Below are 72089 nucleotides of genomic sequence, written 5' to 3' on the forward strand. Positions count from 1 at the left end.
TATCCCTCTAGCCTCAATAACCCGGTGGAGGATCGCAGGACAGTCGCAGGCTTTGTGGGGCAGAGGATGAAAACATAGGGAGAAGGGAGGCCGCAATTTGGTTGGTAAGCTGGGGAAACCGTCAGTGAGGTGACAGGAACCGATCAAAAACAGGGCATTGTACTCACAGAGTATCGATTAAATGTATGTAAAGGGAGACCCGCATAGGGAAAAATTTTGTGAAATAAAACGTCAAGTATTTCAGTGAGGAAGAGTTGAGAAAGCTCAGAGCTCCTGAATGCGAGGCAAACTGCAGCGGGGGAAAAAAAAAAAAAAAAAAAAAAAAAAAAAAAAAAGACACCCCCCTGTGGACACAGGGATAATGGCATACTCAGTGTGCCAAAGCTTTCTAGAAACTTTAACAAATTTTTCCGTGATAGGGTGTCGTCCAGTGATACCCATATGTGAGGACTACGATCCTGCTTATCCTGGGAGAATAAGGAGACTTGCTTTGTGGGTGGCTATACATGAAGGGCGGTGCATGCTCAGAAAGGCTTTCTAGGTCTTTCTAAACAGAGCTTTTCCATCGCAGTGCTGGTGGGATGATGTAACGCCTTTTGTGCAATTGAGCTTACCCTGCTTGTCTACAGCGAAACTGTTATAAAAGAGTAAACTCCTCAGACCCGGGCAACAGAATTAAAAAATAAAAAACCCACCCAAAACAACTTGTGAAGGTGGTCTGATAATGGAGAAGTTACTTACCTAATTTTGTTTTCCTTAGTGTAGACAGATGGACTCAGGCCCAGTGGGTTATGCTTCCCTTCCAGCAGATGGAGATAGCTGATGGCACAGTATATATACTCCTGCAGTGACACCGGCCTGCCACTATTCTCTTCAAAAGCAACTGAACAGCCTAGTAAAAAAAAAAAAAAAAAAAAAAGTGATAAACAAAAACCAAACCACAGTCAACTATAACTGTACTTAAACATTAAACACTGAACTCAAGAACATAGGTACCCCAAGCTAGAGACTAGATGAACACTTAGTGGCAAATCCATTGGTATCAGTATTCCCACGGAGGACTCTTGATACAATCAGTTGGCAGCCAAGGGCAGAAGCTGATTCCATCTGTCTACACTGAGGAAAACAAGTTTTAGTGTGTAGACAGATGGACCAGTGAGATGCACCAAAGCTACTCCTAAACAAGGCGGGAGACTGCCTATGGTCCAGTCAGTCAGTCAACACCACACGTGGAGAGAGACTGCATCCTCCTGGGCCTGCACAACCAGACAATAAAACCTAGAAAAGGTGTGCAAGGAGGACCACATTGCAACTCGGCAAATGTCGATGGGAGACAACAACCTAAGCTCTGCATATGACACTGCATGAGCTCTAGTGGAACAAACAATAACTGCAGTAGGCAACAGTTTTTCAGTATTCACATATGCGGCAGTGACCACTTCCTTAATCCAGTGAGCTATCGTAGCCTGCAAATCTGGTTCACCCTGCTTCCTTCCACCATGAAGGACAAGCAGACGATCCGACTTCCAGAAAGGTTCAGAAACCTCCAAATACTGCACAAGTCTCTTGCCATCCAAGGAATGCAGGAGGCACTATTCCTCCATGTCCCTGACCTTATCTAGGGACAGCAATGGACTGGACTAATTCAAATGGAACTCAAGAGACCAACAAAGGCAAGAAGGAAGGAACAAACAACTATAATGCCCCTGGAGTCACCTGAAGGAACTGTTCCTGGCAAAAGGAGGCCTGCAACTTGGAAATGTGATGTGTAGAATGTAGCCATCCAGAACAGTTTTCAGGGTCAATAATTGCAGGGAAAGGCTACACAGCCTTTGAAACATAGGGCCCACTAAAATATCCAGTGCCAGGTAAAAAGACTCCACAAAAGGAACCAGTGACTGCAAGGGAGGCCAAATGTACTTCACTCTTTAAGGGACAGGCCACATTAGAATGGGACGATAGGGAGACACCACTTACTGTGCCTCTGAAACATAAGCCGCATCCTGAACCTTCAAGAAATTAAGGGCCAATTCCTTATTCAACCCACCTTGCAAAAAAAAAAAAAAAAAAAAAAAAATCCAGAAGCAGCAGGATCTTAACCGCATGAGGAAGAACACCACACTCCTCACATCAGGCCTCGGACACTCTCCCAACTTGCACATAGGCTAGAAAAAAAGTGGAGAACTTCCAAGCACAGAGTAAGGTAGCAATCACTGCAGAAGAATATCCACAGTTCAACAGGAGAGTCCTCTCAGGGACCGAACCAAGCCAGATCCTCTAGATTAGCCAGCCTCTGCTGCAACAGATCTGTGCGCGGTGGAAGACAAAGGGAGTCCTCCATCAAAGTCTCCTCAAATCCGCATACCACGGATGCCTGGGCCAATCCAGAGCCACTAGGAGTACTAGCCCCCGAAGAACATAAGAAAATGCCATACTGGGTCAGACCAAGGGTCCATCAAGCCCAGCATCCTGTTTCCAACAGTGGCCAATCCAGGCCATAAGAACCTGGCAAGTACCCAAAAACTAAGTTTATTCCATGTTACCATTGCTAATGGCAGTGGCTATTCTAAGTGAACTTAATAGCAGGTAATGGACTTCTCCTCCAAGAACTTATCCAATCCTTTTTTAAAACACAGCTATACTAACTGATTTTTATTCTGTGAATTACCCTGCCCAGTTAGAGCCATGGAGGAAAGGCATAAAGCAACTCTTCTTCCAGCCAGACCTGTATGAGAACAATCATTGCCCAGGGACGACAGATCTCTCCAGTGACTGAAGAATGAAAGAACCTTCGCATTGCGAGAAGTCACCAACAGGTCTAGGGACGGAAGGCCCCAGCGATCCACTAGCAGCCTCTATGCCTCAGTGGACACTCACTCACTCTCTGGGGTCCAGACTCTCCCTGCTGAGAAAGTCCACTAGTATGTTGTCTTTTCCTGCAATGTGAGAGGCACAGATCATCTGAAGATGTCCTTCTGCCCATTCCATAATTTGGTTTATTTCCTGCAACACTTGCTGGCTCTTGGTTCCTCCCTGGCAAATGTAAGCCATCGCTGTGTTGTCCAACATCACATCACACAGACAGCTCGACCCAGTCTGTGGCTAAACTGCAAGCATGCAAAACAGACCACCCAGGCAATATTCCAGAGAGCATCTTCAGCCATCCAACATCCCTGGGCAATCAGTTCCTGACAGCGAACTCTCCAACCCTGGAGACTTGCATCTGTCCTGAGCACCAACCATTTCAGGGAGGACAAGGAAACTCCCTCTCTCAGATGAGCCTCCTGCAACCACCACTGGAGCCGAACCAAATAATCCTGAGACTGTGGATTCCAACAAGACAACAGTGAGCGCTGAAGGAGGATGCATAGTGCCCCCACCCACAGCACCACTTTCAGGTGTTGCCATCAAACCAAGCACCTGTAAATAGCGCCAAACTGTCAGGCGGATAGCTTTCACCAACTGATGAACTTGAGATATCAACTTTTGGATCCGGGCATCCACTAGAAAAACCTTGCCCAGCCTCCTGTCGAAGTGACCTCCCAGATACTCTGACTGAGAAGACTGGAGACTGCTCTTGGCCAGGTTCACCACCCAACCGAGTTCCTGCTGCAAAGTAATTACCATGTTGGTCACTACAGTGCTCTCTGCCAAAAGACTTGGCCCGAATCAGCCAGTCATCCAAGCATGGGATAGGATCCTATCTTTTCTCAAACGCCGCTGCCATGACCACCATAACCTTGGAAAATGTTCTGGGATAGTGGCCAGACCAAAGAGCAGCACTCAAAACTGATAATGGCAACCCAGCACTGCAAAGCGGAGAAAACGTTGGTGCTCCAAACAGATGGGAATATGAAGGTGAGCCTTGGACAGATCCAGGTAGGTCGGAAACTCCCGATTGTACGACCATTATCAGAGATCGTAAGGACACTCTTAAGGTCCAGGATGGGACAAAAGGAATCTTCCTTCTTGAGTACAACAAAAATGGAATAGTGCCCCGTATTTTCCTGAGACATAGGCACTGGAACCACAGCCCTCAGCCAGAGGAGCCACAAAAGTGTAGACTACTGCCTGCTTCTTCTGTGGGGAGTGGAAGGAGACACCATGAACATGTCCCGAGGAATGCTGCGAAACTCCAGCGCATATCCTTCCTGTATCACTTGCAAGACACATTGATCCGATGTGATCTCAACCCACCTCTGATAAAAGATAGGGAATCGCCTATCTCCTCCTCCCAAAGGTGGGTTGGCAAACCTTCAATGGGAAGCTCGGGACAGTCTGCCATCTGAGCCCGTTTCTCTTGGACTGGTCAGGGATGAAAGGCAGAGTCCTCTGAAAAGTCGGGTTTCTGTAGGGACAAAATGTTTGGAACCCCTGAGACGACCTCTCATAGAAAAGGGGTGCTACAATTGCTTCTTATTCTCTGCGAAGTGGGGAACTGGAGACTAGCTTCACTTACTGGCCAGCTTTTCCAGCTTGCTCCCAAACAAGAGAGCCTTTAAAGGGCATTTTTGTAAGATTAGCCTTGGAGACTGCATCAGCTGACGAATTCCACAACCATAGCTGACATCTGGCTGCCTCTACCAAAGCCACTCCTCTGGCCGAGGTATGGACCAAATCACAGCCCACATGTGCCAAAAAGGTGGCAGCAGGTTTCATAACTACTTTGGAATTCATCCCAGAATCATCCACCTCCTGAGAGAAGCAGACAAGAATGAGCCACAAGAGCTCAACAGGAAGCAATTGTCACTGCATCAAAGGCCTGTTTAAGGATAGATTAAAGCCGCCTATCATGAATATCCTTCCTCTGCAGAAATAGTTATCTGTTTAAATATGGTGCAGACAAGCGCATCCACTTTGGGAAAACACAAACACTCATAGCTGGGTCCAGAGGGTATAGGCCTTCCAATGCTCAAGCCCCTTTGAAATTTGCCTCCAGGGCATCCTATTCAAGATCAATCAATTCTTGAATGGTGTCCATAATAGGAAAAAAAGCAAGAGGCTTTACACAAGGCGACCAAAATGGGATTCTTCTTCGGCTCTGACATAGAATCCGCCCCAGGCATTCCCAACATAGTCAATGTCTGGGAAATCAGGGTCGGTAGTTCATCTTTATGAAAGATCCATACCATGGTTTGATATGGCTCCAAACCAGGAGGAATTTCACCATCTTCCAAGGAATCAGGATCCACCTCATCATCCATGCCATCCAGGTCCCCACCAGGGATACCTGTGGTGAACTGAGGCATGCCATGGTGCTTAACTGTAGGATTGGAAGAGGGAAGGGCTACCAGCTGAGAGTCCAACCTGACTGGAGTGGGCAACGTGGAAGACTGCACCTGAAGAAAGGCTTGTAAGCCTTGAGAGAAAAAAAATAAACCAAAAAACTCCACCCAAGAAAAAAGCAGCTGGATCCAGACCAAGCCCAGGCTCAACTGAACTGCCATCTCCTGCAGAGCAGCCAGCCAAGGGATATCTCCTCTCCTGTCCTCAGTCCATCTAGATAACCTATCTACCCATAAATCCACATAATAGCGACTAGCTTCTCTCAGCCACTATTTCTTTTGGTGTCTGTTTACACACACTCTGGGCTAACATAATCAGATCCCCGTTTCCATCTCTACAGGCTCTCTCTTCATCCAGACCTTCGTGTCTAATTACACATCCCTGAGTTTTACATTGCCTGGGTGGCTGTTGTCTAGGAAAATAATTTCCTATCTTGATCTGTTTTGTTTTAACCTTTTCCCTTATGCTTTTATCCTCTCCCTCCATAATTATATCACTGTCCCCTTTTTGCTCTATGCTTTCAGATATTGGAAGCGTAAGCACCTCTCCAAACCTTTTTCTTAACTCATCTACAGTTAGACCTGATTGCACAGTGTTAGATGGATGCATTAACCCCTTCAAAATGCAAGTCATCTCCTGCCATCCTTCCTGTAATTCTACCTGAGGAGGGACAAGTTCCTCTGCTGGCTGCACTACCACCGGTGCTGCCTCTGACACAGAAGCAGGGGAAACCACTTCTGGCTTAGCAGCTACAAGAGCACTGGTGGACTGAGATTGCCCAGACATACCCTCTCCTGAATTATCAATAACTGATAATGGAGTCACTGGGAGAGGATCTAACTGCAATGGTTTATACCCTGGGGCTACATCTCTGGCACACTTCCAACCAAAACAGTAACCAGACCCTCATCAAAATAAGAGGATCCAGGCTTAGCAAAATCCAAGGAAGACAACTCTCCTTGAGCATCCGAACGGCACTGACATGGTGGAAGAGAGGTCAGGCTGAGAAGCCCTAATATGACAGGCAACACAAAGAGAAAGGCACTTAGGCTTCTTGTTTACTGGCACCATGAGTGACGATAACTGTGCATTCAAACAGCTCACACTTAAAGTTGCTGCACTTATTGCTGGGGCAAGGCACACACTACTAGTGCACCCTGCTAGAGCATATCACCACACAAATAAAAAAGGTTATGCACGCAAAAAAGTCACACAATGCATGCATAGCCGATGCACTGCGCACATCGTCCTGTAAAGGGAAGTAAAGCATGCACAAGAGCGCACAAAAACGCCACCGTGGCCTATCATGTGGTGCGCCGAGAAAAGCCTACCACGGGGCCTAGCCCACCAGGCTGCCCAATTCCCTTAACCCAAATGGGAGCAGAACAATGTCAGGATGGCAAGCTGAGCACGAAGACCAAAGGAAACACCCTGTCTGTAGGTAAAGTTCTTATCTCTCTCTTTTTTTTTTTTTTTTTAAATCACCGGAGCTCAGCGCTTACTGGCTGCATACAGAGAGTCTCTGGCTGTGGAGGGAGAAGGCATCTGCCATCAGCACCATGCTCAACCTTCTGCATCTACTGCCTTTCAGCTGTACAAACAGCTAAGTCCATGTCAGGAACTGGCTAATGGACCAAGGTACACTTCTGAGGAACCATGGAAATCACATCAGGAATTCTCAACGGGGGGTGGGTCCTTTAGGTATCACCTCAGGAGAGCAGGGATTTCGTTTCTCAATATAAAGTTTTCAAAATTCATAGCAATCCCCATAGGGAGATGTACATTCACCATCTGCTGGAGACTGAATACTGGCAGGTTGGGGTCATTGCAGGAGTATATATACTGTGACATCAGCTTGCTCCGTCTCCACCTGCCAGCAGGGGAGCATAACCCATTGGTCCTAAGTCTATTTGTCTACACACTAAGAAATTATTCATTTATACACCCAATCCAGAATTTTTGACCAAATGAGAGAGAGAAACGTCTTACTTAAAATGAAGTAGATGCTATAAGATCAGAGAAAGTAAATTTATTCAAGTCTCCAACAATACATTTTGGTCAGTTTATGAGCTGTTTGTAGGAGAGCAAACAAGATTTCAGCAGCACTGACCAATATATTCCAGTGCCGTGGCCCAGACGTTACATCAACTCCCTGTGGGAAAATGCACTCTGGAAAAACACAAGCTGGTGCACACCACCATACTTTTAACTGACAACCCCCAAGAAGATTGTATAAAAATGCAAATAGTTAATAAACAAGAATAATTTAAGACTGATGTAGCACCTTTCATCTGAGAAAGATTTTGACATGCTTTACAAATAGTAGCACATTCTGTGCCCAAAAGCATAAAAGCTTTGAACAGAGAAGTTTGCCCAGAGTCTCACAAAGTCAATGAGAGGAGCCTTGAAGGCATATCATATGGTTTCTCTGGCTTTAATTGCTCAGTGTTGTAGTAGGTTACATTTCCATCCTAAAGCTCACAGTGCCAAGTATCATGTCCTTTAGCTATGAACTAATCACTATCATACATGTATAGCATTATGCAGCTGTGGTTAATGTTGCATGTTTGAATGCAACTCTGGAACTTGCTTCTCTCTAGAAAATACCAAACAAGATATATGAAGGTTAGTGGGCATACGAGCCCCAGTGCTGACCCCATCAATATACAAAAAGGACACAAGTGTTATTATTACTTCTGTATGGTGCTAAAGTATAATTCACTAAATCATGACAGGCATCCTACAGGAAGCCACAGCAGCCAGAAGGACATACTGTTTCCTGCCATTGAGAGCGTCTCAAGCAAGTTTTGATACCAGTTGCTATAAACGTCAACATAGATTAACTTGAGCAATTCTCAACTGCCACTTATGTTCAGATTAGTTCAAATACCCATCCTGCCCCTAAAAAGGGCAAGACAAGCACCATATGTTTTTAAGCTAAACTTGTTCCAACATGGCACCAAGAATGTATTCACTCACACAGAAATAAGACCAAAGTACTGCACTTCAGATGCATCACAAGAACTACCATTTTTATTTAGCAAGATCTCTTCTGTGAAGCACCTTAACACTCAAATGCAGGAAATGCATCAAGGATTCCATGACCTGCACTATATGCCCATGGTTACAGCTCCAAGCAGTGTGCCTATGACTGCACTTTCAGTGCTGAAAATAAAGTGGTGTTTGTCTTCCGCAGCACCTCTACGTGTTAAGACTAACTCAAGAGCTGCTTTCAACTGCAAAACAAGAAAGCAGCTGTCTGACATCCAGCATGGTGAGACTCAGCCTCACCTAACATTGTCACCACCCCTTTTTGGATGACTTGTAAACCTTAAAACCATTCACCCTAATCATTCTTTGTGCTCTCTAGCTTCTCTGGAACCTGCTGTGGAGTTTTCAGAGAGCTGAAAGGAAAAAGAAAACAAAAAAGAAACAACTGTGAAGGGCAAGTATTTCTTGGCAAGAATGAGGATTTTACACACAAAAAGTTTACAGATAAGGGCATACCAACTAAAAGCAGCTGTGAACATGTCTTCCCTCCCCTCCCATCCTGTGAAAGATTTTTGCATTTGTTTTCCATGAATTTTTTTTTTTTTTTATTTCATTTCATTTCAAGAAGAGTGTCTTTCCTGTTTGGGCTTACCATGTTTCTTCCTAAACAGTATGCCTGTCTACCCCCCCCCCCCCCCTTTTTCAAATGGGAGCTCCATCATACAAAAGGGGCACAGGCACAGATTGAAGGAAAAAAAAAAAGTCAGAGGCATGCACTAGAAGCCATAATTAAAGGGGATCCTCTGAAATTGTTTTAATTTTATTCTGAGAGCCAGAGGTAACAGAAAAATAGTTTAAACAAGTTAAATGATCTTGGGTGACCTCACTCAGAGCATAGATGCTGCTGGAAAGAGCACATTTCAGTAACATGAGATGTGTTGGAAGCAGAGGCTCTCCAGGCCCAAAACCTAACTAACTGCTTTCAGGGGCAATGATCTTGCCCTGAAAACCAGGAGCTCTTAAGAGCCACTGGACAGCCTATATCTCTGGGACAGGGATGGTAGTTAGAGACAATGAAGTTTGCCAGTTAACTGAAAAGACTTTGCTGCTTAGGAATAGGGCAAATCCATTGCGCCATTAGCTCATCCACTCACAGCACCCGAGGAGCACAAGTGTCAGTACCTTTCCTCCCCACCTTTCAGTATCATTAGCCAGGAAGGCACTGTCACCTGGCTGTCACACTAAGGCTCCCTGAAGTCAGGACAAAAAGCTGTCCTTTGAACTACAGCTACTGTACAAGATGTAAAAAAAAAAAAAAAAAAACCAAACAAACCCTCTTGCCATCTACTGTGGTGACGTGCCAAAAAAAATATAACTCGTTTCACTATCATGAGATAGCAGAAGCCCGGGGGGACAAAAAAAAAAAAAAAAAAAAAAAAAAAATCACACCCCAACTGCAGATTTTCTGACCAAAGCCGCTTTTTATGCAAAGAGGGAAAAAAATGACCCTCCTAACGTGACCGGGTATCTAGACAGCATGGCATCCTTCCACTATTTTAAGAACCATAATCTTACCATAGGTATGTGTGTCTAGATGTATATACAGCATCATATAATACCACCACACAGACTACAGAGAGTAGTGTTTGCTTGAATTCAAAAAGAGCAGCCCTCCCTATCAGCAAAGGCCCAGAGAAACATCTTCACTGGTAACTGCATCAGTCTCATCTGCTCTCCTCTTCAAATCGCTGCAAGGCAATATCATTCGTGGGGAGCAGACCAGGCCAAGGTCCACATTTAGTATCAACTCCCTCCCCCCCCAAATAGCAAAGATTGTTGCTTCTGTATTCCTTGAGATAGCTAAATAGTGTTAAATAGATTTTAAAAAATTATATATAATCTAATATAAACTCAAACCATACGAGATGAATGTTAATTAAAACAAAACAAGGTGCAGAAGGAATACAGTTTTCATTTTCTCTAAAAAATATAATTTTTCCTTTTTTAAATCAATTGGAAATCAGAAGAGTTGACCAGCATTACAGAAGTGGCATGTGCACTGCAGGCATGCAACACGCATCCAGCACACTTTGGAAAGCATGTGTGCATACTGCATGCTGGCGGAGGACACATCTGTAGGGGTAGGCTCCTAGATAGTCTTTTTTTTTTCTTCTTTTCTTCATTTCCCCACAGTGCTAGGATGCGATTGCAGTGGAGTCTTCCACATGCCAACAGTGAAAAATCGACGTGGAAGCCGCCAGCAGGATCAGTCCAGAGGAGGAGAACTTGGGAGTTTTGGTTACTGCTGCGAAGTGCTACATCAGTCAATGTATTGGGAGAGCCAGCGAAAGCCTTCACCATACCCCTGTCTCTTCAGCACGCTGCACATGAACACCTCCATGGGACGTGTATTTAGGTCCTTAAGTGGCACATTTCCCTGCAAGTATAATATAAGCAACTAAGGTTAGCAGAAACTCAGAAATTTTTACACAACATCAACTATCTAGCCATTAGGTCCCAACTGTTCCTGTACTCAGTCATTTGCCAACTACACAGCAGTGCTGTGATACAGTATCATTACTCTATGAACTGCATCTACCTTATTACTGCAGTGACGAGTCATTAATGATGCTCAGTAATGGAAGACCAACTGCTGCTCTAGATGTTTACAGTGAATAGAAATCAAGCAGCAAAAGATATGGGCACTGTCCTGGTCTTCACACGCATCTAGTCTCCTTTCTTGATATGTGGCACTCTATGGTGGTTTAAAACACATAGTAACAGAGTAGATGGTAGAAAAAGACCAGTTGGCACATGCAGTCTGCCAGTTATTTCTGTCTACACAAAGGATATATTCCAGCTGCCAGTTGTAGAAGCAGGACCACTTCTTGTCTGTTTATTTTACTCATTACAGCTGCTGGCCTGTGCATGGGGATAACTGCTCAAATAATGACAATTAGTCATGGGCTAGAGAACCTGGGATTTTTAATTCTTGCCAATAGCACTTTTTGAAGAACAGGGAAGAAAACTGCTGCCAATGACATGTAAACTATTAAAGCTCTGTGGCCAAACACCTATTAGGAGACAGTAATGCAAATCTGTTCTCCAGGGTGGCCTTATCCAACATTTGTCTTGTGCACCACCAAAGACAATGATAATGTGTAGAAATCCTTTCTATATCAGTAAAAAATAAATAAAAATGTGTTGCCTGGAGCTGGTGTGGTTTCTTGGTGTCATGCTATTGCTGCAGATACCTGAACTCAAAACCAATACTTGGATACATGATATATTTACTGCCTGGAGAAAGATGGGCCAATTGTGCACAGCCAGGGTAGTTCCTTCTGGCATCAAGCATTGATGGCTACATCCTTCAAAGATGCTTCTACTCCAGTCAGTACACACCGACGGGAAGAGAAAAGAAAAAAAAATGGGGCTATAGCTCCGACTTCACAATTGTGTAAGAAAATTCATTGCCTGCTCCCTCTCAGCTCTGCTGAGTGCTTGCCCATCTTAACCTCAGGCCCTGTCAAAGAGACAAAAAACCCCAAAACACAAAGAAAACAAAAAGCCAATCCTAGCTATGCCATCGTTCTGCAGCAAAAAGGTTTACAAACAATGGCATAGCACTGTCCAAGCACCCCAAGCTCCTACAGCCTTACCTTTCCTGTAGTCTGACCATAGAGACCAAAGATTTCCCGCAGCTTCTCCTCACTGATGGCCTCTGATCTGTCAATTTTATTCCCTAAGATAAGGATTGGCACATTGGATATCGTTTCGTCAGTCATTAGTGCCTGCAGAGGAGGAAAATAGAGGCTGACATTACATGAGGTCAGCAGTCCCAGGAAGCCTTCACTGTAGCTCCTCACTCCCGCAGAGCAGCCAGGTTATCACAAGGCTGCAATGAGATCTCTCAGGGTGGTAAGGAATAGTTTCATAAACAGTCTCACATGTCTGTTATTAAAAACAGACTTGTCTTCACAAAATCTACTTGTACCTAGAGAGGGTCCATTCTGTAGCATCGCACATAAGCAGTGCTCCCGGTTTCCTGCAGCAGAGATTTTCTCAAGATTGTGGCAAATTTGCATATTAAAAATTATTTATATTTTTTTAAATTTATAGTCATGTCTGTGGTCCAGTTTATTTGGTTCTTTATTAGAGGAAAAGGGATCTTAATTGGGAGGAAGGAAAGGAATCAGACATGGAGGTACAGAGGGAGGAGGAGGAGAAAAAATGGAAATGTAAAGGAAAAGGAGGAAGAAAATGAAGGATGGGGTGCAGTAGCAGGGAATATTGCGATAGGGGGGTATAGAAAGAAGGAAAGATTAAGGATTGGGGATGAGAGATAGAGAGTGGAACAAGAAGTCCCTTCCCCTGGCTCCAACATTGCTCCCCCCTCACATTCCAATCCCCCTCAGTTTTTATTGTCCTCCATCTCACCTGCCTATATACAAATAATCACCCAGCCACCCTTCCATCCTAGTCCCTTTCTATACCACCTCATCTCCTCCATCACATAGCCTGTCTCCCAGCCCTTTCCCCATAACTTATAACACCCCCAATCACACCACTATACTCTTTCCTTTATCTCCCCCCCCCCCAATCATCTCTTTCCCTTATTCCCCAGCATCTCTAATCTCTCGCCTTCCCCCTTCACGCCAGCCTCTAACGGCCTCCTTCCTGCTCCCTCCTGGGCTGGCTACTGCAAGGGGAAGCAGGATACCTGCAGCCAATTGGGCCACACTCTCCTCCTCTGCCAGCCAAGCCAGGCCCAACGGCTGCATTCCCATTTTAATACTTGAAATAAAGACAGCCTTTGTCAGTCTTTTCCAGTGTGGTAGAAGTTGGTCTATGGTACCCTGGGCACTAGCTGCCTCTCGTGACTGATGAGTTCATAGACAGGACAGCAAGGAACACCAGAAAGTACAAACTGATCAGTGCTGGACTCAGAAAGTAGAGAAATATGCCTTTGAAGAGGAACAGCATGCCACATCATCCTTATGTATATATGTCTCAGTAGAATGCATTACCATTCTGCTATAACCTATGGCAGTAATGCTTCCTACAAACTATCTTAAGTCCCCTATCCCTGTATTTCATGGAACAAAACTGGTGAAGAGAATACTTCTGTTTGTAGATTAATTTTCTAAAAATAAGCTGGCTCCAACTCGGGGGGGGGGGGGGGGGGGGGGGGGGGGGGGAGAAGGGGAGGTATTTTGAGGGGAGTTTTTTTCTTTCAATAATTAGCTCAGAGTCAGGAAAGGAAAGGATTTTTAACCTCATATCTTAACATTGTCTCACAGAAGGCATCCTGTATGTGGCCTTGTGTGCTCATTTTATGAGCAAGGAGGAGAAAAATGTGTGCATAGCTACTAAAAAAATTTACAAGGGTTGACTGTTCCTTTTTAAAGTCACTCTTCTAGATATGTTCTTGTCACACATCTTACAGTAAAACATAATAGGCAAAAAATCTCATTTGAAAATTAACCCAAAACAGAAAAATCTTCAAAAATTAGAGGAAGGTTTCTCCCCCTCTGATCTGACATGTCATTTCATGAAGTTTTTTGGCCTCCTGTCATGCATCTACCATGAAACAGCAGGACTTTGTAGAAGGGTTGAGTGGTCCTGTCATATTTACTATGAAACAGAAGAAACAAAGAGCCAAATAATTGCTTAGAACATTATATTTACATTAAGTTCAACTTTGGACTCCATAAGGCGTGAAATATCTAGACAGTCCACCAGAAAGACGATCCCATTAATTGCTGGCAGGTAATTTTTCCAGACCCGACGAGCTGAAGAAAAAAAAAAAATTGATATACTAAGATGATTTGCCGACAATGACTGCAGGGAAGAAAGTGAATAATAGGAATACAGAAGGCATAACATCTTCACAAAATCCATCTCTCACATTTCTCTAAGTGCTCTTTTCTGAGAGCTCATTCTGAACCTCTTATTCAACCATGGATGCACCAGAAAATCCAACCTCAGCCTTTTCTCTACTGAAGCGCATCTCTTCAGTAGCTATACAGCTGAATAAAAAGCTTGAATCAGGCACTACAAGTATGGTGAAGCCTTCTTGTACTGAACCAGTTTTTCATTGAAAAAAAAATAAATTTCTCCAAATCATTGTCAGACATTGTAAAAACAAAATGCATACACACTGTATGGAATACAGGCATTTTTCAGTACTTACTGCCTGATTCACTAAGGCTTCTCTCATTCTGTATCTATGGGAAAAATACCTTGATGAATCAGGCCCTTAATTTGCTGCAGTATTACATACAGCAGTGAGTGACATGGAGAGATCCATTTTATTTATTGGTGCCAAGGTACAGTATGCAATGTTTCACTAGCTTAAGCCTGTTGAAACAGCCATGTTTTACTTTATTTTGCTACTGCAATACATTAAACATGCATTTACGGTTCTAATAAAGCAACACAGTGTGGACAAAACTTTGAAATCCTTGGCCCAATGTGCAGCAACTGTCAAAAAAGCAAATATATTAGGCAGTATTAGCAAAGGAATGGAAAATAAACAGGATCTCAATGCCTCTGTATTGATCCATGGTGCAACCACACTTAAGTATGGGATAGATTTTCAAAGGGTTGCGCGCGTAAGATATGCATACAATCCCCGAAAACCTACCCCTGCACGCGCCGAGCCTAAGCCCCGGGATGCGCGTAAGTCCCGGGGCTTGAAAAAAGATAGGCGTTCCAAGGGCGGGCTGAGGCCTCCGGAACAGCCACCAGGGGGGGGGGGGGGGGGGGGGGGGGGGGAAGGGGGGGGAGAGAAGGAAAGTTCCCTCCAAGGCTGCTCTGATTTCGGAGCGGCCTCGGGGGGGGGGGGGGGGGGGAATGGAGGAAGGCTGCTCGGCGCGTGCAAGTTGCACAATTGTGCACCCCCTTGCGTGCGCCGACCCTGGATTTTATAACATGCGTGTGGCTGCGCATGCTTGTTATAAAATTGGACGTAGATTTGTTAGCGCTGGGTTGCGAACAAATCTACGCCCGTGCGCATGTTATAAAAACTGGCCCTACGTATGCAGTTCTGATTGTCCCATCTTAAAAAAAAAAAAAAAAAAAAGGTACAGAGAAGGATGACCAAGATGATAAAGGGGATGGAACAGCTTCCCGCATGAGGAAAGACTAAACAAGTTAGGAGAAGATCAGCTAAAGAGAGATATGATAAAGCAGAGTTGCTTACCTGTAACCAGTGTTCTCCCAGGATAGCAGGATGTAGTTCTCACATATGGGTGATGTCACTGGACGGAGCCCTATCATGGAAAACTTTTCTGTCAAAGTTTCTAGAACTTTTGACTGGCACGCTGAGCATGCCATGATCTGTGTCCACAGGGGTCTCCCTTCAGTCTTGTTTGTAGAAAAAGTGCAAGAAAAAAAAAAATAAAAACTTTTGCAGACCCAACTCCGCAGGGTGGTAGGTGGGTTTCATGAGGACTACATCCTGCTGTCCTGGGAGAACAACTGTTACAGGTAAGCAACTCTGCTTTCTCCTAGGACAAGCAGGATGGTAGTCCTCACATATGGGTGATTAGCAAGCTACAGGCTGACTCATATTACAACAGGCCAATAGCAGACAACTCATGCAGCAGGCACAATAATTGGGGTGCTATTGGCAATGATGAGGCAGCCTGAAATCAGAGCAGGTGGTTGTGGAAGGAGTTGGGGGATTATACTGGAACAAAGTTCTGCAAGACATATTAGCCAAAGGCAGAATCTTGATGGACGTCCTAACTTAAGCAGTAGAGGGCTGCGAATGTGTGAAGAGAGCTCCATGTCGCAGCCTAGCAAATGTTGGCAGTTTGTATTGAACGATAGTGTGGTACGATGTTGCCATGGCCCTTACAAAATGTGCCTGCAGTCACCCCTGGAGAGTAAGGCCTGCTTCCTTATAGCAGAATTCGATACAGTCTGCTAGCCAGTTGGAGTTGCCCACTGCAACTCCCAGCTTGTTTTTGTCAAAACAAAAAAAAAAAAAAAAGTTGGGTGGATTTCCTATGACTGCAATGTGGTCTAAATACAATGCACGTTTAAAGTCCAAGGTGTGCAAAAACTTCTCGCCCTGGTGAGAGAGAGAGGCCTTGGGGGGGGAGGGGGGGGGGGGGGGAAGAGTAGGCAGACTATAGACCGAGTAAGGGGAGAGACTGTGGCCACCTTAGGAAGAAATTTAGGGCGAGTACGGAGGACCACTATCACTGAGGAACCAAGTGTAGGGTGAGTATGCACCTAGGGCTTGTAACTCACGGACCCTTTTAGAAGAGGTGATTGCTACGAGGAAAAGAATTTTCCATGTTAGAATTTTAATGTTATAGGAATGCAAAGGCTTTGAACAGGGAATGCATGAGCCTTATAAGCACTACATTTAGGCCCCATTCCGTAACCAGTGAGCATAGATGAGGCTTAAGTTGTAGAAAACCCATGATAAGCCGACTCACAAGGGGTTGAGCTGTTAAACAGGGCATCCCCTACTCCCTGGTGGTACACTGAGATGGAACTGAGGTGTACCCATGCGGAGAATGTCTGGGGACCAGAATCCGAAAGGTATCCTAGATAGCTTAATAGAGATGGCGTGGGGCAAGAAAAAAAAAGGCAATACCTTTTTGTGCACGCCATTTGGTAAATCTTGCCCATTTTGAATGGTAACATTTACATGTGGAAGGTTTTCGTGAAGCTACAAGAACCTGAGAATATCAGCGAGTCTGTGTTATGAGGTTGACCTGTGGGCAGGCGAATTGGTTCCTGGAGTGATAGGTTGAGAAGTATGGGGGAAGCATACTTGTCGAGGCCAGTACAGGGTTTTGAGAATCATTGAAAACCCGTCCTGCTGTAGCTTCACGTGAGCTTTGGCTATGAGCAGTATTGGAAGAAACGCATATAGGAGGCCTTTGTTGCAGGGGCGAGCAAAGACATCCATGGCTAACGCATTTCAAAGCCTGTATAGGGAGCAGAATCTGTCCACTCTGTGGTTTGAGTCAAACGCAAGAGGTCGATGGTTGACCTCAGCGCTAGAAGATTTTGCTCGCTACACATTGATTTAGAGACCACTTGTGGGGATGGAGACATCAATCGAGATGGTCTGTTAGTATGTTTGTTAGATAAGTGGCCCAGAGATGCATGGAGTGTGCAAGGGCCCAGGCCTAGAACTGCCGGCTTCCAGGCAGAGCAGATAAGAGCTTGTGCGTCCCTGTTTGTTCGAGTGCCACATTGCCACTATCTTGTCTGTCTGTATCCACAAAGTTGTGTGAGAGACAGTGTTTGAAGGCATAAAGGGCATAACGTATGGCTTGAAGCTCCAGGAAGTTGAAATGAGACTTTTCATGGAGCGGTGTCTATGCATTTTGGGTCTGGAGGGTATGGATACGAGCCCGCCAACCCAAGTTGGATGTGACCGTGGCTAAGATCTGAGGATTTGGTTACTGGATTGGTGATTATGGATCAGGGACGAAAGTGGTTAATGGCTTAGAGCCAGGGAAATCTTAAAATCCACTTTTTCATGGCTAGTCTGGTCATAGGAGTGAGGTGGATCATGGAAACCATGTGGCCCAGCAATGAAAGAATTGATAGGCTGAGGCTATGCTGCATGTGCGCAGAGATGTGGACAATTTGATAGGATGTCTGTCTGCGTGGTTGTTGGGCAGGAAGGCAATTGTGACTGTAGTGCCCAGATCTGCTCCATATGGGATTTATGGTAGTTGATCAGAATTCCCAGCCAAATGTAGTAGATTTATAGTGAGTCTTAGAGAATTTAGAGCTTCTTGTTTGGATTGACTCCTTATTGGGCAGTCGTCCAGGTAAGGAAACACGTGAATGCTGTTCTTTGTAGATTAGCAGTCACTGCTAGGCATTTGGTGAAATACACAAGGTGTCGAAGCTAGTTCAAATGGCAGAACTTGGTATTGAAAATGTCGACTCACTATGAAGTGTATAGAACGTCCAGAGAATAGAGGCAACCCCCTAGTTGTAGTACGGAAAGCATGGTGCTGAGAGACACCATTTTGAACTTTTTTCTGAAGAAATTTGTTGAGATTTCTGGAGGTCCAGTATGGGCGGAAGTCACCTGTTTTCTTTGAAAGGAGGAAATAGCGGGCTTAAAATTCTCTGCCTTGTTGCGTCTGGGGAACAGTACCCCGAGCCCTGGTCCTCAGTGGGATGGACCGTTTATTCTCTGGCAAGGTTGAAAAATCCAGGAGCCTGCCCGGCTGGCGGAGCTAGTGTGATCTGGATATAAGTTGGTCTCACGCGGGAGCGGAAAGAGGTGCTTCTAGCATCCCTCTTTGCTGTGCAAGAAATGTGGAGAGCTGTCACAGGGTCTCTCGGTGGTCTTGCAATTGAGCCACTGTCTGTTGGACCTTGTGCATGATTATCTGTGGTGCATGGCAGATCAGCTAGTTTATCTTGGACTTCGGGCCGTAAACCAAGGGCCATAAGCCAGGTTCACCATCTAGCAGAGTCCTGTTGCTGGCAACGGGAGGACGTTTCGAAGCAATCACATGTTGCTTGAAGTTCATGTGGATGGCAGAGAGGTTCCTTGTGTCAAATATAGCAGGTAAATAGCAATGTGACACCAATATAGTTCTTGGGAGAAGTTATGACCTAGACCCTCCCGAAAATGTCTGGTCCTTTTTAGTGACCAGGACAAAAGGGATGGTTTCAGACACGTCCTTTACTTATGTCTCGATGGGATCTGTGCCGAAGTGGGATTAGAGTGCCCATCACCGTTCGAGGATCCCAGGATAGGTATAAGGGTCCATGGAGGCTCAGAAGGACTAGTCTGCGTCAATGAATTAGGCTGTTGGTAGGTGCCACAACGAGGCAGTGCCACAACAGTGTGAATATCGCTAGCTCCGGTGTTCGTAGATTCCGGAAGGCAGAGAACAGCCTGATTGACGAGGATATCCAGCTCCTCCCTGGAAGCTGGTATAGGTAGCACAGCTACAGGGGGAGACAGGCTAGGCATTACTGGCACTTCCACATAAATCTATGGTGGCTCAGAACCTCGGGTGCAGAGAAGCATGGAGACTCTTGTAACCAGGCCCGCTTCGCAACTAGCTCAATGGACATTGATGCTGGTGAGGTATCAGTGCTGGCACCGAACGCAGAACCATGTCAGTGCCGGCGACTATGTTTCCCGCGGTGCTGGGCCTTATTCTCCAGCGCAGAGGAAACTGCCACCGATGTCCAGAATGGTAACTGATGGTTACTATGGCAGTAACTATGTTTCCCTCGGTGCTCGGCCTGGTCATTCTCCAGCACAGAGAAAGATGCCCTCGCCGTCTTGGATGGCACTGGCAACAGTCACCATGCCTCTACTGCTCCTGGCATTGTTTGTCGCTCTGATTGAGAACCTGAAGTATGGGACGTTTTCTTTAGTCAATGGCACAGACGGGGGCCTCGACAGTGGCCCTGGCGGCAATGGGAACCGTGGACGTCCCCAATCCCTCTAGCCCTGATAGACCTGGTGGAAGATTGCAGCAAGGACACTCACGGGCATTGTGGGGCGAACAGAGGGCCGCAATCTCGTTGGTAACCTGGGGGAACCGGTAGTGAGGTAACAGGAACCAACCAGAAAACAGGGCATAGTACTCACAGAGTGTCGATGAAATGTATGCAAGGGAGACCCATGTAGGGAAGTTATTTATGAAGTAAACCTCAAGTGTTTCCGTGAGGAAATGTGAGAAAAATCTCAGAGCTACTAAATGCAGGCAAACTACAGCGCAGAAAAAAGAAAAAAAAAAAAAGACTGAAGGGAGACCCCTGTGGACACAGTGTGCCAGTCAAAAGTTCTAGGAAACTGACAGAAAAGTTTTCTGTGACAGGGCTCTGTCCAGTGATGTCACCCATATATGTGAGGACTACCATTCTGCTTGTCCTGGGAGAAAAGGTCTATAAAATCTTGAGTGGGGTAGAATAGTAAACATGGAACAGTTATTTATCCTTTTAAAATAGTACTAGGACTAAGGGACATTCCATGAATCTAATAGGTAGCACTTTTAAACAAATCTGAGAACATTTTTTTCCCCACTTAGCACACAATTAAACTCTAGAATTTCTTGGAGGACGTGGCGAAAGTAGTTAGTGTAGCTGGGTTTAAAAAGAGTCTAGACCAGTTCATGGAAGAAAAATTCATAAGCCATTAGCAGCCATTCCTTGATCCTGGTTATGGAGCAAGGATAGGATAGGATATATTTTCTGGACCCTGTCTGACCCAGTATGGCATTTCTTATATTTCCTGTGACAAACAAGGCTAAAAATATTTCACTGGGCTTTTGCCGAGTTGAGACAATGTCTGGCATCGATGAAATCCATGAACAAAATGGTTCTCTGTTGGATGTACAGAATTAGATAATTAAAATCTTCCACTTTAAATCTAGAAGTGGCACAATTATACTATTATGATCTTAAAATTATATACATGATTATGCAAGCAATAATACACACCAAGGTCTTTGTAAAGGATTTTCACACCCACTCATTCCATTGTGAGGCCCAGTTATAAAATGTCCTGGGCTTTAAAAAAAAAAACAAAAACCCCACACCATGGATTTTGCATTTAACACTGAAATTTGAATCAGCTTTTTAAGATGGTGATAAAATATTTGCAAAGTTTGGATGAACTGGTCAGACTGTGTTCTTTTACTGTGTAGCTGCAGATCCATTCCCCTGTGAGAGAGTAGGGACTGGGTTCTGCAGTATGTATGGGTCTTATTTTATTATGTATCCATTTGCTATGGATATATTTTATTGAACAGTTGATATTTATACTGTATTTATGAATATTGTATTTTATTAAAAGTGGCTGGTAAGTTTGTCTGGGTAACTTTTGAACTGATAATGAGGGTAAAAGTGCAGAATAGAATGGAACAGAAATATTAGACACCATGGAAAAGTTTTTTTCACTCCATTTTGCTCTTTTTATCTGTCAGTTTTGTGTTGTATTCTTTATGCTTTCCTTTGTTCCCCCTTCCCATGGCTCAGTGACCTGCTGACAGCAGCTATTGCCTATGTGGCCTGTGCCTAGGTAGCTGCAACTCTGCACAGGCCTGATCTTGCCAGCTGTGATTCTCCACAGAATGGACTCTCTGCAGCCCAGCTCTACTGTGATTTTTCTGGCCTGGTTTTCAGAGTTTTACGAGCAAAGCCACAAACTCTTATAACCAGCTGCTTGTGTCTGTCCATCCCCAAAATCATGAGTGCACTGAAAACCACGCCAAGACACTCCTAGCTAGCTATGTCTCAATCCTACCTGCCACACCCCATTCCCTACTGGACACAACCCCCATGCTATCTCCTACACATCTCCCCTAAAGGACAGTGCCCAGTCCTACTATGTTTGTCATCTTCATGCCTCTTAAAAATCTCTTCCCATGCTGCTTCTCCATGCACCTGTACTGCTCATCCAACCTTTGCCCCCATCCCTATACTCCCATACCAGTTCACCTCCATGGCCTAAAGAAGAGGGTTGATTTGGGATATCACCTACTGTGCCACATGGCCTGCAACCTGTTGTGCCTCTCCTTCTCTGCCATATTTAATCTGCTCCCTTTACCCCTGCAGACAGCCACCAACTCTTTCATACTGCTGCTTCTCTATCCTCCTCCCACTCCTAATCTTCTTATCCACAATGATACCCATGCATTTCCCTTCCAGTACCTTCAACTCATTCACACCCCTTGCCACACATTCACAATCACTCTACAGGGCTATATTCCTCCACAATCACCTCACACAAGCTGCCACTCCTTTTTATACACTCTGCTCCTCTCCTAGATGCAGCATAGTTATTGCCCTAAAAAACCCCCCAAAAAACCAAAGCCACAACACACACAACTAACACCAAACAAAAAAAAAAAAACCCTAACACACATCTACACACTTGCAGGATGGACCAATTTGGGTCTGCCATCTTTTATCATAGAAGCCATAGTGAAACACAAACACAGACTCCCCCAGCTCTGATTCTGGGGGACTTCAACCTCCACGTCGATGCCACGCCACCCTCCTCACCACTTTCAGGGCTATGGCCTTTGAACAAAATAGACAAACCTACTACAAAGCAGGACATACTCTTGACCTCATCTTCATAAACTCCAGCCTATCATACTCTATTGCCCCGGACTGCATCCCAGTCCCTTGGTTGGACCACTCACGGATATCCACTACCCTCACGACCAAAGAACGCCCAAACTCCCCACAGCCCCATTCTACCAACCACTTCAGGAAGACATACGTGTCAGATGTGCTCAGCGAACACCTATCCAAAGAACTCACTAACTTGGATGTAACCAACCCCAAGTCAGCCCTACTATCATGGCACAATATCACAGAATCAATAGCTCATAAACTATGTCCCCCAGCAGTCAAAAATCAATCCGGCTCTAAAAAGAAAACAACCTTGGTTCTCCCTTGAACTTAAGTAGATGAAGCAAGATCTCAGACACAAGGAATGCAAATGGCACAAGACCCCCGGCATTACTACACTGTGATTATAAATGCACCCTTCGCCACTACAGGAGCTCCATCCTACGCCAATAGAATTCATGACCTCCAATTCGATGCCAGGGCCCTGTTCTCCTATGTTTCCCAACTCACAAAAACCACCGCCCTGGCTATTCCAGATGAGCATGCACAAGTCAAGGCTTACGAACTCGCACTCTTTCAGAAAAAAAATTTCAGACACACTAGCACTCCTCCCCACCAACACAACTTCTCCTCCGCTAATTTCTACCACCCCAACACCTTCGAACCCACATCCTTCCTGGAGATTGAGTCCTACTAAAGAGACTGAAACCATCCAGCCACCCGTCAGACCACATTCAACAAAACTACTGTTACTTATTCCAGACACCATCTCCAGACTTTTGGCCAACATCATAAACTGCTCCTTATCACAAGGAATCTACCCAGACACGTTAAAAACTGCCTCCCTCAAACCCCTTCTGAAGAAACATAACCTAGATGCAAGAGAACTCTACAATTTCCACCCTATCTCTAATCTCCCTTTTGTTGCTAAACTCATGGAGAAACTGGTCAATACTCAACTCTCAGATTACCTGGAAGAACACAAAACTCTACCCATCTCAATAAGGCTTCCATAAATCATTCAGCATGGAAACCCTCCTCATCTCCCTCACAGATCACATCATCATGGGCCTAGACAAAGGGCACTCATTCCTACTAGTTCTTCTAGACATCTCTGCTGCGTTCGATACTGTGAACCACTCCATCCTTCTAAACCACCTCTCAGACATCGGCTTATCAGGATCGGTCCACAGATGGTTTGATTCCTTCCTCAGCAACAAAAGCTTCAAAGTCAAAATCAAAGAATCACCCAGCATCAAATCATTAGGCATACCCCAAGGCTCCTCTGTCTCCTACCATCTTCAATATTTACCTCCTTCCCCTCTGCCAGTTGCTAACAAACCTAAAATTAATACATTATCTCTACGCAGACGACGTACAGATTCTGATCCCCATAAGAGAATCCCTTACAAAAACTCATTCTGGGAAAACTGCCTCCAATCCATCAACCTCCTTCTCACTAGTCTGAACCTAGTCCTTAACACTGCCAAGACCGAACAACTCCTCATCTCCTCCAACTACACCAACCCACATCCACAGACACCCCCCCCCCCCCCCCAATACCCAAATCACGCATGTAAGAGACCTCGGAGTAATCTTCGACAACCATCTGAACCTAAAGAAATCCATTAACACCACAACCAAGGACTGCTTTTACAAACTACAAGTTCTAAAAAGGCTCAAACCCCTCCTTCATTTCCATGATTTTAGGACAGTCCTCCAAACCATGCTCTTTGCCAAGATAGACTACTGCAACACCCTCCTCCTTGTTCTTCCCATCTCCACCAAACCACTACAGATGCTCCAGAACGCGGATGCCAGAATCTTGACTAACACCAACCGCGGAGATCACATCACACCCATCCTCCGGAACCTGCATTGGCTCCCAATAAGTTACAGAATCTTACACAAGTACCATAATCCACAAACAGCTACAGCTCGACCTTCAGATCCCATTCAGACTCCACACCTCTACAAGACCCATCAGAGAAGCATACAAAGGAACCCCTGCAAGTCCCCACAACCAAAGCCACACATCATACAGCCACTAAAGATCGGGCATTCGACAGTGGGACCTGCCATTTGGATTACCATGTCCCCTGACCTCAGACTGGAACCCTGCCTGTTAACATTTTGGAAAAAACTCAAGACCTGGCTATTCCTTCAAGCCTTCCCTTAAAAGTTCCGAACCATGGAAAGTGCCACCTACCCATACCTCGCTATATATGTAGCTAGGCACCCTCATCCACTGTCTTAAGTTTTTGGGGTTTTTTTCCCCATCTATCCTCTGTTCCTGCTACTTCGGCTCCCAAGTTCACTTCATCTTGTTTATTGCAACTTTGCTTCTTGTTAAATGGTTTTGTTAAAGTTATAACACCCTTGTTCCTTGTAAACCGATATGATTCATATCATGAATGTCGGTATAGAAAAGAGTTAAATAAAATAAATAAAAAAATGTTACTATGATGGTCTTCCTGCATTTCTTACAAGCCCACACACACACACCCTTTAGGCCATCAACTTCTCCTTTCCCTTAAGGACCCTTTCTAAATCTCCCCACCATTGCATTTTCTTTCCCTTTCCTAATCATTTGAAAAGCTATCAACCATTACACCTTCAGAACTTGAAAAATGTACCACACCTGTGGTCAGCACTTTTCATTGCTATTTGTTCAGCTGTTGTAGCTGAAGTCAAGTAAGGCAACATATGAGGTCATTACTCAGTTAAAAATGCCTTGCCTTGGTTGGTATACCATGGGAAAAAAAAAAAAAAAAAAGATGCATGGAAGGATTTTGATGCACAGTCATATGATACAGTTTGGTGTAATTTCTTTTTCTCTTCCATTTCAGTGCACACTTCAGTTGTGTTGAGAGACGGGGGGGGGGGGGGCGTCAAATGCTGAATGTCACCAACACTTGGAAAGTGCATTGAAATGGGTACACCCTGACATGTTTTATTGCACTTTTAAAAAAAAATAAAGTTAAACATAAGATGTTACTGGCTCAGCTGAAATTTAGAAGGCTGTAGAACAGGCCTTGACAAATTCTTTGAATACAAGAGTCTACTACAAAAAATAAAGCAAGCATCTGAGACCTCTCAACCCGCCTACCACCACCACCCCACATCAACTCATTGTCCATGCAGGGTACCTCTATGCAAAAATGTTACATCTAAAGTTATCAATAAGAAATACCCTTCCAAAAACAATATTACACCATCTCTGTGGCCATCATAATAGGCACTTCCAGTACAATTTATTTTCTCTTGCGCTTTGGACTGAGAAATAATGTGAAAAAGTAAAAAAATAAGCCAAAAAAGTTAAACTTTTGTTTATTCATGGCTGACTATTATATAAAAGGCAAGAGAAGATAAATTGCACTGGAAGAAACTATTATGATGGCCACAGAGATGGTGTAATATTTTGTTTTTGGAAGGTTATTTCTTATTGATCACGCTTTTTTCCTTTGTATAGTGCACCCTTGTTATATCACATCTGCATTAACCTTTGGATAATCACTAGTAAGGATAAAGAGGAGCTGTTATAGGGAGTAGTAGTGTTCTTTTCCTGGTGTGCGGACAGAGGTGAATTAGACAGAATACTGCATGTGTGGTTGAGGCTGCCGCACCCACCAACAATTCCTTTCACTGGCAGCCCTCATCACTTCTAAAACACAGGAAAGCTGCTGGTGCTGGTTCTGGGCCAGGTGACAGTAGCAGGCAGTGAGCACATCCACAGAAGTCAGGAGAGGGCAAGATCACCACAGGGCCTATGAGCATATGCTGGCTCAGTACCTGCACCTACTGACTGTTGCTACCACTGTCACTGGGTGTCCAGGACAGACTCCTGTACACCAGCAACAATGAGGTTAGGGACACAAGCTCCTCTCTGCCACCACTGTTATGCAACTCGGGGCAAGTCTCTATCTCCCCGCAGCAATACAACCTAGCTGAAAAACAAGACTTCCCTTACTCTGATTTTCCCAACCGAACTAAATATGTTTTAAAACTAAGATTTATTCCAAGAGGTCTGATGATTTCCAGGATCCCTGAAAAGCAAGGCTTTGATCTTCTAAATGCTTAGGTTCAATATGAAGTCATATCACAAAAAAAATAGTGGGCTGGTGCACAGAATACACAGGTAAGTAAAACAAAACAAAAATAATTTTAAATCGTGCGCTGCATGAACTCTTAATGTGGTTAAATAAACAAATTCAGAAAACAGATGCATCTCAATGATCAAACTGTAAAAGTCCTTTTAATCAGAGAATGCCCTTCACAAGTATTAATCTATTCAAGCAAAAATACCCAATTTTGTGCAGGATAAGCAATTGCTCAGTGGATGAATGTTGCATAATTCAATCCCCCTCTACTTTAATTTAAAAGGAACCATATATAATATTGTTTGGAAGTTTTTTTGAACATTCAAAACAAGACATTTACTATGAATCTGTGGTCAGATCCTTTTTTACATCTGTTTTTAATCAGGGAAATATTACTTTTGCATTTAAACCTGTTCCTGATATCCCTTTACAATATTATATATGGTTTCTTTTGAATTAGAGTAGAGGGGGACTGAATTATGCAACATTCATTCATTGCACAAGTTTGGGGGATTTTTGCTTGAATAGATTAATACTTGTGAAGGGCATTCTCTGATTAAAAGGAATTTTACAGTTTGATCATTGAGATGCATCTGTTTTCTGAATTTGTTTATATGTAACCACATTAAGAGTTCATGCAGCACATAATTTAATTTTTGTTTTCAATTAGAAGTCATACCAGCCCTCACAAGATTACTAGGGACTGCAGAAAATCTATCCCAGCTTCTCATTTCCCACTTTTTACATAACCTTCACACCTGTTCTTACCTTGTTCATGCCCACCAAGGTCAAATGTTGTGAAAGTCATTCCTGCAATCGTCAGCTCTTCTGATGCTGGACAGAGAAACACAAGGTTATATAGCATAGCTAAGATAGCACAAAGAACAAATCAAAAAAAGCACAATAGCACCAACCAAAGCCCTCTTATTACTCAAGTGGAAAGGATTTAGAAGGCAAGCCAGTAGTCTGAGAAGAAAATGAGAAGCAAGCTACTGGGAGATAGGAAATGCTCAGGCAAGGCTCTCAGCCTCAGGATCCAGGACCTGGCAGAGGTGACAGGGCTGCAGGTCCTGATGACAAAATCAAGTAGGAGTCATAGATTTTATACCCATCTGTTGAGAAGTTGAGGGGCATAGTTGGGGCTCAAAAAAAAAAAAAATGTTTTAACATCTCTATCGCACATATCAAGTACTATGATTGTTTATGGTTCAAAAACTTCATTAACCTCTCTAAAATGTTATCAAACATGTACTGTACACTATTTCAGAAGTCTAGGTAGCAAGTAGTAATAAGTACTCCAAATCCATCAAGAAAAAAAATGCCATGCTAGGTCAGACCAAAAGGTCCATCAAGCCCAGCATCATGTCTTAGACCATGGCTAATCCAGGTCACAAGTACCTGGCAGGATCCCAAAGAACAGGTCTCTTCTTGCTCATAAGCAGGGATAGATGTAGACTTAGGAAAGCCATCATAGCTAATAATGGTTTATGGACCTTTCCTGCAGAAATGTATCTAAACATTTTTTAGGCCCAGCTATATTAAATGCACTCATTTTAATTCTAAGCAGGTCATCTGATGTTATATTACAAACAGAGGAGGAATCTCTCAGCCCAAACTCCATGTTTCCTGATTTCTAACACGGTTCTTAACATGGCTGCCATGCTAGGCAGAGTACAATAACTTTTTTTTTTTATTGTACTTTAAAAAAAAAAAACCCAAACACTTTAACAATTGGCTTATTCTGGAATCTGAAAATTACCCACTACCAACCTAAACCATCATGAACACCTCCTTAAACAGAGAACAAATGTATTTTTGAGACCTATTCCTACCCAGTAGGAAGTCTACCCCTGCCTGAGGGAGGGCAGGATAATGCTGCAAAGTAACAAGGAGGGTCAGCAGTGTCCTATATAGAGAAGTTTTTTGTGAAGAAATTTTCCAGTTGTTTTTTTTTGGGGGGGGGGGGGGGGAGGAGGATTATTCGGACTTTGTAAACTGCTTCCGAGGAGTATCTGGTAACAATCGGGACAATAAAAAAAAATAAAATAAGAGGCCCATACCCTGCTCCCTAACCTTGAAGAGTGAGGCTCTCTGTGTCCCTTTCTGGTGAGGTCACAGACTCCGTGCACTAACCTCGAGACAAAAGGCACTTGGACTTTTTTGTTCTGTATCGAGATTATCAAACTTTTTGTGGCTTAGATTTTAATTTGGTTACAGTAAAAGTTTATTATTTTGAACCCTCATGGCAAGTGCCTTGCCTGTTTCTTTCAGGTCAGAGAAGCCCACAAGCCAGAACCTCTGTGAGAGAAACCTTCAAGGAAGTGGAAAGACTATGGGTCCGTCCCCCCCAGCCCCATGAGCCCAGGGGTTCTCCTCCTCCCTGGTGACCTATTGTGGTCGGTGCTGGTGTAAATTGGAGAAGGAAGGAAAAACCAGGAATGGGTGATCCTGGTGACAGTCCCTGAAGAGGTTACACTTCCAATAAAATAAGTATAAATCAAACAAAAGCCTGGGAAGAGATATATGCCTTAACCAGCTTTCTGAAATCTACATAAAACGAGTGAAAGTCCTTTCCTCCAGATATAAAAACACTTTCTAGTACAAGCGGGTCTAATTGTTTTTCAAAAGATGTTCAACCAAAGCAGAGGCCTGGGAGGAACGCAATTGTTGATTGGGACTATAATTAACCAATTACTCAAGTATTTTGACTCCCATTCCCTGCACTAATATAAAAGCCAGGCATGCAATCTTAAATTGTGGTCTCATCTCTTTCACTGGTTGAAGAAAAAAACAAACAACAGCCTCCCCCTCAGTACACAGCTTATGTACTTTGTCTCTGTTTTGTACAGTACTGGGTACTCAGTGCTCTATAAATATTATAAGAAAATTGATAGGGGTGTAGTTGGGGGCGCTACATAAAATGAACCTTTTATAGCTCTGCACGTACTTGGATGTTGCGTTGGTACATGCTGTCCTAGCCGGTCATCTTTCAGCATATGCAGGAGAGTAGTTTTGCCTGCATTGTCCAGGCCCAGGAACACTAATTTTCCAGATTTCTTGTATAATCCTGAGAGAAGGGAAAGAGATAAACTGATTCAGGTAAAGCAATGATGTGCTCTGCTCTCAGATGGCTGCAACAAGCAAAAAAAATCACTAACAAAACAGATAGCAAAAAAAGAGTCACAAGATTAGGTATTGCCCTGAAAAAGATGTTATACTTTTGATGGCCCGAGGATTATCATGATACACTCATGTGTAGGAGACTTCAGTTTAGGAAAACAAGAGCAATTTTAGAGATGTTATTGCCCATAAGGTGTAGAGAAATGCCATCAACCCAGTACCCAAAATTTTAGGAACAATATTGCCAGACACACCATGGTTTACAATCTGCCTCAGGCCCTAAATGCCCCAAAGGGAGGGTCTGCAGCCTTTGGATGGTGGGGGTGGGAGGTGAAACAGCTTGCACTGCTCTTACACAGTATGTATGTGTCAGAGAAGGTGGTTAGTCCTTGTAGCCACTATAGTACATTAGACGAGCTCTAGGTGCTGATTTGGAAGGGGCAGGGAGTAACATTGAGAAAGAAAACAGATTCACACATGGAATCCTTGACTTCAGAACCTCCCTGATCCTTCATATATGAAGGAGTCCTGGGGGGAACTTTGTGCTACTGTGGAGCACAGAATGCCCTCCCGAACAGTTTCAGAGAAAGGCCCTGTGGGCCATGAGCAAGTGGAGTCTTGCCTGGGGAAGCTGCTGGCCGTGGGCGGCACAGCAAAGATCAGCAGGCCCAGCATGTGTAGGAGACTTCAGTTTAGGAAAACAAGAGCAATTTTACAGATGTTATTGCCCATAAGGTGTAGAGAAATGCCATCAACCCAGTACCCATAATTTTAGGAACATTGAAAAATGTGTCCTTGTCTATGTCCAATATTGCCACACACACCATGTCTGGCAATACTGGAAGAAGTGTGCGGATGTCCGAGAGGTACAAAAGGAGCATGTGCGAGTGTGAGACAGATAGAGGGAGCCTGTGTGTATAGATTTATGAGAGGGACAGAGGAAGCTGTATGAGGGCCTGAATGACAACAGGATCAAGTTGTGGGAGTAGAAAGAATGGAAGGTCTTGAGCATGGAGGGGGAGGGGAGATAGTGGAGGAGTTGGGGCCTAAAGGGCAGCATGAAAAGAGGTCTGGCCAGAGGAGTAGGGAGAGAGGTGGAAGGGACACGTATTGTGTACTTCTAGGGGAATTCTGCATCTTTGAGTAATAATTTAAAATGCAATACAGAAAGTTAATTACTTAAACCACCACAATACACATCAGTCTTTATATTAAAGTATGCAAAATTTTGCAGATGACCCCCTTCCTGCTGTAGTGTCTGCTTTTGCAGATTACACTTCCACAGCTGATGAATCTTTAAAGAACTGGATTCTGCAATTTCAAAATGAGTTTAGAAAGTGATTGATTTTAGAAAAGCAAAAAGTGGTCATCTTGTCAGGGGATGGAAGGTGAGCAATAGGTGAGCCCTGCTTGGAAGAGGATTATGCCTGGGCAGGCTATCAGGGTAGCATGTGACCAGCTTTCATACCACATCTCAGATTACCGAGATGTGGTCATAAGAAACATTTTAAGAAAGCTGCTATTATCCTGGCCAAGGACTGCCTGGGATCCAAAAATGCACTGCACAGGGATCATGCAGATAATCAAGGAAAGATGTAAAGAGGAGGCTCAAAGAAAGGAAGAGACCCCTTCTATCATATAGGCAACACACCCGAGTCCTCATTTGCTGAGGACAAAACACAGATCAGCACATGACCAAGATTAAAGCAAGATATCAACACAGCAGACCAAACATCTGTTATGTTGAAATGCTCCCTTATGGGAGCATAGGGCTAAAATGAGGTTCTAGAAATTAGGCACATGCACGTTCAAAAACAAGTTTGCTCTTTTAGTTCTAAGCTGTTGTGCACAAAAAACAAACAAAACCCCCCCCCAAACTTCCCAGTTCCCTCAGCAGAAATGGAGAGTCAAAAATATGGCATTTACTCACACTCCATAGTACACATTTTTAATATTATATATTCACGACTGAAGCATTTCAACTTAGTTACCTAGCTCGGATGAGCTAGTTTGACATACTGCGATAGTACTTTCTTTGAAGAAACACTGGTGTACTCTGCCAGGATTTTGTTTTGGATTGGCAGATATAAATCACTTAGTCTCTCATAGAAACTTAGCTGCAGCACATGTGCATACCTTACCTAGAAACTGCAGTACGCTGCTGAAGCCATTATAGATCCACTCAAAGAGGAAAGACATTTCTGTGTTTGTTACCTGAAAGAAAACATACAGAACTTAGTTGATCCACAATACCAAGAACTCTACCCAAAATGTTACTAATAAAGGAGATACCAGATATCCTGTCTGTGCATTCAATAGGCATAACCACCTGTAGCCTAACTCAGATAGGCCAGCTGGTCATCAGACTTTATAAATGGACAGTCGGGAGTATGTATGTGTGGGGTGACTGTCAGCATGGCCACTAAATCCAGTTTCATTTTGTTTTCATAAGGAAAAGATTTAAAAAACAAGGAAAAATACCATCACAGCACTAATAGAGCTAAAGATTATCTGAACCCTTTGAGAGAAAGGCTTAGAAAAAGGCTGAAATTTGGCAGCAAAGCAGGGGCTGAGCAGCCACAAAATGCACTGCAGAGGTAGTCAAGTTTTGCTTGTTCGAAGAGTTCCAGATTCAGATAACTATTGGTATGACATTTTCACACAGTGCTTGCTGTAAGTGGTATTTTCCTGTAGATAGCACAATGAATTAGCCATGACATATGGGTGACAACATACGGCAACAAAGACTTCTCTCCAAGCTTGCAGAGCTTCTAGCTCTGAGCATGTACAATAGTTCCCATGTCTGTGTTGTCTTGTGAGATGTCGTTGACTCTCCAAGGAAATAGCAGGATAACTTAGCTGTGAAATACTTGCCTATCTATGGAATACAATATTTCTGGTAAGCAAACTTGCTTTTTCCAATCGATATGCAGGCTGAATTATTTATTTATTTATTTATTTAATTTTATATACCGGCAACCGTTTGCACATCGTGCCGGTTTACAAGTAACTTACAACAAAAGATATATAGGCGTAGCCTTTACAGAGAACGGTGTATAACAAACACATGGGGAGTCTGGAGCTGAGGGCTGCAGCAGAGAGATTACTTATCAAGCAACCCAGATTTCACTGGGGAGAGTGGACTATAGCACAGACAGATTATGTAGAACTGCTTGTCCAAATATGTCAGTCTGAGATTCTCTCATTACGGTCTTGATAACAAGTATGGAATAAAAGCCACGTTGCAACTATCTTCGATGGGTACTTCTCACAGACTAGCAATAGAATAAGCCATAGCTTGTATCTGATGAGCTTTGAGTCTGTAACCTGCAATCCCGCCAGGTTGTAGCAGAGGATGGATGCAACCAGCTAACCAATTGGATAAAGTTTACAGAGAGACAGAGGTCAGGAAGATGACTGGTGTGAGAGAGACAGACTGGTCGTGGGGGTGTGTGTGTGACTGGTTGTGGGTACTAAGGAAGAGGACTGTGAGGACAGAGCTTCAGCAGCCCTTGCTGCTTCTGGTGAGTGCTATTGGCCTGGAAGGGAAAGGAGTAGGAGAACTGCTGGAGAGGGTAAGTAGAGGTGGCTTTTTTAATTGACTGCCATTTTAATTATTGGGTATTATATGATGTCTGCTGTTTTGAAGTATTTTGATATTTGGACATGTTTTAATAATTTTTTGAGTTTTTGTTTGATATTATTCTGTTCAGCAGCTGTAACATTTTTAGTACAGCTTTACTAATTATTTCTGTGTGGGGCTCTATAGCAGCTTGGCTTATTCTGTTTTCCCAATAGGAAACATTAGTGTTTAGGGCCTGGTTTAATAGTTGTATTTCTTAGATAGGGTTGTTACTGTTTGAGTGTGTTCCATAATACAGGTGTAACTTTGTGTGGGTTAGTTTATGTGCATTATTGCAAATCCTGAGAGTCTGTTAGGTGCTATATTTCTCCAGGTTCGCACTGCATGCAGAGTGGCTTTTTTTGGTTTTCCATTCCAGTTTGTCTCCATATTTATAATTTGTGAAGGTCAGTTCTGGGTGTGTGACCGAGGTGAGGTATTTGTATCAATCTTATTTGTTGTGTTTTCTCAATAGGATATGCATTAGTGGTAAATTACTGTCTTTTCATAAGGAAGGCTATTGTGCCTGGTAGTAAAGGGAGTTTGTTTTGCTTTTACTGAGATGTCATCAGAACCAGAATATCTTTTTTGTATGGAGAATTGGCCAGGGTAAATCCCTAGATCTGCTCTGCACTCATTGCTGGGGGTTGATGGGATTCCTGTGGATACAGCATGCATGTTTACATTTAGCCCTGTGATGGTCACATGTTCAGTGTGTCCTGCATGTGAGAACCATCTGTCATGCTTGTCCCAGCCAAAAAAAGGTTGAGAACCATTGTACTAATGTGTCTGGTTTTTGATGATAAATGTCAATTTGCATTCACTGTGTGCTCACATCCAAGCTGAGAGACTGAAGAAAGTCCAATAATCATGAGTTAGAAGAGTAGGGTTTGACTCTTAAAATTATAGGAGATCTGCTGGAAAGCATGAGATATGCATACCAGAACTTGTAAGGGTTATGAGGATTAGGCAGGTATAGTTCTCAATGGTGTTCTGTACTGTTTTAGCAATGACTGATATCAGTTCAAAAGTGTACATGAGGCTTTGGCCCCAATCAGTTAGGAAAGCATTTTGAACTAATCTGCAACCACTGGTAGAATGGATTTAGTTTTGTGTTTTGCTGTGCAAAAACAGGTCCACTGTCTGTAGACCTCAGAAGTCGAAGAGCCTTTTTGCTATTGATTGATGCAGAGACCACTCATGAGATCAAAAGATTATGCAAAAAGAGTAGTGGATACACCTGGCAGGCAAGTGGCCTGAAGGGTTTCATGTCTTTCCACTCAGTGCCATAACTTCGGCAGAAAGGCCTCAATTCCATTTCTCCCCTGCTTGTTGACAGAACATGGTAACCTGATTGTATTAGGATGTGCTTTCAGAGAAGACACGTGAAAGTGGCGAGAGCATGCCATATTGCTCTTAATGCCAAGAGATTAATTTTGAAAGTTTCCTGAAGAGACCAAACTTCTTGGATGCAGAAGAATCCCATATGATCCCTCCAACCTTTGGTAGAAACATCTGTTGTAAGGATGAGCTAATGTGGAAGTAGTTTAAGCGGAGCCCTATTTCAGAGCACATGGGGCTATAACTACCACTGCAAATTCCTTACCATTGGTAGCATGATCTGTAGTACTAAAGACAGGGATTGTGTGAGTTGATTCCACAGATCATGGATGTCAAGGTGGGTTAGTTGAACTACATGAATAGTCACCTCTATATGACCTAAGAATATGAGGAGATTCCTGGCTGTGTAAGCTGTTTTGGACAGTTGTCTCTAGATTAGCAAGGACATGGTCATTTGAATATTAGGTAAGAATGCTCTCTGTAGTGATGAGTCTACGCAGGCTCCTACAAACAGGAAGTACTGTATGGGTGCAAGGTTTGACTTTTCAGCTACTCTCTCATTGCTAAGACAACTTGATGGGAAATTCTCTGAGATGAGTTGTTACATCCAAGGGGTAGAGAACTGCTTCTCATAACTGTTCCTTTCTTTTGTTAACCATCTCCATGTTCTTTTTTATCCCTTGTTAACAATTTCCTTGTTATAATTGTTCAATGTATTAGACAAAGGAAACATATTTCCTGCATACTATGCAATAAACTCACTTTGAAAATGGTTAGTGTTTCAAGTGAATGGATACTAACACCTTATATAAAAAAAAATTTAAACGATTACTGTTTTTAAAGTCTTGCCATTTAAATAGTTAAATATATTAGGAATGTAAAACTAAGGAATATCCATATTCCTCAGCAGTCAAAAAATTAAAATAAAGAGGTTGTACCTTAATAGCCAAAACTTTCTATATTAGAATAGATAAGAACAAAAATAGAAAGAGGTAGGTTATAATGCAGAGAACAGCATCGTTCCCAGATAACCATAGCCTAAATGAGCCCTGAATCTAGTATCCACCTTCTTGACAAATATTCTCTTTTGCGAAGGTGGTGGTATTAATAGGGGGTGATTGTCAGCATATAGACAGTGTCTAGACAACAGGTGCAGGAAACATTGCGCAAAAGGAGGAAAGCAGATGCCTTACAACAGCTCCTAGGGAAAGCTAGCTTAGTGGTCATTTGAACATACATTAACCACAGTTTCCTAGGCACAATTCTTACATGGGAACAGATTTTGGGGTCAGCTAAACTTGACATTTCTGTAGAGACTCCCTTAGCACTCTCTCTCATAGTTGAACTTTGCTCCTTGTGACAGTCAATTTATCTTTATAATCATCTTTTTGCACAAAAGACATGTTATACCTAAGAGATTGGCTTGTCAAGGAGGAAGGAGTCTGAGAAGTGACTACACAGATTGCAGGAACACAAATAGGGGCATGATGTTCAGGGTAGCATGGAACAGGACAGATGTAAGACAGTAGGGGGGAGCTGATTTTTTTTTCAGTTCCTTACTCCAAAAGGCTTGAGAATTACGTAAATTAAAGTTGCCCAAAGAAATTTAGAACTGGCAGCAAGAAGTGCTAGACTAGGTTCATCCTATCTTAGAAAGCATGTTTCCCATAAAAATTGTATAGCTTAATTTACTCATAATGTTAAAAAAGGGGGAGTTTTGCCCCAACTTTAAGAGCAACAAAGAGGATAAGAAGCTTGAAACCAAGCTCAAAACTCTCAATTCAAGGGTCAACACTAGGCTGATTAGGACAAAATGGGAGAGATCTTTTAACAGACTCCAGAAAGACTGGAGAGAGATGCACAGATTACTGTGAAAAATTTGTACGCCTCAGATCAGGAGAATGACCTGCAAAGAACTATTTTTAGAAAAAACAAAAAAAACCCCAAAACACACAAACAAATCAGATAACCCCAAAAGGTAAAAGTCAAAATGGCTCTTTGGTCTAGTAAACATGCAAGGGCTATGGCTTTTACTTCAAACACTTTTTGCAGAAACTTGCCCCTAGGATAGACTTAATTTTTATGGCTTTTCAGAGGAGATTCCCTCCTTGATTCTATAAGGAAGTTACTTCAGTGATTCCTAAGTCAGAAAAATGTTAAGACTAAGTCATACTGCCAGATTTTTTTTTTTTTTTTTATTAAATCAACACTTAAACTCTCTGCTAAAGTGCCAAAGACAAGATATCGTAAGCACTTTTTTTTTTTCAAAAAAATAAATTTGAGATCAAGGGTCAGACAATCAAAAAGGCCCTCAACCTTTGGTAGAAAATTAAGGAAATGAAAACACAGAATTCCTAATTATGTCTCTAGGCACTGAAAAGGCATTTGATAGGGTAGAGAAGCTATAACTGTGTGCAATATTAGAAGTATTGTGTTTGAAAGGGACTTCAAGTGCTAGATAGATAGCTTGAATAATTGCCCCAAAGTCAGAGTGAACATTAATAATCCATTTTCTAAGGAATTCTTGCTAAAAGGACAGGAACCAGGCAGGAGGGGTCACTTTTCTCCTCTCCTTTTTGTCTGGTCAAGGCCAATTCCAGAATGCTAAGATATCAAAGCCGTGATCAGCAACATTTTAACAAAATATCGGGATATAAAAATTAACCAAAATAAAAATCAAATGTTGCCAATCACAAAGGTTTATTTAAATAGGGCAAGAGCCTGCTTAAACATCTGGGAATGTTCACTTCACAAAGGCATAACAGATCAATCCCCTACTGACGGATCCAGGAAATGGCATTTTTAATTTCCTGTGGCGACAGTGATGACACATTGCTCCTGCTGCTCAGCCTTGTACAGAGGCTTTGGGTTCTTATTTGCCAACACCTTCCTTAGGACCTCCATCTTCTCAGGCATGGTGTCACAATGCCCTAGGGAATTACCGACTACAATTGTAGCAGTCAGGGAACAATGGCCTGGGCTCAGATAACGATAGCAGATGAGTGGGTATCCAAGATGAATATCTGGCTTGCATGCTCATCTAGCCCTTAAGTTCTAGGAGGAAAAAAAAAAAGTGTTCTATTTGAGAGGCTGCAGCAAACAAATAAAATTCTGAAGAAGCAATGAGGCAATTAAAAGGCACAAAGGCCAAACTGCAAGAGACTAGAATGCATCCATGCAACAGCATGCACAAAGACTGAGGGGATCATAAGTCAGCATGCACGAGTGGTATCTCCTGCATATGCTCAGTGAAGACTTTACTGAGTCTTGAGAGCTGGGTCTATAAAGGCACTGGATGAAGTCACCCACACACTATGGCTAATTCATGCCTGCTTGTTGATAGCAAATCCAAAATGGCATTGGCTGATCTAAGTGGTCTTTTGCCCTGTGGTTCCTTTTCCTACTCAGGGTCTCCCAGGAATAAATCTGTAGTGGTTGAGTGGTGCCTGGAATGATTTGCCTGTTCCTGCAACATGGGGAAGGAAGTGCCACTTCCCATGGGCCCTGGAAATCTGCAGTAACTGCTCTACAAGCAGGTCTCTCCTTCACCAGTGCTACATTTGTTTTGCTGCTATCACAGCTCCTGGAAAAGGAGCCGCCTATACTCGTGATGCAGTAGGCCCTAAACCCATTACATTTCCTCCTGTATTCTCTACCCTGTATGTGAGAACAGGGAGGTGTTTCCAGAAAGACTGGAACTTTTGGCTGAGTCAACATCAACCAACTGCTGTTTGTAACTGAGGCTCTTTTACTTGAATCTCAAAAGGGGAAGTGTATGGGAGCAGTCCTGGTGAGAGAAAACACAGCACTACCTCGAGAGTCTGCACCCCACTAGGAAGTTCTCCCTACCCTGGCTGTGACGTTATCTGCAGGGGACTCCCGACTATTCAGTTGTGGTGCTTGCGGCGTGCAGCTGCCACACTGCCAAAACTGCACCTGAGGCTTATGTCCTTTTCCGTTTTTCTTTTTTTTCTTCCCCAAAGTGACCACCTCCTCTCCAATTCAGGGACCTCAGCGAGGACTGAAGGATGAGCACGCTCTGCATTTGGTAAATATGCCAGTATCGGACTGTAGTTCAGAAGCCTCTAAAATTGAGGTTTCTTTAAGTCCAGGCACAGTTCAGCCGCCATCTCAACCTTTGGTACCGGATATACTTTCTCCTTGTTGAATGTTTCCAATCCTCTTAATCTGCAACAGGCTGTTTCTCAGAGAAGCTTAGTTAATGAAGCGTCTATTGGTGCCATAATGTATGCGTCTCTGCTACATCTGAGTTACCTAAATCCTCATTAGTAAATGTGGTTAATGTTGTACAGTTAGAAGTACCAGACATTGCTACATTAAAATATATATGGAAGATGGTTGCTAAATTAGATCAAGCCCTATTTGAAAATATATCCCAAATGTCTGCTTTTACAGCAGAAACGTAAGAGTAGTTAGAGGGTCATGATAGATGCTTGGATTCATTGGAAAGTTCTATTGTGAATATGAATAGGGTATCATCATCTGTGCAGAGTGCTGGATTTTCTTCTGTTAAGGACAGCTTATTTGTCCATAACTGTTTAGAGATTTTGGAAAACCAGGATTCATAGTAAAAAGGTCTAAGACTCTTGAGTTGAGTTTTCCCATTACTAGGCTTTTATCTCCTTTAGAGATGTTTTAAAAAAGTATTTGAGAGATATTCTACATGTTTCTGATGCCCAATCTCCATCTATACCTAACTTATATTTGCCCAAGTAATCTGTAAATTTGAATGGGGTTTTAGAGACGACCAGACAAGACAGTCTAGATGCCTCTGCTTTTTTGGAATCTTTTATTGACCTTGTCCCTGTGAGAGCTACATTAATTGTGTTCTTTAGTCTGGATAAGGATAGAGATACTGTTTTCCGTAAATAATCGCCTTAACACCTTTCCTTTTGTGGACAGAAAATACAAATTTTTCCTGATGTCTTGAGAGATGCAGAGGAGAAGGAAGTATTTTCTTTCTCTAAGGGAGAAGGTGGCACCACCTTTTTTTCTAAAATTTCCTTGCAAATGTTTAGTTTCATAGCACAATAGTAAACTTGTATTTTTTGGACCCGCTACATCTTGAAACATTTATTGCAGATAAATCTTGAAGTTATATTTTTTTTCATTTTTCTATTGTGGGAAGCTAGTTTGAACAATAGATTATACCATAATCAACTCCTTTCCATTTTATAATTGCTTGTTATTTCTTTTTCTCCCCCCCCCCCCCCTCCCCCATTGAGGACTTGAGATTGTAAATATTTGTGGCTATGTTCAGCTGCTTATGATGTATACTTGAAATGATGGTACTTTGATTTCTTTTCTGGATTTTGAATAAATCCAAGGGAAATACAAGAATCTCTTTCCACGACTGCCCTGCTAGGTCAAGATCTCCCTGGGAGAAAAGCGACCCAGACTGTTGCCCTAGAATTCTGCTTCCTCCACCTTTTCTGCCGTCCCAGACCTTACCTACCATCTACTGGAGGCAGAGAACTACTGACACCTTTCCTGCTACACCTGACTATAGATGGAGAGATGTCAGATCAAACATTTTACCCTGTCTCCCATCTGCTGGGGGGTGGGGGAAACACGATTCATTTGACTGGACTGGTCTGCAGGACAAAATATGAATTTCACAATTGAAAGAACAGAGCAAGAGTATTTGTTCAGCAACCATGGGCTCCTCTAAGCAGCTAAGCATTTGAATATGAAGAAAAATTCTCTTACAAGACATGGGAAGTCTAAAAATATGCAAAAGCTAATATCCCACAGTCACTGAAAGACTGGAGCTGGAAAGAGGTTGATGAACAGTATCAACCACGAAGTAGTTACAGGAAAGAAAAGTGAAGGATGTGGAACTGCCTTCACAGTCCCTAAACGTGGATTATTTAAAATCAGTGGGGAGATCTTAGATATGCAAGGAGACCTAAGAATATATTTCCAAGCTAGAAGAGTTCTGCAACCAAAAAATGGGGAAAGATTCCAAAAGAATAGAAAGACTCTTAGCTGGTTATGGGAAACGTTTAAGTGTTATTTCTGCCAAAAAGAGATGTTGCAAAGTACCAACTGGAAGAGTGCAAACTTTTGTATGAGCCGTATTCAGTTTTAATTTTGAATCTGTAAAAAAACAAATAAATGGTAATTACATATTCAAATTTGCAGAAAGATGTCATGTTTAACTTTGATCAACTCACAAAAAATAAATAGCAGCCAAAGCTAACAAGCACCCAATTCAAAAGGTTTGAGTGAGAAAAGGGATGTCCACAAGCTGCAATGCTTTCAACTCTTAAATGATGTGATACACTCAGAGAACCCAGTCTTAATCATCCACCCATTAAAAAAAAAAAAAAAAAGTTTTAGAAGATGCTCGTCCTGATGCTGTTTCATTAAAACAGTGGACTATTTTGGAACTCTGAAACCGTGTTCAGACTTTAGCACCTTCTAAAGCAAAGTATTGTTTATGCAGGACTAAACGAAATTCTGGCTAGAATATGGGGGGGGGGGGGGGGGTCATATTCACAACTTTACAAGTTTTTAAAAAAGGTGGAGTTTTTATCTATTAATGTTGTGGATGATTGAGAAGACAAAAAAGTTCTGAGTGCATCACATCATTTAAGAGATTTGAAAGCATCCTGGCTTCCAGTTATCCTTTTCACATTAGGTGCTTGTTGCTTCTCTCTTGTGTGTTTAACTTTGTACCACAGAGGTGGTTTCAGGATCTTCATTTTCAGTTTTTATTTTTCCTAGGAATTTCAATCTTATAACAAATAATCAGTGGAAATTGACCTTTATAAACAAACATACAGGAGATTAAAAATAAATAAAAACAAAAGCAAAACAATGGCTGTAACACATTGAAATTCCCTGGTAAAATAAAACTGAAAACAAAAAAGGTCCCTAAGGTTGTTGCACAATTTGTTTTCTTAGTGCTGTAATACATCTGTCAGCACTAAAGAGGATTTTAGTTTACTACTAAAACATGCGTATGTTGGACATATGGTAACATACAATTGATCGCAAACATTTAGGCACCTTGGTCAAATTGTATGTTTCAATGAATCTAACACAGAGGTGACCAATTCCAGTCCGCGAGAGCCACAAACAAGCCTGATTTTTAAGAAATTCACAATGAATATACATAGATGCATTTGCATACATTGCCTCCACTGCCATGCAAATGCATCTATTGCATATTCCTTGTGGATATCTTGAAATCTCAACTGGCTCGTGGCAGGAGGATCTAACGAAACTTGAAGAATAGTCTAGGGTCTTGCAGCTAGATTTAATGCAACAAAATGCAAGACCATGCATATGGATTGCAAAAACCCAAAGGCAGCAGTACAGTATAGGGAATGAAGTTCTTCTGTGCACAGAAGAAGAAAGGACTCTGTGGTGATCATATTCAGTGGTATAGGGGCCAAACAGATAGATAAGATGGGAAGAGCCAGAAAGATGCTTGGGTGCACAGGGAGAGGAATAGTCAGCAGGAAAAAGGTGGGGAATTTGACTTAAAGTCTCTGGCGAGATCTTATTTGGAGTATTCTGTACAATTCCTGAGACAGCACCTTCAAAGGAGTCATAAAGTAAATGGGAACTGATTTAAAGATCTAAATGTGTACTCTGGAGAAAAAGGAGATATGACAGACACATACTTCCAAAGAATAAATGCACAGGATACAGGCCCCTCCACAGAAAGGAGGCTCACTCCAGAGTAATTAAGAAAATAATTCTTTACAGAAAAGGTGGACGACTCATGGAACAAACTAGGGCAGTGCCAGAATTGAAGAAAGCTTGGGACAAGTACAGAGGATTTCTGAGAGACAGGAAGTGATTATAAAGTAGAACGGCAGACATGAATGAGCTGATTGGATGGGTCAAATGGTCTTTATACTCAGGTTTCTAACTTTACATTGAGCTCTCTGTTTTTAGAGCCTTCCATTCCAAACAAATAAAAAAACCGACATTTTTCACATGCAAATTTGCTATTTCAGATTCATTGAGCTGATTTGCATGATTTTTTTGAGCTCATTAGCCATTAAGTTTTGCAAATGGTTTCACAAATGAGATTATTCGTGCTATTTGAAATTTTAAAATCTACTAAGCTGCAAACAGCTTCAAACAGCCTTGATGTTAAAAGGAGAGACTGAAACACACACACTGGTGCACACATGCTCTCAAATCTCTTTTCCTTTTGAACCAAAGTAAAAAAAAAAAAACCAAAACAAACACACACAGATACAGTAAAAAATTCAGAAGAGTGCCCAAGCGCCTCTCCTGGGCACATGATTCTGTAGTTAAATGAGGTGGTGCACCAATAAGGAGTCTAGGGACAATAGCACGTCCCTAGAGCCTACGGTAGAGGTGGCTGTCAGTAGGTGTGATTACTGACGTTCTATTTTACCGGCGGTTTTCAAACCCACTGACAGCCACTGGTTAGGAAACGGACACCAGTAAAACTGAGTATCCATTTTGCTAACTGCTGACCGGCGGGCAGATTTTTTTTTAAGTTTTGGTTCCTCCGACTTAGTAATCACTAGGATATTTAGTTTGAGGGTGTCCAGAAAAGCAGTATTTTCTGCTTTTCTGTACACTTTACCAGGTTGCTCAGAAATTAACACCTGCCCTTGGGTAGATGTTAATTTGTGAGTGTAAAATGTGCAGCTTGACCACACATTTTTCTTTCAGTATCCCATGGACTAATAGCCTCATCAACATGCATTTGCATATGATGAGTGCTATTTGTTTTCGGGGGAGGGGGGGTCTGGCCATGCATTTGACATGCTAAACCCCTGACTGTATAAGGGGTAATAAGACGCATGTTGAAAACGCGTGGCCAGTTGCAGGTTAAACAGTGCGCCTTACTGTAGCGACCTGTTAAAGAATTACAGTAACTCTTCCTCCTTTCTGGCTCCTAAGAATTTTGTCTGGTGTGCAAGTTTTCTAAAAAAGGACTCCATCCCCGACATCCTCCTCCAACACTTTGCTGCTCTCTCTCAGGGATCCATTCAAACCTCTCAAACCAAGGCAAAGAGGATTAAATATGAACAATAAAGTGTAGTACTGGCTATCGCACAAATTAAGCAAGGGAACTCGTTGCAAATAAACATTACAAAATTTTAAAAATAAATAAATCACACACACACACCATTCAAACTTAAACATTCATGTTTACATACAGCCCAGGTGCTAATTCTGGTTTACATGCCACTAATATTTACACAATCTGTACTGAACCTCTACCCATACAATGTAATGGGCTGCAATGGTATATAACATGATATTTGTACTTTTAAACCTTGGTAATATCACAGGGTGATATCTAGTGGTATAGAGGGTGAGATTTGCAATGAGAGAAGGAGACTTGTTTGGGTAGCTTGATTGCTGCATTTTGTGCTCCCTGGTGTAGAAATTCAGGGATGCACATTTTTTATATGGAGGAGTAAATATTACAGTTTACTCTTAGGTTTAAGGCCTGGCTTATTCTGGAAGAGCACCTGAGAAGACAACATGGGGACAACACCACAGAGAACATTTATTCTCACTTCTACAGTAAGTGATGTATTTCTTACTGATGAACTGTGCTGGATTTTGCCAAGAATCAATTTCCTATGCTGCAGTTTGTTGTGCTGCTACAAGGTTTATTTTTGTTACACTGTGTCTATATTTTATTGTGGAAGCCTGAACTTGTGTAATACAACCTCCAGTTGCTTTTCTCCCACCATCAGCAATCACCATGACTTCCAAACCTTTTAGCAGCAGCTGCTGCTGGACGTTTTTCCCTCCTAGATCAGGCCCTGCCAGCTACTGCATCTTTTCTTTTTGGCACTGCTTGCAACAGCTAGCGCTCTCTCCCTGGCAAGGGCTCACCAGCATCCCTTCTGTCAGGTGCCAAGGCCAAAATGTAAGTGACAGGATGACCAGGCACCAAGAAATTTTCCAGCCCTGCTCTGGAGTCTAGATCTGACCCAACATCAAAACTCCTTGTTTTAGAACAGGACTTCTCAAACTTTTAGCCAATGTTCACCCCCATTTTAGCACTTGAAAATTCACATAACCCAAGAGGATGACCAAAACGAGAGTCAGGGTGTAGTTCTCCAACACTTTCCTAGTGATTTCCACTCATCTCCACCCCCTCCAGCAGACTTCCTTGCTCAGCTAGCTGATCCTCTTACATCCCCAGCCTATACTCTCACATCCCTTTCAGTCAGTTTTGTATCCCCCACCTGATCCTCTCTAACCCCCCCCCCCCCCCCACCCCCTTGCCTTCTTATATCCCTAAATGGATCTTGTCACGCCTTCCCTCCCACTCCTTCCCCCAACTCTTCTTTCACTTCTTCCAAGGCTGATTCCCTCTCACATGCCCTAGCTGATATGCTTTTATTCTCCTTCTCTTACCCTCCATACTCAATCCCGCTCCAGCTGATCCAATCCTCAAATCCCTTACATAAATACATATGAACATAAGAACATGCCATACTGGGTCAGACCAAGGGTCCATCAAGCCCAGTATTCTGTTTCCAACAGTGGCCAATCAAGTCACAAGTACCCAAACATTAAATAAACCTCAAGCTACTATTGCTCGTTAAACTACCATCATAGCAGTTTATGGATTTATCCTCTAGGAACTTATCCAAACTTTTTTTTAAACCCATTTACACTGATGTAACCACATCCTCTGGCAATGAATTCCAGAGCTTAACCATGCGCCGAGTGAAAAAGAAAAGAATTTTCTTCAATTTGTTTTAAATGAGCTACTTGATAACTTCATGGAGTGCCCCCTGGTCCTTCTATTATCTGAGTAAATAACCGATTTACATTAACTTGTTCAAAGTCCTTTCATGATTTTGTAGACTATCATATCCCCCTCAATTGTCTTCTCCAAACTGAACAGCCCTAACTTCCTTAGCCTTTCCTCATAGGGGAGCTGTTCCATGCCCCTTATTTTGGTCACCCTTCTCTGCACTCTCTCCAGTGCAGCTATATCCTTTTTGAGATGTGGTGACCAGAATTGCATACAATATTGAAGGTGCGGTCTCACCATGGAGTGATACAGAGGCATTATGACATCCTCCATTTTATATTCCATTCCCTTCTTAATAATGCTTAACATTGTTTGCTTTTTTGATCGCCACAGCACACTGGGCTGACAATTTCAATGTATTATCCACTATGATGCCTAGATCTTTCCTGGGTGGTAACTCCTAAGATAGAACCTAACAGTGTTATTTCAGCATGGATTATTTTTCCCTATATGCATCACTTTGCACTTGTCCACGTTAAATTTCATCTGCCATTTGGAAGCCCAATCTTCCAGTCTCACAAGATCCTCCTGCAGTTCATTACAATCCGCTTGAAATTTAACTACTCTGCAGAATTTTGTGTCATCCACAAATCTGATCACCTCACTCTGTGTATCCCTTTGCAGATCTTTTATAAATATATTAAAAAGCACCGGTCCAAGTACAGATCCCTGAGGCACGCCACTGTTTACCTTTTTTCACTGTGCATACTAACCATTTAATCTTACTCTATTTCCTGTCTTTTAACCAGCTTGCAATCCACAAGAGGACATCGCCTCCTATCCCATGACTTTAGTTTAGAAGCCTCTCATGTGGGACTTTGTCGCGCACTTTCTGAAAATCCAAATACACCACATCTACCAGTTCACCTTTGTCCACAGAGGATGTGGTTAGTGCAGCTGTGTTTAAAAAAGGATTGGATACGTTCTTGGAGGAGAAGTCCATTACCTGCTATTAATTAAGTTGACTTAGAAGATACTATTGCTAGTAATAGCAGTGGCTAACATGGAATAGACTTAGTTTTTGGGTACTTGCCAGGTTCTTATGGCCTGGATTGGCCTCTGTTGGAAACAGGATGCTGGGCTTGATGGACCCTTGGTCTGACCCAGTATGGCATGTTCTTATGTTCTTAGATTTGTGAGGCAAGACTTCCCTCGGGTAAATCCATGCTGGCTGTCCCATCAAACCATGTCTATCTAAATGTTTTGTGATTTTATTCTTTATAACAGTTTCCACGATTTTTCCTGGCACCGAAGTCAGGCTCACCGGTCTATAGCTTCCCGGATCACCCCTGGATCCCTTTTTAAGTATCAGAGTTACATTGGCCATCTTCCAATCTTTATCTGATCCCTCTCTTCAAACATCCCCTGAACAGGGTCAGCAGCAATATTTTCCTTTAAGCCCTAGGCCAAAGCTGAGAGACAACTGCTGAGAAGAGAGGGAAGGCTGAGGCCAGGGGCAACATTTTTCTCTGTGACAGGTAAGGAGAGGAGCAGTGATAAGTCTCCAATGGACTATATACATTTAGTTCTCCCCTCCCTTTACTGCTGCTTCCAAGCCAGATGGTGATCTGCAAGTGGAGACAGCATTAGTAATGAAGGTTAGCACAGGGACTTGCCAGGTACTTGTATCCTGGATCGACCACTATTGAAAACACGATGCTGGGCTTGATTGACTCTCAGTCTGACCCAGTATAAACAACTTATATTCTTATGATTGCAAGTTACTGAATTATAGGCCCTGCAGCAGCCCTGATCCCTCCTTATGCAGAGCTTGTTACCATGGAAACTCATGCAAGGTCGGGGCCCAATGAGGGGCCAGTGCGAACCTGCTGGCTCACAGAAAGAGTGCTACCATTTCAGATTAGGGTTTCCCAAACTGTGGATTGGGACCCCGTTTTAGAACATCATTACCACCTAGAAACTAAATCAAACCAGTTGCTTAGAAACTACCCATAAGATATTTACCTTTAATAATCTTACGCATTTCCCCACTATGTAGCTGCATCAATCAGGAGTGACCAACACTGAAAATCCAGCAGCTTCCTTCTCACTTCTATGGAGTTTTGGTGAGAATTCAGAGAATTTATCACGCAAGTCCCTATATGCCCCTGCAGCAATAAGACATGAAACTTCACACCAAACAAATGCCCTATTGAAATTGTTTTTCAACTTATTTAAAAATATTTATATAAACTCAATGATGCTGAATATACTCTACCTGGTAAAAAAAAAAAAAAAGTCATTACTCCTCAGGATCTCCAAGGAACAAATTAATAACAGTCACATTTTCACATAATCTTAGGGTGAGATGTACTAAAGTGTTTCACTATTTGGTGTCTATGGGAAAAATGCTTTGTACATCTGATCTTTAAGAGTGTACCCATAGTCTTACTGTGACAATAAGGTGACATACTATCTATACAGGTATACGTTTTGGCACAGCAAAAAGAGAATTGTGTGCTGCGATAACACAGTGGACTATTGGTGAGGACAATAAATCAAAGAAATAAACAAAATGAGTATAATACAACAAACAGCATCTACATTTTAGAATAGTCTTAATTGAGAGGAGGTCTATAAGAATCTAATTAGATGTACAAAACAATCGCCTAGAGAGATGTATTATACTCATTTTATTTACTGTCCTCACCAATAATCCATTGTGTTTTTGCAGCACACAATTGTCTTTTTGCTATTTTTACTGGTGTGTTTTGTGCACTTCGGTCCACTTTTTCCTTTTTGGTGTATGTGTCATTCTACTACAGAAAGTCTCTGCAAATATTCAGATGGTCAGCATTTTCTATTTATTGGAACTACAACTGTAGAACTATTTCCAGTTTACCCAAGTCAGTCACATGACTCCTCTGTTTAAGAAGCAAAATTTAGTATTAAGACAATAGTTCTACTTTCCAAATGGGTCTTGAAGAAAAATTAGATTCTCAGTTATAACACCTATTTTTCTTAGGGATTAAAAAAAAAAAAAAAGCTGCTGCACATTTAAAAATCTTGTAGTCAGCAATTTCCAAAGGAATCTGTTTAGTGTGGATAACTTTATATACATAAATTAGTGAGCTAACAAGATCAAACAGGTCCTTTCTTCAGGAATGTGACCCCCAAATGCTCACATTTATCTGCATTTAATTTTAAAGTTAATTCTTACATTAGTATTAGACATGAGCCACCATGAGTATCAACAGTTCTAAAGATAAAAAAACCAATGTTTTCACCTTCCAATAAGCCAGAAAGTTTTCTAATGCAACCGTCCCTTCTCCAATCAATATAACGAGACTAAAGTGGTTCATTACTCATTTTTCAGCCTTTAGATCAGGGCTTCCCAAACCTGTTCTGGGAACCCCAACAGCCAGTCAGGTTTTCAGGACATCCACAATGAACATGCATGAGAAACATTTGCATACTGACTTTTCTATGGCATACCCGATTATGTCCGAAGGTGCATCAGTGTGCCATAGAACTCTGGTTGGAAAACACTGGGGTAGAATCTGTATAGGTAGTCTAACTATATGCAAATGTATCTCACGCATATTCATTGCAGATATCCTGAAAACTCAACTGGCTGTGGGGTCCCCAGGACAAGTTTGGAAAGCCCTGCTTTAGATGCAATAAACCAGGAGAGGCCAACTCCAGTCCTCAAAAGCCACAAACAGGCCAGGTTTTCAGGATCTCCACAATGACCACACATCAGAAAGACCTGCATACAATGGAGGCAGGGCATGTAAATTTGCATATCCTGTATAGTCATTGTAGAGACTCTGAAAACCTGGCCTGCCCATGGTTCTCAAGGACCAGAGTTGTCCACTCCTACAATAAACTATTTCCCATTCCCTGCTTCAAAAACTAGTGTGAGATTTCAACATCAACTAGTACATTTTAAGAACAGAATAGCAAAAAAACAAAACCAAACCAAAAGTAACTGGGTAGAAATGATCCTTTTATAAGGACAATGTATGTTTAAAAATGCAGCTTCAAGACTACTAAGTTAGTTTATAGCTTTTATCTTTGAATATAAGATTTAGCATATGAAATACTTTGCATTCTAGCCATTTCATACACTGGCCTGTCACCTGCAGCTTCCAACTTGGTTAGCTGAGGTTTCATTATAGCTTGCCCACTGAAAGTGGAAACTGATCATTTCATGCACTATATGAAGCACAGTAGCTAGCTGAAGAGGAATGGCACAGGAATACCAATATTTTCTAGAACCCAACTTGATACCTGTCTGTATTTGGGAAAAAAATAAGAAAAAAAAAACCACTTGTGAGGAAGGGGCTCATGTCCTCCAGAAAAGCAAAACAATGGAGAAACTTGTGGTGGAATAACACGTAGTTTTTTGCAGTGTAAAATGGAGAGGTTAACCCTAACCAGACCACCCTCAGTAAAGTGCTAGCTACATGAAACCCTACCACAGCAGCTCTAAATTCCAAGCACTGTCTTGGGTATGGAATATTACTTACACCACTGTTGCCCAAGGTAGCCAGTAAGGAAGAAGAAACTACGCATACAGTATCCCTTACCACTGATGATAACCCTCCTGCACCCTATTGCAAGCAAAAAGTCCACTACTTCCCTTACTCAGTCTCAACCCCAGCCCAACACCCCATCCTGCTTCAAGTTTCTTCTATCCTTCCTATAGTCCATGCCCTCTCATCTTCCCTTTTCTGATCTCTGTTCTTCTCACCTTCAGTACTTATCGTCTCTCCCAACGCTTAAGTGAGCTACTTTACCCTATTCTGCATCTCAAATCCCTCCACGCCAGCGTATTTCACCTTTTCTCTATTACATAACCATCAGCTCTCCCTTATTCATCATCCTTCACCTATCATTACCTCACCTCCCTTCACGCCTTGCATTCTCTGTCCTCTCACCCCCTTCGCGTTTCAGTCTCTTTCCCTCAGCTGCCACTTTTCTCGACCGCAGCCCTTTTTGTTTCTCTCCTCCTTTTCACCTCTCATTTGGTTCCATTCTGCTGCACCCACCTTTGCTCTCCTCTTCCACTACCTCTCGCTCGCGTCTTTTAGTTTGCCCGTCCGGTCCTACTTCCTCTCGTGCCAATTTCTCCCGCTCCTCTTCTCTTCCACACGTCTTTGCCGTCTCACCTCTCTCCGGCACCTTTTTATCCTGTTTGGATTCCCAGTAACAACTCCTCTCCGAACAAGGGCCCGCAAGCAAACACCGGAAAGACGTAACAGATTCCTAGCAAGCCACGCACCAGAATGGCTTCTATACCCCCACTGAGCATGCGCAATTATCTTTACGCATGTGTGTTACGTAAGGCAAACCGCCAAGTCTGACAGCTAAAATTCCTTAGCCTGGTCCCCACCGACTGCGCAACCGCACTCTAGAGTTACGCATGCCCAGTTGAGCAGTGGACGGTGTCGGCGGGCGGGGCACAGGAAGCATGCAAGCCGGGGTACGTGGTGGAATACTGGCCTCTATTGCTGGCACTTGTTCTGTGACGTAGACGAATAACACAGATAAGGGAAATCACATGCTTGTGTATGTATTATCAGTGTTGCAAAGCCTAGAATCCCCAGCGCTTATACGTTCAGTTGTTCTTTCAGCCCCTGTCCAGTGTTGCCATTTAGTGATTTTGTAGCCAGATCTAAGAATGACGTGAGCCGGATAGCATCTTATAAGACTAATTTTTTTTAAAGCATAAGCTTTCGAGGACAGAGTCCGCGTCGTCAGATGTGGACTTTGTCCTCCAAATGTAGCCAGATCCGGTGACTTTTTGAACCAAACGGTTATTTTAGAATTGTGAAAAAGATTGAGAGCTAATTTAGCTACAAATCTAGCGATTTTCTCACAGCTCTAAAATGTCTATGGAGCTCCCTAATTATGGAGCATATCTGGAAGCAAAAAAAGTGCAAGAGAGTGAGACCTCTAGCTAGAGTGCTGTGCTTGCTATTCCAGTTTCTTCCCTTTTTTCAGTACAAGCTCTGCTGGTTCAAACGCTCCCCACTCCCACCATCAGAGAAGCCCTCTGCTAGGAGAAAACAAATCACTGCCAGCAAAAAAAAAAAAAAAGTCAGGAGCTTCAGCAACTTTATTATTATTTTATGAGAGACTGACAGCAGCAGAAGAACAAACACAAAAAGAGAGTACATTTTATCTTAATTTTTTTTTTGGTTTCTAGCTGTGCTGCTGGTAATGATGGGAAGTTCTCTGCCATGTTAGTAAGGTCTCTGTGTGAGCTGGTGGGGCTGATCTCAGAGAAGGGCAATGCAGTGGGCCATGGACACAGCGAGTGTCCTGAAGAGGGAGGATGAAGTGTAAATAAGAATGGCTGTTGCAGGCTGGGTAAGGGCTGGCAGCAAGTGCAGAACTTTACATGTTGGTTAGCCAGTCCAGGGGAGTTACTAGCAGTGTGCCAAAGGGATTAGTCCTTGCACCGATTCTTTGTAACATTTTTGTGAGCAATATTGCAGAAGGATTATTGGGAAAGGTTTGTCTTTTTGCCAATGATGGCACAATCTGCAACAGGGTAGACAGCCAGGAAAGTGTGGAAATATGAGGAGGATCTAGTGAAGCTCAAGGAATGATTTAGGGTCTGTCAGCTAATATTTAATGCTAAAAAATGCAGAGTTATGTATTTAGGCTGTAAAATCCCAAGGGAGAGATACAGTATAGAGAGTGAAATTCTTCTAGGCAAGAAAGAAGAGTGGGATCTGTCATGATCATATTTGATGATCTTAAGGTGGCCGAATAGGTAGATAAAGTGACAGCAAAAGCTAGAACAGTGCTTGGGAGATGAATGGTTAGCAAAACCATGGAATGATATTGCTTCTGTACAAGTCCCTGGTGAGATGTCATTTAGAATACTGTGTACAGTTCTGGAGACCGTATCTTCAAAAGGATTTAAATTGGTTGGAGTCAGTCCAGAGGTTGGCTATTAAAATGGTCAGTGGTCTTCATTCTAAAGCATATGGGAACAGACTCAGGGCTGATTTTAACATTATGGCCCCTCTAGGGTGGGAAGGTTTTTTCCCTGAAGCAAGGAGTAGCAGAGGGAGGCCCAGTTTTTGGGTACCTTTAGAATCTGGTGCCTGTGTTGCCTATTCCTAAATCCAGCCCTGGACAGACTTAAAGATCTAAACATATGTACCTTAGAGGAAAGATGGGATAGGGGAGACATGACAGAGACATTTAAATATGTCTGATGTTTCCATGCAGAGGAAAGGAGGTTCTAGAACAAGGAGTCATGGGATGACTCCTTGTTCTAGAAAGAAGGTAGACTTAGGAGTAATCTAAGGAAATATTTATTTACAGGAAGGGTAGTGAATGCATGGAACAAACTCAGTATCTGAATTCATCAACGCATAGGATAAATACAGATGATCTATAAGGGAGTGGTAGAGATCATAAAGCTGAGTGGTTGGCGAGGATGGGCAGTCTGGATGTTGTGATTCTGCTTGTGGGCCGAGCCGCAAGCAGCCTCTCACCTCCGTTCTGCTGGCAGTCGCGTTCCTGATGCAGCCAGGATGCCGCTGATGCCTGAGTCGTCCCGCAGCAGTCACGGCCTGGACCACCGTGCTGCTGACCACCCAAGCGGCCAGGAGGCCGCTGCTGCTGCCGCACCCACGCAACCTGGACCGCTGCGTTTGGGGCCTTGACTCGTGGCAGGGAGCCGTGAGTCAGTCTGTCTGCAGCGGCAGGGAGCCGCCATCGTTAAGGCCTTGCTCTGTGGCCTAGTGCCGTCCCTGCCTGTCCCTCGGCGTGGACGCCGCCACCAGGCTGTCCCTGCTTCTGCCTGCTTCTCTAGGCGCAGGGCCGTGCCTCCTTACAACATTTAAAGGGCCTGTGGCCGGATATGCCCCGGGCCCCACCTGATGACATCATCCTGGGCGTCTTCCTGTAAGCCCTATAAAAGGGCTTCACCTTCAGTCCAGCCTTTGCCTTGCATCGGAGTTCCATGTCCCTGGAAGTCCCATCTTCCAGCGCTCCATCAGATCTTCATTCTTCATTGGAGCTCCATGTACTGTCCTGGTCTTTGATTCCTTGTTGCTTGTTCTGATGTCCGTGATCCAGTCTTCAGGTTCCTGATGTTCTGTGATCCAGTCCTGATGTTCCATGATGATCCTGCTTTGATGTCCTGAGCCCCTGGTTCTTCGTCGTCACCTTTCCTGGCATGCCATGTCCTGGCACAAGCCTGCCTCCTCGTCCGCAGCACAAGCCTCCAGAGGGTCATCCTTCTCTGTAGCCAAGTCCCGTCTTGGTCCTGTTCCCTGAGGCTCGTTCCGGCCCTCGGATTCCCTTGTGGCTGCTCTGTCCATGCCTAAGACTCTGCTTGAACCTGCTCTGCTTCAGCATGGTCCGTGACCAGCCATAGGCGGCTGTGTAGGGCGAGTCTCGGTGCAGGCTTCTTCTGAATCTTCGCCATGTTCCAGCTTCAACTTCCACGTATTCATCTGGAGTCTGCCCTGCATCAAGTGTGGTCCGCGACCAGTCCCGTGGGTCCGCCCTGTGGTGGGCTGTGTAGGGCGCGCTGCGTTGCAGCCTCAACCTAGTCCTTGATCCTGAACTTCCTCGTTCCAAGTCCTTGTCTGAGTCTCCATGTTCCAAGTTCCTCGTCTGAGCCTTCCATGTTTCAAGGCCTTCGTCTGTCCATGGCCTCCGTCAGGCGGCAGGTCCAAAAGGGCTTGGAACAGTCGGAGGGCTGTTCAGAGACCACCATTGCTTTGTTGGTCTTCCTGAAGGGTGCAGGTCCGGTGGAGAGTCTGAACTTTCAGTTCCACCCATGCTTGGACACGTCTCGCCTGCCTCGGTACTGCCTTGGAGCCCTCTGGGGTTGTGCTGTGGTCCAAGGACACACATTTCCCTCAAATGGGACCGCTCTCCTAGCGCTCCCTAACACTAGATAGGTTGTAGTGGTCTTTTTCTGAAATTTCTATGTTTCTAACAGAAACAAACTTTTTTTTTCTCTCTTTTGTTCTCCACAGCTAAGCTGCAGGTATCATCTCATTTCATGGCTATCTTTCTCTCTCTCTCTCACTTTCTGTCTGACTAACAAAGACAGCCTCATCTTTTATATGTAATTAGTTAAGACGTCTCATTAGTATTTGGTACCTTGTCTTTTATTGGCTACAAGGATAAATGTATAATGTATCGCTTACCTAAGCTCTGATGCAAAAGTATGCCATTTGTCAGTTTAAATCTAAACAAGTATTAAAAAAACCATCAAAGAGCAGTTAATTATATTATTCCCCCCTTTCTGAATATCATCATGGGGTTCAGTGTTTTGTTTAACAAATTGCACAGCGCTGGCTTCCAGCCAATATTATCACTTAATTCTTAGTTTACAAGGCACTGCTTCTTTCTCATGGGACTTCAAGGAAGAATACCAACCTCATTAGCCCATCATAAACAAGAGATGATTATCCTTTTGTCTTTCAAAAGAGCATTTGTTGTGCCCTGTTAATTAAGCAAGCTCTATCTTCAAAAGAAGTGGCTATGGCTGACGTGTGTTACTGAATTATACCTTTGCTAAGCAGAGAGTGAAGCAAATTAAGTCAATAAATGCTTTTAAGATACTGACTTGCATAGATTTTCTGACATTTTCCTCTCTGAAGCTCATAAATGCTCCTCCCGGAGCTAGATTCATTAGAGTTGCATTCCTCTAGATCCTTCTCTAGGCAGTGAGCTCAAACCAGAAAATGTGTGTCTGTGTCCAGAACTGAAGCATGCTCAATAAAAAGCAAACTCTCGACAACTCCCATATAGGGGTGCTGGAACAAACCAATTTCCTTAGAAACAGTGGGTGACATTCACATCTCAGTTTTTAGCCCAGTGAGACTCTGCCCTGTCCCCACATGCTGCCACTTATAACAGAGGCCTCCTTACAGGCGTCAGGATTTTACTCTTGATAAGGATGTTCATGCCCATAACAAGCCAGTGGTCCTAACTTCAGGACTACATATTACAGTTGAAAACTTTCCAGTTTCAACACTGAACACATTCATATATGTTAACCCTGGTTATTATAGAACATGTTTGATACTAATATTTTTCAATTAAACATTATGTTTCAAATCTTTCTGGTTCTCAATCTTTTGATTTCCCATCTTCTTATCTTGATGTCATCTTTCTTTCATGGGCTGAATTTTTAAAGTCCTTTATGCACATGAAACCTGGTTTTATGCATGCAAATGGCTTTTATGAAATTGCCCCAGGGCTGAGAGGCTCAGTGCATGCAAAAGTACACGTGTAACTCAATTTTGCATGTACTTTTATGAGCGCTGGGAAAAAGAATTCTAGAGGATGGGTTTGGAACTTACTTGTATACTTTTGTATTTTAAAAAGGATACACATACGTTAATTCACACACGTTATGCCCTTGAGAGAGGAGGTGATACTTTGTTTGGGTGAGTTTGTGCATGACCTACCAGCCCACTTACACAGGAATTTTCAAAACTAGCTTATGCATATACAGTAAGTTTGTTTTGAAAATTCAGGGTAAAGTCTGCGCATAAAAGATACACACAATTCTGCTTTTCTGTACACGTTTCAGGGTTGCTTCCGTAAGGAGGCCTCTGTTATAAGTGCACCCTCCGACTTAATATCCCAGCAATATTAAGTTGGAAGAACCCAAAATTAAAACAAAAAATCTGCCCGCCGGTTGGTGGGTTCAAAAACAGATGCTCAATTTTGCCGGCGTCCGTTTCCCGAACCCGTGGTTGTCAGCGGGTTCGAAAACCGATGCCAGTAAAATTGATCGTCGGTTGTCGGCCCCTCTGACAGCTGCCACTTCCACTAATAAAGGAGGCGCTAGGGACATGCTGTTGTCCCTAGCGCCTCCTTATTAGCGCCCGGCCTCATTTGAATACAAAATCGCGCGCCCAGGAGAGGTGCCTGGGCGCCTGTCGGGAGAGTGGGCGCTCGACTCAGAGCGCCGGCTCTACTGCACCTCTTATTGCATCGGCCTGTTTATTTATAACGAAAAAAAATACCCACAGAAAATGCAGGAGACAAACGTTGGCAGCTAGTGCATATCCATAGCAAGTTTCAAAGGGAAAGCATGCGTGAAAAAAGTGCCCACCGAATTTATCTTGAAGCTGACAGTTTGCCTTCCAGGTGCCTGTCTTTGTCTGTCTCTCTGTAAATGTGCCTCCCAATAACCTTTGAACCCTTCATTCAGTTTAATTTAAACGTTTTGTATCTTTACCTAGAAGCTAAATGCCTAAATGTACAATTTATAAACACTTAACAATAGATGCTCTAGCTATAGTAAATGGATTGTTTTTGTTTTGTTAAATCTAAAGTTCTTTAGTATGAACTTCACCAAATACAGCAAGTATGCAGGGCTGGATTTAGGGACAAGCACCAGGGGCTAAATTAGGACATCCCACCTCCTCTGCCTATGGGTGCCACAGCCTTAAATCTAGCCCTGCAGGGATGGGATGGGAAAGGGTCTTTGGGGAGGGATTTGTTGTGTGGAAGTTTAGTGATTCAAACTTTTCTTAGTTTAGGACTTGCGCTATAGTTCGGGCTTCTGCTTTTAGATTTCAACTGATAAACATCCCCAATGCAATAGATAAATAAAACAGGTATTTATTGGAGAAACGCCGCTGCCCCGGTACTTTCTCACCCCTCCCTTGCCTGCCTCTGTTTCTGTGCCTTTTCAGTTTTCAGCAGCTGATGGACTTCCATTCTCCTCCTCCCGTTGCACAGCTGTTCCCAGTGGCAAGCTCCGGAGCTGGTGGTGAGAGGGCAGAATGAGCAGGGTCAGAAGGGGTGGGGTGGGGGAAGAGAGCATGCTGGGGGCTTGGGTTGTGTGGCGGAAGTGGGGTTGGGATTGTATGGAGATCGGGATTGTACAGAGGTCAAGGAAGAGGGCTGTGGCTGTGAGAGGGGGGGGGGGGGTAGTGGTAGGTGGTGGTGGTAGGGGGGGCGATGTGCTGGTGGCTGGGGGAATTAAAATCCCGCTGCTGGTTACTGCAGGGAACGTGACTTTTGTTTTGTTATGGCAGTGCATTTGCGTTATGAAAATGTATCCACTTGATTCAATTGGAAGAGGTATCCAGCATTGTAATAGTACCATGTGCCATGAAAACATCAATAAACCCCAATGTTTTAATACTTGTAAAGAATGCCTAATGAACTCAAAGATAAACACATCAATTTACAGTCTATAAACACCTAAAAATGGAAGCCCTAACTATAATAAATGTGTTGAAATGGTTTATAAATGATTGTAGGAGAATGCTACTTGGAATATTAAGTTGACGGGCTCTGACAGTGGAAATATAATAAGGACTCTTCTTGGACTGAAATTTGAAATTGACACCCGATTAGGCAACAAGAAAAGGGTGAGCAGAATTCTAAGAATAGGAAACTCTGAACATGGGGTATAAATTGCTATGTAAGTGGTATTAATAGCCTGGTTAAAAGGAAAACAACACTATATTTATTGATATAAAAATTAAATTACATTGATTTTGCTCTCACACAAAGAACAGAAGCAGGGATGGGAAAGATCAAGGTGGGGGGGGGGGGGGGGGGAGATAAGAGTGGGAAAAGGAGAACCACAAATTTGGGATGGGGAAGAGGAGGGAGGTTCTAGGACTGAGGAAGGAGTAGGAGGGGATCAGAGGAGGGAGGATCTTGGATCAAAGTTTGCAGGTGGGTTCCAGGATCTGGGGAGAAGGGAGGGGGAGGAAGGAATGGAGGTTCCAGGATCTGGGGAGAAGGGAGGGGGAGGAAGGAATGGAGGTTCCAGGATCTGGGGAGAAGGGAGGGGGAGGAAGGAATGGAGGTTCCAGGATCTGGGGAGAAGGGAGGGGGGGGGAAGGAATGGAGGTTCCAGGATCTGGGGAGAAGGGAGGGGGAGGAAGGAATGGAGGTTCCAGGATCTGGGGAGAAGGGAGGGGGGGGAAGGAATGGAGGTTCCAGGATGTGGGGAGAAGGGAGGGGGAGGAAGGAATGGAGGTTCCAGGATCTGGGGAGAAGGGAGGGGTAGGAAGGAATGGAGGTTCCAGGATCTGGGGGATAAAATCCATGATGAAAAAAACAGGGAGGATCTAAACTCCAGTAGGGGTGTGTATGGGGGGGGGGGGGGGGGGGGAAGGGTCCCTACCCTGCTCCAGTCCTGCTCCTCCTTGAATCCCTATCTCTTTTCTAACCATCCACCCAATTAAGCACATGCACACATAAACCCAGCACAGATCCCTTCTCTCTCTCACACACAAACACTGTCCCCTCCCATTCCCCTCCCTCACATCCACAAGCACACTCCCCCAGCCAGTCCTCACACCCACTAATGATTCCTTTTCAGCCTCTTCTCCCCAAAATGATCGCTCTCTCTTTTGCAACCCCAGCCCCTCCTTCACCCTCAGCTGATCCTCCTCTCGTCTCCCTAAATGATCTTTCTCCAGCCCTCCCCTGCCTCTGCCACAATAATCCTCCTCTCATTGTCTCCTCTCTACCTCCTCACGCCAGCTCTCGTGATCCCCTCTCCCATCCCCCGGTTCATATCTCTGTCACTGCAGCCAGGGGCATTGGAACCATTACTGAATTGCTAGATGGGAGAGAGAGTTGTGCCTTGCATTGGCTTCCCCTTTCTGCGCAAATTCATTTTCTAATTTTATCACTTATCCTCCATGATGGAAGAAAATGGCCAAGACAAAAAAATAAGTCAATAAATACATAAATAAAAATGGAATTCACCCCTTATCCTCTTGGCACCCAGGATTTGCTGTACTATGAATCTTTCTTGTCTATCAACCATCCCTGGTGGTGGGGAAAGACCCTGACTAGGGATGTACTTTCATTTAAAATGAACTAGGAAATGGTATTGAATGGTTTAGAAACTGGCTGAGTGGGAGGCGACAAAGGGTAATGGTAAATGGAGTTTTCTCTGAGGAGGGGGTTGTTACTAGCGGATCAGCCTCAGGGATCGACCCTTGGGCTGGTTCTTTTCAATATTTTGGTGAGCGGTATAACAGAATGGCTGTCGGGAGAGATTTGTCTTTTTGATGGGGATACCAAATTCTGTAACAGGGTGAAAAGGAGTGGAAAACAAGAGGAGGGAAGCTTGAGGAATGGTCTAAGGTCTGGCAACTAAGATGGGCTACTTAATAACCTTTACACACGCATGGTTGCAGCTGTATGCACATGGTAGGCGCAGGAGGGGAGAGAGGGAGAGAGAGAGCCTCTGGGGAGGCCCTCACAGTGTGCAACTATTTATGTCCTGTTATTGTTTGTAAGGTTTTGGGTGGACCCTTGGACACAGTGGCAGCTGACCACGCCCACGGGGGAAGTCCCATGAGGGGCCACAGGTCAGGCTCAGCTTTGGGGACACACAACACAGAGTTATATCTTTTATTAGACAGAGTTGAGAAGCCACCAGAGGTGGCAGTAGTGAGTAGAGATGAAGCCCGGCTGGGCTGAGGGTTCCTCAGGATACTGGAACAGCGATTCCCTCTATGGCCGTGCTGTAGTGGAGAAAACTGAGATAGTGAGTACAGTGGAGCATACACAGAGTTCTGGTATAGAGCCTCGTTGGTAAAGTTACTCACACAGCGGTTTTCTCCCGGAAGGTATCACAGAAGCTGGGATAGAGGCAGGCCCTCAAGGAGCAAGTACCTGGTTCCAGGGAACAGCTCTGAGGAAGAAAAGTTGGTAACTCACTGATGATATAGGCAGCGGTTTCTTCCAAGCAGAAGGGATAAGTTCAGGCAGAGAGTCAGGGAACATGGGCCCCCGAGGAGCGAGTACCGGTTCCTGATAGCGACCTGAAAGAAATGAGAGAGGCCGCCGAGGAGCGGGTATCCCGTTAGGATAAAGTCTAAAAGTTGGAGAGGCAGAGTAACTAGGTATGGAGAGCGAATCCCATCCGTAAGGAGATCCCTTTCCCTTGCTAACTCGATTAGCTAGCAAAAAGCGTAGGCTTTTGTATCCGGGATGTGCTGTCATCACAGAGGGACGTCCCTGAGGTTCGCGCCAAAGAGAGAATAAGAAGCAGGGCTGCGCGGCACACGCGCCCTATGGTACCTGGACAGCATGGCGGGATGCAGTGCCCAAGCCGGACCGGGGAAGCCAGAGAGGATGGCAGGCAGATGCCGCGGCAGCCAGACATCCATCAACTGCGGGAGGAGTCGCAAAAAAGGTAAGGTGGGCGGAGTGGAGACGTTGGGCAGCGACAGTCGTAACAATATCTCAATATGAGGGCCATCTAATAGCTTGAGGTAAGATGTTGGTGGTGGTTTAGGATTTAGGGGCCTGTTTTATGTAGAGTGAGATGTACAAACAGCACAGTACACCTTGGTGAAGATTTGACATCATTTGGAAAGAGGAAAGTCTCACAAAGCTGCCATTTCTACTATGTTCTCTCACCCTAGCTTGATGGACTCTATTATCAATGTGGGACTTTCCTCACTCCAAATGATGTCAAATGATGTCAAATCTTCACCAAGGTGTACGTCTTACTCTACATGAGGAACTGGCCCCTAAACCCTGAACCACCACCAACATCTCACCTCGAGCTATTAGATGGCCCTCCTATTGAGATATAAATACTTGACCAATATGAATGCCTTATAGATAGTCTCTCTCTCTCTTTCTCTCTCTAAGATGCAAAAATAGGAGTTATTGTGGGGTGTGATAAGTTTACTGCACCATGCGATACTACCAATGCAAAGTGGTATGTTATCACATGGTGTGGTAATTCTAAAATTTCCCTAAACACACACCTTTTTCTTATCACAGGCGTTATCAATGCGTTACTAACGCATTTTGATGAATCTAGGGGTGAGTATGTTACTGCATGGGGAGATTTGCAGGCAGCTGCAAGAGCTCTTTCTCCCCTCCCTGGGCTGGGAGGGAGGAGCAGAGCTGCCCCCTCATTTTGAGAGAGGAGGAGCATGTGCAGATAGAGACGTGGGGCACAGCTCAGAGGAGCTCAGAGCAGCTACTTTTTTACAGAGTCTGTTTAAGTGCAGGTATCATTTTTACTGGAAAAAGAACACTGAGGGAAGATATAAGCACATTTAAGATTGAATGGCATGTGTGTTTGTGTGTGTGAAACTTACAGTGGCTAAATGCAAATTTTAAGAAGTTTGTCCAGGTAAGAGACAGGACAGGATCAGATAAAAATAAATTTTAGCCAAGGCCAATGAGTATTTTCTTGGCATTTGTTAGAAAGAGTGTGAAAGGCTAAAGAATTCTGGAAGTGTGAGAGGTATCAGTTTTGAAAAAAAAAATAGTCTCTTATCTTTGAGCTACAGTGGTACCTGAGCCCATAATCATTATTTGGGGCTAAAATATCTTTTAACTTTCTAGAAGGAATATTATTCTGGGTTATTGTCATTATCTCCAGTAAAATCCTAGATAAAATAAATGCGCTGTATGAGATGTTGCGTGTGCCGCCTGCGGCAGGCCCGCATCCAGGCCCACTTACCCCCGACTGCCAGCTCCTGCTCCCGGTTCAACCTTCTTCGTGGCTGTGGGCAGCCAACTGCACACCCGAGCTTCCTCTGTTGTCCCCGGCTCCTCCACAGACTCTCCAGCTCCGCGGCAGACCTCCCCGCATGGTCTGCGGGGAGACGCCACCGTCCAGTGCCATGCTGCCCCTTAGGTGTGCACACACCTGTCTGAGTTTTAAAGGGGTCGCGGTGGGAATCCACCCCACGGCCCCGGATGATGACATCACTGGGTCCCGGTATATAAGGCCAGGCCCAGCCAGTGCTTCCTTGCCTTGGCAACAGGTCTCCACACTTGTCGTGTGCTTGTTGCTTGTTCCTGATCCTGTCTGCGTTCCTGGTTCCTGTTTACGTTCCTGGTTTCTGCTCCTACCCGGTCCTTGTCCTCTACCTTCGGATTGACTTCTGGCTTGACCCCCACTTTGCCTGATCACGCTTCTGATTGCCTTCCGGCTTGACCTCTGCTTTGCCTGACCATTCTCAGACTGACACCTGGTTTGACCCATGCTCGTTTGACTGCTTGTCCTTGTCTTCCGCCTGTCCCGACCACTGCCTGCTCTTCAACTCCTCTACTGGTTCTACCTGGACTTGGCCTTTCAGGCTTCGGCCTTCTACTACTCAGGCACCACCTGTCTTGCCTCCTGTATTCCATTGGCGCATTCTCTGGAACCCTGCCTCATCTGGATGCGTCTTCTTCTTCCAGCTACCACTACTGACCTCTGGCTGATCCCGACATCATACCCTGGGAGTCCTCGGACAAAGGCCTAGCTAAGACCAGCCGGCCCTGTCACCCAAGGGCTCAACCTGTGGGGAACGAGGGCTGGTATTGGCGAAACTCCAGCCGGCCTCCATCACTCAGCCAGCTCCGCCTACTGACGGTGGGGACCCGTAGGGCTTGCCTCGGGCCTCGGGCCAAGGGTCCACCTCCGGCACAAGATGAGAAAGCAAGGGGAGCGTTAACCTCTTCTTTAAATAAACACTCATAATCTAAAAGCTGGGTTGCGTACTAAAAATTGTAAAAATTAAGTAAACCTGATATTTTAAATTCAGGAAAGGAAGATTTATGTGAAAGCAATTTCTTTTATACCACAACAGTGAACAGAAACAGAAACACAGAGAGGGAGAAAATAGTGATTCCTGTCTTTTATATAGCTTCAGTATAAAAGGATCAAAGGTATGTCTGGAGAAGGAAAAATTGCAAGATAATTTTCAGTGACAGGACATAAAGGTCCTATTACAATCCAAAGCTGCACTTGTATTATCTGTATAGATTACAGCTCTAAAACTCTAGTGACAACCTTGAACTGAGCAGTTTACACATACAGAGTGAGAGAAAGTTTTCTGTGTGGTTGAGTCAACATTTCCAATACATGCTAAAACCTCCTTCATTGTCTTAATGGAAATAGGGATACCAAATTATCATTTATTTTTTTAAGTTATAGCTAGTATTAAGTGACACCAAGCCGGCAAGACAACACTTAGTACACACTTTAGTTTTCCTGACCAAAAGACTTTATCACATTAGTGTAGTCAGGAATCCTGTTTTTTATTTATTTAAAGTACAGCATAGGAGAAGATCAGCACATTTTGATAAAAAGAGTTCCTGAGGTAGAATCTACCAGTGCCTCTCAGCTAATCAAGCAGCGAATGTAAAACTGTGGCCCCTGTCATCGAACCCCAGACTCAGAGAGAGGATGAAGACCAAATGTACCCTAACACCAGTGCATTGCACTCAAATTATTCAAGGATGCAGATAAGTGAACTCTGACACCTCGGCCACCAGAAAGTCTAACTAGTGTTTCTCACTCTCTCATAGCCCCCACTCTGTCTCTAGATAGCAGTCTTTCCCTCTCTCTCCCTTCTATCCCTCATCTTGTTCCCGGGAAGCAGTCTCTCTCTCTCACTCTCATCCTCATCCTCTCCCCAGTTAACAGTCTCTCTCCATCTCCCACCCAATCTCCAGGTATCAGTCTCTTTCTCTCTCTCTCACCCCCCCCCCCCCCCCACGCTATCCCCAGGTAGCAGTCTCTCTCATCCCTCCGTCTACAGTCTCTCTCATTTCCTAGCTTTCAGTTTCTTTCTCTTATCCCCTACCCTGTCCTCAATCGATAGTTTCTCAGAGGGGATAGAGGAGAGGGGAAGGTGGAGGGAAAGAGGCAGGGGGGGGGTTGATGCGGGTAGAAAGAGAGAGAAATGGAGGGTCTGTAGAAGCAAGGTATAAGAAATCTGGAGAGAGAGACGGGAAAGGAGGCATTACAGGGGATGATGTGAAGGAGGACGCAGAAGGGATGGGAGGTAAAGAAAGAATTGAAATGTAGGAAAGAGGGAAGGTGAGGGAGCTGAAAGATGCGAGAAAAGCTAAGGAATCAGAAGAGAAAATATGGCATTCAAGTGAAGAGACAGAATTTTTTATTTTATTTATTTAGATCTAGATTCCACTTTTCGCACTTTTTTTTCAGCACTTCAAAGTGGATTGCATTCAGGTACTGTAGGTATTTCCCTATCCCCAGAGGGCTTACAATCTAATTTTGTACCTGAGGCAATGGAGGGGTAAAGTGACTTGCCCAAGGTCACAAGGATGAATGAGGGAGAAAGGAAAAGAAGATAAAGCTTAGGTCTGTACGGTAGGCACAGTGGTAGGTTACAGCACTAGGGTAGCACACCCGGCAGGGAAGGAAGTGGTAGAAAAAGCATATCATGGGAGCCCCTCCCCCCCCACCCCCTCCACATTGTTATATGCATAACAGTAGAGCACCCCCTCCCTTTACCTCTGCTTTTGGAGATTAGCTGGACTTTGAGAAATATTTTTAGTATTTTAGTTTTCTGTTTTACCTTTCTGCTGATTACACACTGTTTAGTGTGTGGTGCGTGTGTATTTGTGTATGGGGATGGGTACTGTGTTATTAGTGTGTATTTCTATTTTTTGTGATTTAATTTTTATTAATCATTTAGCATTTAACATCCAAATGAAGATTCATGCCCTCATTTAAATTTTTTTATTACATTATTTACCGAGATTTTCAGCTGTGTTGTAATAGTCCTTTGTACACCATCTTAAGTACTTGTATGGAAAAGCGGTTTATAAATGTTATAAATTGAAGAAAATAAATTAGACGGAATATTGTAAGGGGGAGGGGAGAGCAGCCCTCCCCCCCCCTTTTCCCTACTGTCCATGGAAAAAAATTATATGCCCAACAGCAATGTGCACCTGCACATACCCATAAAAAAATCAGAGGGAACGTTGTTTGCCATAATGCTTCTTGTCTGCTCTTTGGCTTGTAGAGTAAAAGATGGAATCCATTATTTGTAAAATATGGAGTCTTTGTATTTTATTTATTTATTTATAATAATTTTATATTCTGCCTATTGCCAGGACCTGTTCTAGGCAGATTCCAATAAAATAAAATACATAAAACACAACAAAATAATATAGGAGTGCATTTTCATACATACGCGCGGGTGTACATGTACGCCCGATTTTATAACATGTGTGTGCAGATGCGCGCATGTTATAAAATCGGGGGTTGGCGCGTGCAAAGGGGTGCACAATTGTGCACCCTGCGTGCGCCGATGCCTGCAGGCATCCTCCGTTTCCTACCCCTTAGCCTGACCTTCCCATCCCTTCCCCTAGCCTTTCCACCCCCTAACCCTAACCCAACCCCCCCCCAAATTATTTTGCCAGTTTGCGCATGCCGGCAGCCTGCTGGCACATGATCCTCCGACACAGCGGCAAATGGCCGCTGTGCCGGAGGTCTCTTGCCCTGCCCCCGGACCGCCCTGCCTCGCCCCCGGACCGCTCCTTTTGTAAAGCCCCGGGACTCAGACGCGTCCCGAGGTTTTACGCGCATCACCAGGCCTTTATAAAATAGGCCCGGCACGTGTAACTCCTCTGGATTTACGCGCTTAGGGCTTTTAAAATCAGCCCCATAGTGAATAAAACATGAGTCATAAAATAGTAGTTTTAGATGTGTTTTATTCAAATTCAGCTGTTGGTAAAGCATGATCCATTTATATTGATGAAAATTACAGACTGCTCCAAGTTTTGATTCACTCTCTCCATCTAGACATTTGTTTGGGGATGAATCACTGTGGACAAATGCTGCACTACTCCCAGAAGTCTCATTAGTTCCTGCCAAAGGTTTGAAGTGAGACAACCTCTCCTGGCAGTCCATATATTCTGAGTATTCTCTGATGAGGGGTGACCCATGGCTAGAATGAAATATGCCTTCTTGGTCAGTAAGTCCACAAACACTAATATAGTGGGATTTTCCTATGATGGTAGTTCGACAATGAAATCTATCAAAACCCATTTCCAGGATCAGGATGGGATTGGTGGTGGTACTAGTAGTTCCTGAGGTTTGTTTATGGCACCTTAGATTGGGCACAGATTTTGCAGGACAGCATCCTTGTTAAGTCCTGGCCACCAAAAGCTGTCTCTCTATTTTCCACTTATTTATTTATTTAAAATCTTTTCTATACCGTCGCTAAGTTATATACCATCGCAGCGGTTTACATGTAGGCACATAAATAATGTAGGTAAAAGTGTACTATAGTACATTCCAACAGGTGCCGCCAGAGGTACAGTTACAATATATCTTTAAAGACAATCAATTGTTTAGTGAAGTAGGCCATGACCGAGTGTACCAATAAGGTACTGTTCACGTTGTGCCCGGGATTGCGGGCCGGCTGTTGGCCGGCATGTGTAACTTCTTCAACAAAGGTACGGGGGGGGGGGTTCTAAGTAGGGCTGGGGGGCGGGTTAGGTAGGGGAAGGGAGGGGAAGGTGTGGGGGGGGGGGAGGGAACGGAGGCAGGCTGCGCGGCTCGGCGTGCCCAAGTTGCACAATTGTGCACCCGCTTGCGCGCCCTGACCCTGGATTTTATAACATGCGCGCCGTCTAGCCTATGCAAAATAGGCTCGGCGCGCGCAGGGTTTTTTTTTTAAGGGTTACGTGCGTAACCCTTTTAAAATCCGCCCCTATATGTGTACTTCCGAAGGTAAAATGTACTCATTGACTTTGAAGCAATGTGGGCAGTTTGAAAATTGCCCCATGAGTGTATGGATAGCCTTTCTACAAGAGACTCATCTGAAAAACACTAAGCGTTCAAAGTTGAATCAGAGGTGGGTGGGGCAGGTTTAGAATAGCTCCTTCTTTCTGAAGCAAAGAGAAGTTGTCATTTTAATCCAGAGAGGTTCTTCGGTGTAGATTCAAAAGACCCTCATATACCCAGAGGGCAGAAGGACTGTTATATTAAGTGCATATTGGGGGTGAAACTTAGCTGATATTCTAATATTATGGCCCTAATCTAGATTGTGATGAAGTTAATCATGAATATAAAGCTTAATATTGTTTTTTGGATATTTTAATGAGGATTGTGGACCCTTTCCTATATAAATCTAGAAAGTCTAGCCCTAGAAGTTCTAAAACTAGGTGGCTCCTGACTCAAATGTTGCAGGAGCAAGGCTTAAAAGATGTTTGGAGTTTTTATATCCAGTTGGTAGAGACTGCACATTTTGCTTGGATAGGCATAAGACTTTGTCTCGAGTAGATTTTATGTTGGTCCCTGATGCAGTAGTGTAAAAGTATCTAAGAAACACAGATAAATTAACCGCTATATCCCATCTTTCTCCTGTGCCTCATGTGATGGATTTTAAAGAGATACCCGTGATGGCCAGAAGATGGCATCTAAAGACTGGCTTGCTAACAAATGTAATAATATGAGATAAAATTTGCAGACAGAGAAAATATATTTTTTAAATAATGCAGGAATGGTGCAGGTGATATGGGATGCTGGCAAAGTAGTAAATCAGAGGGGTGTTGATTTCCCAGGCTTCAACCCTGAAAAAGAATGATAAAATATTCAGGGGGCAATAATAAAGCTTTTTATGGAGCAACCATGTGTTGATCCCATCTAAAAATGCATTTATTACCCATTTTCCCTCGGTGTGGATAAGAATGCAATACACGTGCTTTTACCCACATAAAAACAATGTAGCAACAGGTCAGGGAAGTGAAAGTAAGTGTGAAGATTTTAATTTTCAAATCTCTGTGCATTCTCTCTGGTGTGTACTTTGCACCTGCTACTATGTAAGTGTAAGGACCTAGGGTTCTTACCAGGAAAATGTCTCTCCTAGAAAGGTACCAAGCTACAGAAAGGCCGATTAAGAAAGATGATAACTTGCCCTCTAGTGAGTTAAGTAATTATTGTCCTATTTCAAATGTACCAACCTTTGTGAGCATTTTGGAAAAAATTGTGTTAGAACAGTTAGAGGATTATATATCTGAGAGGCAGTTGTTAGATGTAAATCAGTTTGCTTTAGTAAGAATCACTCAGTGGAGTATCTATTATTAAATGTTATGGATACTCTATTGGGCTGCTTGGATCAAGGATCTGCTGGTATTTTGCTCCAGTTGGATCTGCCTGTGGCCTTTGACACTTTACATCTTGATACTCTGATGAGGACTATGCATTCTAATGCCATTAGAGGCACTGTTTTAAACTGGTTTCGGTCATATTTGACTAGTAGATTGCAAAGGGTCTAGATTGGTGAAAAATCATGTGGGGCACGCCACAGGGCTCAGTTTTGTCGTCAGTATTGTTCAATATTTATTTGGCTCCTATAGGAGCCATTTTCCAGTCAGTGAACATTAAATATTTTATATATGCTGACGATATTCAATTTTTCTTGCCATGTAGATTGCAAGAGGTTGTCAGAAAACGACAGAAATGGCTGACTGACCACCGATTGTTTCTGAACATGAAGAAGACAACGATCCTGTGGGTTGGTAAGGGGCCTTGTTCAATGAAGTGGGAGAAAGTTTGGTTATCCAAAACTTTATCAGTGCCTGTACAATCGGAGATTAAGAGTCCGAGAGTTTTCCTAGACTCTCATTTGTCAATGAAGCAACAGGTTTGTCACGTTACCAAAGTTGCTTTTTATAAGCTCAAATTGGTTCGACCTTTAAAAATTTTGCTACCCGCAACATGTTTCCGTACGATTGTTCAGGCTGTAGTCCTCAGTCCTCTGGACTATTGTGCTTCATTATATATTGGGCTTTCAGATAGGCTGATGCACGCAATGCAACTGGTACAGAATGCAGCTGCTCGAGGGGAGAACATGTAACTCCGGTGTTGAGAGGCTTACATTGGCGCCCAGTTAAATGGAGGGGTAGATTTAGGTTGATTAGTATTGTCTTCAGGCTTTTGAGGACAGTGTCTCCATGTGTATTGAGAAACAACCTTGAGTTATATAATCTGGGGTCGTGCTTTGAGGTCACAGGGTGCTCAATTACTGGTTGTTTCTCCAGTTAAAAAGTTTAAGTGGTTCAGACTAGAGGGAGGGTTTTCTCTTCAGTGGCTGCACATGAGTGGAACAAAGCTTAGACAGCAGTAGGATTTTAAAAATGTTTAGAAAAGCTTTAAAGACAGCTCTTTTTCAGGAGGCATTTGGATGAAGTAGTTAGTTTTAAGAATTTTAAACGTTTTAGGTGTACCAATATGCAATATGTATGTAATATTTTAAATGTCAATTTTTGTATGTTGTAATTTTGTTTGAATATTTTATGATTGTTCTTCTGTAGTCCACGATGTACAGTTGTCTGGAGGTTGCAGAATAGAAGTTATTTTAAGTAAACAAATAAATAAGTAAAAGGACATGTTGTGGTTAGAGAGCGTACGATAGGTAGACATATGGGCTAAATCATTTGCTAAGCATTCCCCCGCCACAATGCTTCATTTCTAAGGTTGAATAAAGTCACTCCTAGAGAATTCTAAAGAAGACCAGAGAAGACAGGAGGCTGTGCTCTCTTCTCGGCTCCTGCAGTGGATTGCAGAGGTGGCACCACAGTGTGTTTTGCTGTGGGTGCCTTGGGAAGGCCTTTTGCCTAATTGGCAGGGTCAGGGTATCGGGCACCATAGATGAACCTTCAATCTTGCACTCCACTTCTCATGCTCCTCTCTCCCTCTGCCAAGCATCCTCCTCTTTCTCCCTTTCACTCCGTGCTCAGCACACCAGCATCACCCTAATCTCTTTGCCCCCTTTTTTTGCAGAGCCCAACATCCTCTCTTTCTCTCTAGCCCAACCTGCCAGAATCCTCTCTTTCTCTCTCCACCCCACCCTTATCTACCCTCTCTTTCCCCTCACACAGCTCCTCCAGCTAACCAAATTCCTTTCTATCTCCAACCCTCCACATCTACCCATTCCCTTTTTCTTTCTTGTGGCGCTCATTTCCACAATGGAAGAACTGGTTCTGCTAACTGCAAAAGGCATTGGGGCTTGTTTTCTTTTTATACCTTTTTTTCTTTTCTATATTTTGGTGTGACTAGAGAGTTTTCCCTAGTTCAAGGGGAAAATAGCTTAGCCTTCCTTGGCTTGTTTCCAGGAGGAGAAAACCCTGGCATTGAATAAGATTCACTACATTCGAGGAGAAGGAATATGAGAAAGATCCTCTTGTGTTAAATGTCTTTCCCGTGTGGATAACTGTGGGGTGATGGCAACCTATGACATATGATTTGAATTTCTCACCTAGGATCCTTTTTCCTGCCCATGCCTCATCTGGAATGCTGTATTCACTTCTGGAAACCTCATCTCTGGAAGCAGTCCAGAGAAAGGCAACCAAAATGGTCCGGGGTCTGCACAGAAAGCCATATGAGATGAGTCTGAAGGTTCTTAATATGTATACCCCGGAGGAGTGAAGAGACAGGGGAGATATGATACAGATTTTCAGATACCTGAAAGGAATTAATGATGCAAAAATATCAAATCTTTTCCAATGGAAAGGAAGCTGTAAAACTACTCAGGAACAATGTCAGGAAATATTTCTTCATGGAAAGAATGGTGGATGCGTAGAATGCCCTCGTGGAAGAGGTGGTCAAGACAAGAATGGCAAACGAATTCAAAAGGGCTTGGGATAAACATGGAAATGAACAAATGGGGTACATTTTCTATTGCACTTAAAGTTTACAATTTTGCTTGGAAGTAGCCTGCATTGAGCGGCAGTTGCTACTACTATAAAAAAAATATTTGCTGGACAAACTGGCTGGACCATTTTAGTCTTTATCTGCCATCATTCACTATGTTAATATCCTTGTTATTTTGAATTGAATGCTCTTGGGAGTGTACTAGGAATCAGCTGTAGTTAGTTGCAAAACACTTTTGTGGAGGAGGTTTTTTTTTTTATTACGGTAACTAGTCCAGTAAGTATATGGATGCTCTCCAGGTACTAAATCTAAAGAGGAGGAAGGACCAAATGCCCATCTGGTACTATCAGAAAGGAGCCGTGAGGTGTAGAATTATACATAGAAACATAGAAATGACGGCAGAAGAAGACCAAACGGCCCATCCAGTCTGCCCAGCAAGCTACGCACTTTATCCATTTTTTTTTCTCCCTTTTTCTCTCTCCCACCTGTTACTATTGGCTTCCAGTACCCTCCAGCCCTAATTCCCCTCTACCCCACCACCAATGTAGAGAGCAGCGCTGTATCTGCATCCAAGTGAACATCCAGCTCAATTAGGGGTAGCAACCGCTGTAACAAGCAGGCCACACCCCTGCCCCATACTCCTACCCACCCCTGTTTTGTTTTGTTTTTTGGTTTGTTTGGGTTTTTTGTTGGTTTTTTTGTTTTTTTTTTGGAGATAGCAGCCCTCCATCCTTCCGCTCCGTGAAGGTGGAACACCAACCACTGGCATCCCGCTCCGTGAATGCCTCTGTGGCTACTGCCGCTCCGTGCAGTGTTTTGCTGCCTCCTCTTTATTCGCGCCCTCTAGACTTGATGGATCCACAGTGTTTATCCCATGCCCCTTTGAAGTCCTTCACAGTTTTAGACTTCACCACTTCCTCCGGAAGGGCATTCCAGGCATCCACCACCCTTTCCGTGAAGAAATACTTTCTGACATTGGTTCTTAGTCTTCCTCCCTGGAACCTCAGCTCGTGACCTCTGGTTCTGCTGATTTTTTTCTGATGGAAAAGGTTTGTCGTTGTCTTTGGATCCTTAAAGTTTTTCAAGTATCTGAAAGTCTGAACCATATCACCCCTGCTCCTCCTTTCCTCCAGGGAGTACATATTTAGATTCTTCAGTCTCTCCTCGTATGTCATCCGATGAAGACCCTCCACCTTCCTGGTCGCCCTTCTCTGTACCGCTTCCAAATTGAGGAGATTCAAGTAATGTCTGCGTTTTGAGCACTCTGGTACAATGAGTCCAAAGGATTTCCTGGTTAGTGGGAGTAGGGTTCCTAGGAAATTGCACTGGAGACTTCTAATAATGTACAAAAGTGGATTCATCATGCAGAAAATG

At 43.5% G+C, this 72089-nt stretch overlaps 1 protein-coding gene across 2 annotated transcripts; it reads right to left on the reverse strand.

The window, feature by feature from the left end:
* Positions 1 to 7300: 7300 nt before the first annotated feature.
* Positions 7301 to 50614, reverse strand: SAR1A (secretion associated Ras related GTPase 1A). 2 transcript variants are annotated; one of them, XM_029609039.1, is made up of 7 exons: positions 50356 to 50614; positions 31736 to 31808; positions 29422 to 29541; positions 27243 to 27308; positions 13966 to 14069; positions 11937 to 12068; positions 7301 to 10714 (listed from the first exon to the last, which is right to left on the reverse strand). In XM_029609039.1, the coding sequence occupies exons 2-7, from the start codon at positions 31791 to 31793 to the stop codon at positions 10598 to 10600; spliced, it is 597 nt and encodes a 198-aa protein (XP_029464899.1). In that variant the 5' UTR covers positions 31794 to 31808; positions 50356 to 50614; the 3' UTR covers positions 7301 to 10597. The 2 variants fall into 2 exon arrangements, with proteins under 2 accessions (XP_029464899.1, XP_029464900.1); XM_029609040.1 differs by having other exon boundaries at positions 50476 to 50607.
* Between the last annotated feature and the right edge of the window lie 21475 nt (positions 50615 to 72089).

The sequence above is a fragment of the Rhinatrema bivittatum genome, chromosome 7 (genome assembly GCF_901001135.1).
Source record: "Rhinatrema bivittatum chromosome 7, aRhiBiv1.1, whole genome shotgun sequence".
Classification (NCBI taxonomy): Eukaryota; Metazoa; Chordata; class Amphibia; order Gymnophiona; family Rhinatrematidae; genus Rhinatrema; species Rhinatrema bivittatum.

What these genes read in the sequence shown, in the direction of transcription:
- SAR1A (XM_029609039.1), bottom strand. Translation starts at nt 31,793, where the DNA reads ATGTCTTTCCTCTTTGAGTGGATCTATAATGGCTTCAGCAGCGTACTG. An exon ending in AGTCCAAAGTTGAACTTAAT is followed by an intron (nt 12,069 to 13,965) that starts GTAAATATAATG and finishes CCTCCTCTGCAG; the next exon opens with GCACTAATGACTGACGAAAC. An exon ending in ATGGTCAGACTACAGGAAAG is followed by an intron (nt 10,715 to 11,936) that starts GTAAGGCTGTAG and finishes TTATACTTGCAG; the next exon opens with GGAAATGTGCCACTTAAGGA.